This window comes from Camelus dromedarius, chromosome 17 (genome assembly GCF_036321535.1).
Source record: "Camelus dromedarius isolate mCamDro1 chromosome 17, mCamDro1.pat, whole genome shotgun sequence".
Classification (NCBI taxonomy): Eukaryota; Metazoa; Chordata; class Mammalia; order Artiodactyla; family Camelidae; genus Camelus; species Camelus dromedarius.
Genome location: NC_087452.1, coordinates 10464268 through 10536356, shown reverse-complemented (window position 1 = coordinate 10536356; position 72089 = coordinate 10464268). Strand labels below are relative to the sequence as shown.

The following is a 72089-nucleotide window of genomic DNA, read 5'->3' as shown; positions in this document are numbered from 1 at the left end:
TGTAATTTTAGATCTCTCCAGTCTGATTTAGGGGATAACCCCCAAAACCTGGTAATGAGCCAGCTCTCAGAATCTACGGTGCCTTTAGTCATACAACCATCTGAACCTGCTGATTCAATCATCAGGAGAAGACACCTAATGAGAAGACCAATACAGCCATTACACAACAACATATGTCAAGATGCCAAACGAACATCTGTCATAAAATCAGTGGCAGAAACTGCCCAATGTGAAACAGATGGAGGCAGGCTGGGTAAAGAGAAACGGGGAATTAATACAGGAAGAGTTAAGTTAGCTGCCAGTGGGTGACATTTTCTCTCCTAGCTGGTGCTTTTGAAGAAAGTTCTTTAGGGTTTCCTAACTGACCAGCATAATTAATGTATTATGTTAACAGGGAAATAGAAATGACAAAGAATTACGAAGAAGTTTATCTCTATTTAGCTAATGTGGGGTTGTATGTGCTGGTTTGTTGTTGCTTATAAACTCCAGGATTCATCTGTTAACTTTGTTAAAAAACAAAATTCAACCAAGTAAATTTGGAGATCTAATTCACTTTGTTTAATAATTCATGAATCAGACAGCATCCTACCTTCACTGATAGAAGGGAGTTCCAGGGAGCTGTACAAAGTGGAAAACTTTTATAATCAAAAGGAAGCAGGGTGAGAAAGCTATTCCAGCAAAAAATGGATTGTTTTGGGCAAAGTCACCTTCCTTTGGAGAAAGTCAGGGATCTGTCAGGCAGATTATCTCACTAGTGCTGACTAGGTAATTCCAGATTGACTGGCTAAAGGTCACATTCCTGGGAGAGGCCAAAACTGCAGTTAGGGTAGGTATGAGGTCTTGGTTTGCTGACAATGGGACTTAGCACAAGTGACTCCATTTGGGCCTGTTGTTTCCTTTTTAAACAACTTCTTCACTTTTGATCAGACTCTCGGTTTAACTGATAGATGTGATCAAAACTTAAGGCATTAGCACCACTCTCAGCTACCACTGTAGTTCTTGACGTTTTAGCAAATACTCCATGTGGTATTTACAGGTCATGACAGTTTTGTTAAATCTATGGTATTCACAGGTCATGACTTTAGGCTCATTTTAATTTTCTTTTAAGTTGGTAATTTTCTTTGTTCCTTTTTGATGTTACAGTCTGAATATCATTTTCTTGGCAATTAGCATCTGTGAGTATTCATTTAAAGCTTTTGAGAGAATACAGTGCACCAGGGGAACTACTATGACTATTAGAAGCAAGATAATTCCCAATACTTGGAGTGCACTTCAGAGCCACCATCCTTAAGACTCAAGCGAATCAGAATCAAATAAGTCAAAGAAAGACTGTGAAGGAATTACTTTTTAAGCCAAGTGCCTTGCTCAGTGATCTAATGCAACTGAGTTTCAACTTCCCCAGAAGTGTTAACCCAGGTACAGCAGGTGGGGTTGGCCACACAACAGACACCCCCTTTCTCAGCTAAAAGGCAGTCAAAGCCCGTCATATTATCAAGGACAACTTCGGCCAGAGAGTCTTGGGATTTTTCTTGGGCAGCTATCGTTTTAGCAGTGTATTTTGCAGTACTTTCAAGAGTTAAGGAGAGGCTCCTGATCATAGCCTCATTTACATTTAGTCCTAACTAGGGAATTTGCCAAAGGAAGCAAATCCTGATTTGTGAAAGCATACTGGTAGGTCCTTTCTAACTCAATGAAGTAAATTCAAGGGAGTTAGCTAGTGAGGTGTCTCAGTCTGTCTGTGAAGAATCAGGGACACAGTTAGGTAACCTAAAAGGCATTGTTCTATTATGCACCAGCCTTCTAGGCATTTGGTTTTTTGTTTTGCTTTGTTTTTTAAATGTAATTAGATCCTTTCCAATCTTAGCCAGCTTATCGACATGTTAAAATGTCTTTCCAAAGTTTTTTTCCACAACCCTTCTATAATTTTTCTTTTTACATTCAGATTCTGTTTTTCCTCTTTCCCATTCTGAAATAACCAGTCTCACATTAGAACAAAATTACTTTTTTTACCCTCAACAAACTGCATCTCTGTTCTTCATTCCTTCTCTTACCAAAACACAATCCTACTTTCCATGCATACAGAGATATTGCCCTTTTTCTTTCTAGAAGCATTAAACAGTTGTGAATTGTCTGTTACTGACAAATTTGTAAATAATTTCATAATTCCTAGAAGTATGTTTTCTTCATAGTACATTTTCCAGTGTGGCACAAAGCGTGTTTACCCTTAGATCCAAGTATCTTTAGTTCCTCTGGAAAGGAAGCCAAAAATGTGTAAGCCTATTTTAAGTAATATTTCAGTATTTTATTTTATTTGGAGATAACCTAGATGTTTAACAAATGTTACTTAACTCATTATGTAAATTAACTTAGCAAAACTTCATGGTTACAAGTAACCAAAAGATTTTGGAACCTCTGATGAAAAGGTCACCTAGAAACTCTTAGCTTATTTACATCTATTTAAACCACTTGTTCTTAACAATCATGTTTAGATTACCTACAAAAACTTCATTAGACACAGATAATCATCATTCTAAGTTATTTTTCTGGCAAACAAATTTTAAAGAGATAACATGAACTTATTTAATTAGTAAGCCCAGGTAGAATGAAATATTATATTTAATGCTGATAACTCTTAAAGATATGCCTGTTTTAATTAAATCAACAACTTCAGCTTTTATTCACTAAAGATTAATCCTGTATCATGTGAACTTGAAAAACATTTGAGGTTTTCTATTTTCAAGAGTTTTAGGAACCTTTAATTCATATTTGCAATTACTTCTCTTCAAACCAATCACATAGAGCTCTTCTACAAATCAATTATAGTTAATACCATCCAGAGGTAGAAAATACCATACATCTACAACACATACACATAGATACACATAAACATACACTCAGACACAAACAGGCACTTTATAGCTTTTGTTTAAAAATTTTAGCCATGAATCAGATACAATAACACAAAACTCACTAATTATAAAAATGGTTGGATTCTAAATTACATTTCTGGCAGATGGAATAATTTAAGGTTACCTACTCAAATGGCTAGTTTTTATTAATATTAGTGGGGAAGACACTTAAGATTTTCCATTTGCCAAAGTTTCAAAATAACCTTTCCCCCTTTGATTTTTCTTCTGGTAAGAATTACTTCCCTGACGTTTTCATTTTAAGGAGATGGCCTAGATAAGAAGATAAGAGATCTAGGAGAATACCAGGTGGAACATTTACATCTCAAAGCACTGAGAAAGAATGCAAGTTTCTCCAAGAAGAACTTTGTTCCCTAAGGCCAGAAATTTTACAATACCTACAAGCTGTTTGTCTTTGGAATGTTTTTAGTAAATCCTTTCACAAAAGCTTCAGAAGGTTTTTCTTTCCCTTTGGGCACATAGTTTTATTTTAGCTTAGGGGAGAAGGCCTTAAAAAATCCCTATCAGGCTCTGAATATCAGCTTTGAATTTGCCAACCTGTGATAACAGAACTACTTTAAAAAAATCCTTTCAGATATCTTGTTACTTTTCAGCCAGGACCAACAGTAAACAGTTTTGATAATATTGAATAATCCTTCTTGGATTCAAGAAGAGTCCCCCGAAAGGATGCAGAAGATATTCTATTTTCCTCTCTCTACCTGGTATTATAGGCAGAGATTCAGGAGAGCAGCCTCTGAGTAAGAATTCTTATCAATTTTTTCAGGATCCCAACTGCAGGCTCTAAGTGGGGTTTAAAGTAGAGAGTGTAGCTACAATATCTACCAGAACTTGGTAAGATCTTTTTAATTAATTTTAATTTTAGTTTTGTCTTGGCTGTTTAAAAGTATTACTGGTAGCAATTTACCAGAGCCCATCAGCTCTTGAAGGGACCCCATGGGGGATCCACTTTGGGGGTACATATGGGTGCATTTGAGTTACTGTTGAAGATTTTCCACAGAGCCTTTGAGGACAACTTTTTTCCCCCAGTGCCCAGGCTGATTACAAATAAGATAAAAATCCTTGGGCCAGCATTTTGATGATGGATGCTTAGGAGGGTGTGATATAGAAGGTGCAGGTGTTATTTTAGGTGCCAGACCTTGGAGCTGTTGTAGGTGTAAGGTCAATGGCTTAGCAGATTTTTGCTCGTGATCTTGCTCCAAAGCATAGGGCCACCTGGTGTCCTTTAACGTCCAATGACCCCCATTCCTGGGCTCTCAGATGTCTGCCTGTGGTCCCTCAACAGATAAAGTATATTCTTTACTGGGCATGTTTGCCCTAACAAACTAATAGCATTAGGTAATGCCTACTCTCACAATAGCTCATGCTGGCTTGTTTCAGCCCACATTATCAGTCATAAACACTACCATCCTTCACAGACTCTAAACTTATCTCACCTACAATCAATCAGACTTGTGCACAAGCCGATCAGGCACCTTGTGACCCTACCTTATAAAAGACCCCAACAACTGACCCTCGGGGCTCCCACAGGCACCTCTCTTCTGTGTGGCCCACTGTTGTCTATGGCAGAGTAAAACAGTTATTAAACTTTTCCTTGTTCTTAAACTTTCCTTGGTCTCTGGTAAATTCTTTTACCAACCCACGTCATTGGCCTGACCACCTCCGCAGCGTTGTGTCCCACAACACAAAGTACTTTCAAAGTGAATTCAGTCAAACCAGTAGCCTCCCATCCTATTTTCTGCCTTTTTATTAGTCCATATATCTCAGGAGATAATCCATTTACAAACAGGGCAGCTAGAACAGGTGGCATGAACTCATTTACTGAATGAAACCTGGAAGGCTTTAGGAAAAGAGCTTCCAGACAGGCTTTAAAATCTGCAACAAAGTCACTTTCTTTTGTTTGCACGTTTGAATAACAGACCAATCAATGTGGGCAGGGAAGACTTTAGGAATGGCTTTTAAAAGATTGGTTGCTATTTCATGAGCTTTTTTTTTTTTTTTTTTTTTTTTTTGGTCCATGAGGAAATCATGTTGAACACTGAGGATCTCATCCTCAGGGTTATGTCATTCTGCTTCCCACATCCATTTTTTGGCTTCATCAGGTCCTACCAAAATACACAACTTCAGGTGGTGTTATTTTAAAAGGTAACTGTCCAATATTCTCTCCATATTTGAAAGGTAGACAGTTAGTAGAATGTGAGTATCCGGGAAAGGATAAAGGAGAACAGTAGGCGTCATGTCAGTTTCACTGTCTTTTGTTTTAGGTACCTCTTGGTCTTCAAATTTCCATTAGTCTTTTGCTACTAATTTTTTGGTGAGGCTATTTTGGAATCTTGAAGTATTTTGGGTGCTTCTGCATACCAATTAAAATAAGTTTCCCATTCTATTTGTTTAATTCAGGAACCCTTGCACTCATGCTCCACTTCTTAAATGGACATCTTGTCTAATCGAAACATTCCCCATAATGGCCATTGTAATTCCAGATTGTCTTTAATAAGATTTAGCCATTTTTGTAGATATTTATAGATTCTAGGACCATAGTTCTTAGACAAAAAATAAGCAGGTATGCCAGAGGTGGCATGCTCGACTCTTTGAAATTTAAGGATCCTGCTTTATTTTTATTAGTTCATATATTTGCTTTGGCTAAGCTTTTGGGTCTTTTGGAGCCAAACTAGCACTAAACGGGGGTGCCTCTGCGTTAGGAATGTGTGATGTTTTACAGCGTAACTCATTACACAGAGGTTTGCTTGAGATTGGTGGGTTAGTATCAATCTAACCCATTCCATGACCAATTCATCCTAACAAACATGGGTGTATTAGGCAGTGAGCACTCTGACAGCTTTTAAATGCCCGATTCATGTACATCTTTGCGGTTTTTTGGCTTCTGAGATCCCCATTAGCAATAGCCTCTATCTCATGTGCATATTAAAGAACCAGCATTACCAATGAGATGTTACTGTGGACTGGCCAATGGAAGGTTCTGTGTACACTGTTGGGACAACTGACATCCTTAAAAGTCCAACGACCCCCATTTCTGGGCTCTCAGATGTCTGCCTGTGACCCCTCAACAGATAAAGTACTTTCTTTACTGGGGGTGTTTCCCCTAAAAAACTAATAGCCCCAGGTAATGCCTAATCTCACAATAGCTCAGGCTGGCTTGTTGCAGCCCACATTACCAGAGTCACAAACCCCATCGCCCTCCATAGACCCTAAACTTCTTACCTCATCCACAACCATTCAGAGACTTGTACACAAGCCAATCTGGCACCATGTGACCCTACCTTATAAAAGACCCCAACAACTGACCCTCGGTGCTCACACAGGCATCTCTCATCTGTGTGGCCAGCTGCTGTCTATGTCAGTGCACCTAACGAACTCCTTTTCTGTTCTCATACTTTATCTCTGGTAAATTCTTTTACCAACCCATGCATCACCATGTCACCAGCCACCGCATTGTGTCCCACAATATACACAAACAGCAATTCCCACAGAACTAGGGAGGAATTGAGGAAGGGGCTAAACCAGAAGATCCCAAAGAGTGGGGACTGCAGACTGATTCCAAATAAATGAGGAACTGCTGGCTAAACTGCCAATAGCTCCCAATGTGGAATGCTAATGTCCCAATGTGGGGGCAGAACCAACAGCTGGAATTTTACCAACCAAATGGGGAATTGCAGGCTGAACCAAAGGCTAGGGACTTGAGTTCTGGATGGAACCATGTGCTAGCTCAAGCTGACCTGCCCTGGACTAAAAAGTCAATTTGGTTAGGAGCTTTACACAAAGAGAATGGAGCTCAGAACCGAGAGGAACTTACCCATAGCCCTCAGAAATGGCGAGAAAGAGAACTCAGAAGAGTTTGTGGGTACTACACCAGTATTTCTCATTGTCCCCAAAGCCATCAAAGTCTCCTTAGATTCCACCGCTGCCACCAAATCTGTTAAAAAAAAAAAATTTCAACTCAGTAAATTTGAAGATGTAAATTGCTTAATTTAATGATTCACGAATTAGGCAGCACCCCATCTCAGCAGATAGAAAGGAGCTCTGAGTGGCTATACAAAACAGAAAACTTTTATAGGCAGAAGGTAACGGGGCAATGAAGCTAATCTAGCAAAGAATGGATTGTTTCAGGCAAGGTCACCTTTCTCTGGGGAAAGGCAAGGGGCTTTCAGGCAGATTACCACATTAATACTAACCAGGTAATTCCATTGACTGGTTAAAGGTCACATTCCTGGGAGACACTGAAACTGAAATTAGGTTAGGTAGGAAGTCTTGGTTTGCTGGAATGAGACTTAGCACAAGTAACTCCATTTTGAGACTGTTGTTTCTTTTCTTCTTCTTCTTCTTTTTTAACAGCTTGATATTTCAACTGTGTTTTCTCAGGCTCACAGGCACAGAACGATTTCTACCTACTTAGTATGGCAAAATGTGTGTATCTGTCCTGTCTCTGCCACCTTTCCTTTCCATTAAATTTGCACATTGCAAGGAAATCACACAGATAAAGGGATTAAAATGCAATAACTTAGGTAAGGGGGAGGCTTCAAAAAGATATGATCTGAGCTGGCTCCTTTGATCTATATAAAAATAACATTTATCATGATAGACTTGCAGTTGAAAAAGCAGATAAAAAATAAACAAAATATTTGCTGCATATTTTATCCTCAGGTCATTGCAAACTAACCTCAGCACTTTGTGTTCCCAAAATTTGACCCTGCTAAGTTCTAGAAGCTTTTAGGAGATATCCAAGACATAAAAAGATCACACATGCACTTGAGGGGGTTACAATTTTGTTAGTAACTAGAAATTCAACCAATAGAAACATTAAAAGAAAATTTCCACAGTAATACATGAAGCACAAATAATGGAAGGTTAATGCAGACAAGCACATGTATATGAAACTTCTTATCTTTAAGCCAGTGTAATATGTTTTCTCATTTGAAGATAGGAAATTTTAAAAATATTATACTTCCTTTCTGTGCTAGGCACTTATACACGTACTATTTCATTTAACTTACTCAAACACACAGTGATTAAGTGTCCAAATGATACCTGCTTCTCTAGATGAAGGAGCTAAGGTTTGGAGAGGTTATTAATTTGTCAAGGGTCATCACGATACCAAGAGCTATGGCCAGGGTCTCAGGGTCTCAGCTGCTCTCTTAAATCCCACTCCAGACCACTCTGGACCACATCACAGCTACATCCCAGTGCAGAGTTTCTCATTTTAAATGCAGGGAATTAAACTCCTCAATGGTAGAGAACCTGTCTCATCAAGGATATAAAATCTGTTAGTATAACCAGCTCATTCTGGTCTAGCCAGGACCTTCCTGGTTTTAGGCACCAAAACACTGCATCCTGGGAAATCACTCAGTCCTGGCTTAAAAAAGAAAATTTTGTGCAGCAGTAAACCTCCCAGTCTTAGGGAAACTAGGACAGTTGGTCACCCTACCTGTGGTTTTCCCACATATACAGGGGCAGATACAGGGGCAGAGTCAACCCTAGTATCTGCTTCTTTAACGTCACTTTCCCATGTCCCCACCGCAGCCTACATCTGATCCACTAGGGCCTAGCTAAAGCTCAGAGTCAAAAACAGCCTCTAAATGCAATAGAATCTCAACAAATATCTGTTGAATCAATGCCCCTGTTTATCCAGTCTCCCAGGTCATGGGCCATGATGCTTTGCCGTTAGTCGATGTTCATCAAGGTTTACTGAATCACGTATAGATGAAATCAGCCCATAATCAACAGTAAGGGCAGTCTTAAAGAGATAAAAATGTTCCAAGGAAGGGAGTGATCTGCCTTTTCCTTTCCCTCTCCTGGGCAGCAGCCTCCCCAAATTGTTGCTCAACTGCCAATGCCAACTGGGTTTCCAAAGGAGCAAAGGTCAAGGCAGGTGACCCAATGACTGTACTGGACAACATTCTTATGTCCCAGGCAATGTGCTAATAATGAGCACAATTAATACTTGCAGTAACATGACACACTTACTATTATTACTTCCATCTTGTGGCTAAGTTGACTTACGGATAAATTCTAAAGGGACTGAATCCAGAGACCAAGCTTTTAGGTTAAAGGACACAGTATATCCCACGATACCATACAGTTGATGGACACACCATGCCTAACAATATGGTACCTCATTCATCTCTGTTGTCTTTGAGGTGTCTTGGTAATAACCAGAATAGTTATCTTTTGGTAATTGAGAGGTATTAGGGAGGAAAAGATTATGTAAACAGACCTTTGTATAATTTAGGGTACCTTAAGTTTGCCTGTTCTTTCTTCTGATTTTGGAACTTTGAGCTTAGAGTTTGCAGATCCGAACTTGTGCCCAAAACTGTAAGCAGTTTTCCTATACCTGCATCTGCGAGTACTTGCAACTTAAAAATGATTCCATTGAAAGGCCCAAAATGTGCCCTTCTGGAAAAAAAAAAACTGCATACAATATCTTTGTCAAATGTTCCCCCTATCCTTCCCTTGCCCTCCCTTTCCTTTCCCCATGTGTGAATGGAATATTCTTGTACTGACATAGCTAATTGAGGGAATCAACCAAAATGTAAATGTAGATAAAGCCCTACTCCTTGGGTATAATATCCTTAACTACTGATAATTATAGAGAATATATTGGAATTAGCTGAGTCCTCCAGGAGAATAATTCTTTAAACTCCTCTAATTTAACCTTGGAAATGCATAGAATCAAGGAATTTTAACACTAGACAGAACTTTAAAAATAATCTACTTTGGTGGTTTTCTAGCTTTGATCTGCAGAGGCCTGGGGGCCTGTTCAGTGAGTCACTGGCCAACAGGGTCCCACCAACATCAAGGTAAAGGTCAAATAGGGACTCGCACTCTGGCCACCCTCAATGCACATTGATGGCATATACTGTGAGCTGGCCCACCCAACACCCAGTCCCACCCTTTTCTGCCTGGTTTTCTGTCCTGCACAGGGCCTGGGTTCAGTCAAGCAACACACAGGTACAAGGCAGCAACATGAAAAGGCAGCCATATCTTCCAGCAGGGATAGTGGCAGCATCATTAGGCAGAGCTGTGTAGAGCTTCTGGGTTTCCATCCATAGTGGGGTAGGGATCAAGGGATAAGCGAGCAACAATGTCACTTATAGCAGAACAGGGGCTTGTTCTCCAGCCGCTTTGTTCCCGGGCAGGCAATACCCACGCCCAGCTGCCCAGCCCTGCCAGAGACCCGGTAGGCTAACTAGTGCCTTTTAGCAAAGCTCTTCCTACCTAAGCCAAGTAGATTTGGTTGTCGTAACCAAAAACCCAGATTTGCTTTTTTATCTTGATATAGTGTTTCCTTATGATTTAATTTAACCAAGGAATTCTGGGAGGAAGAAAAAATGAAAACCACAGCTTATATCAGTGACCTCATTTTATACATAAAGAACTTGGGGTTCAGAGAAGTGAAGCTATTAGTGGTAAATCTGAGTTTAGAATCCCATTCTCATGAAAGGCTCACCAAATAATGTTCCAGAGAGTGACCAAGACTTGTCCCTGGCAAACTACATGCCATTCAATTGCTCAGTCCTTAAGAATCACCTAGGTGGCCTTTGGCTGGCCCTTTGTGCACATCTATTAAAAAGCTCCAGTTTTACAAATTAAAATTTTGTTTCCTTTTACATTTCAAAAGTTTTCAACTATCCTGTTGTGGACTTTCAGGTCTTATTACTTTGTGAATGTCTCCATTATTCTAATAAAATGTGGGTAGTATTGCTCAGACTCCTCCTTTCTGAAAGTATTAAGATATTTGGAGACAGTTTCTAGAACACTACATCAACTTGTTTTGCTTTTTTAATTACAAAAATTTTTCCCAAAAGGTATATCTATGTCTATATGACCAAAATGGTGCAGGCCTTTCAGACTACAGAGTTGCAGCATAGATGGAGTCAGAGATTACAGACTTCCCATAGTTAAGAGCATGCGCTCTGGTACCCGGGGCCTGCTATCTACACTCGTTAGGATCTCAATTACCTTATCTGAGAAAAACGCGAGTGATAATCATACCTACCCATCTCAGAGGATTGTTGTTAGAACTACGTGGACTTCATGCAAAAATTGCACCATGCATAGGACATAATATATACTTGATAAGAGTTAGCTGCTATATGTTTCTTCCTCTTCTTCTTATCAAAACAAAATCTTAACTATGAATGGGAAAATTCCAAAGTCTGAGGTCCTGGAGGTTAGAACTTCAACATACGAATTTGTAGAGACACAATTCAACTCATAGCAGTAATTATAACTAAATAAAACTGTTTATAAAAAAAAAAAAAAACAACTACCAAAGCAGTTCAACTCAAATTCAACCATCAATTTTATCATCAACTTTATGTAAGAGTTGAACTTCTTCCCTTTTTTCTAAAACTAAGTCACCTCTCAAGAGTGAATATGGTCCTGACCCCCACCTCCCTCTCCCTCTCCCTCTCTCTCCCTCTCTCTCTCTCTCTCTCTCACTCTCACACTTTCACTTTTGGAGTTTAGACTACCCCGTGTTGTGGGTGATTCAGTTCTCTTATCCTTTTTCTCTCCTCTCACTTTTAACTCATGAAATTTCTCCCACTCCTTCTTTCTTAGAATGTGCTGAGATACTATGTGGCCTTCACCTGGCCACTGAGAAGACATCGTTTATACATCAAAACTGCCCTGTTTTTCTCTTGTTAGTTCCACATACTTTAAAGTGGTACTGCTTGGCACCAACATGATCATAAGCACAAACACAGACACTGGCAATCGATGGCATTTTTCTTCACTCAGTTATAAGGATGTCATTCAAATGATTCAGAATATGCTTATCTTAATTTTTCAGATTATTGAAACTTAAACAAATATCAATTTCTTATAGCAACCTAGCAGACTCCTGAGAGCATATCCACAAAATTCTGGGAGGCCTGAGGATCTCAGTCATAGTTACACCACTACTAGAGAAGGATTCCTGATCTAAAAATCCCAAGAACTAGATTTTAAGCTTCGTGCTCCTATTAACCAGCAGTATGACCTTGGATAAGGATTTAAATCCACCCAAACTTCACAGACGCTCTGAAGTACATGGAAACCTTGGTGTTCTTGAGACTCGAATTTGCTCATCTGTAAAATGAAAGGGTTGAGCCAGATTATCTCTAAGGTTCTTTTCAGTCCTCAAATCCTGAGATACTGCTGAACTGAACTGCAATATAGCCTCGCTTCCAGTGACCGGTCTAAGTCACCATTTATTTATCGCACATCTCTCTGCAGCCTTCTCTTCTCACAAAGTCACAAAACTCAAAAACTAAGTCCCCTTTCAGGAACACGGTTGTTGTGCAGTACAAGGTTTGGACAGGATACAGACTTGAGGGCACAAAGTGAACCAAATTTCAGAGAATAAGGATTTCAGCAGATAATGAGTCTAGTAGGTGAGGACCTAACTATTCATGAAAATGGAATGGGGGCAATGTTTTACTCAGAAGAGACTGTTAATGTGCTCAGAGCTAGAGTGTGAGCATCTCTATTATAAAAATAAAGTGAAGTGCAGGCAGAATGCAGACACACTTGACAGAGGAAGGTTGGGTGAAATGGAGGGAAATTCTGTGAGCAGGATGTGTATAAACCAGTGGTGTCTATGCTGCCTGCCAATCTTTCCTTTATAGCCTGGGAGGCCCTTAGGACTAAAAGTAAATGTGGATATTAAATTTATGATAATAGAGGCACTGAATTCCAGTGCAGTAGTCTCTAAGCATTTTCTTACAAGGAAAGGTTCTGAACTTCCTAAAGTTCTATGGTTACTGAAAGAAGAAGCAGTACAAGCTGCTGTTGGGGCAGCTGACAAGTTTCCTCTCCCTGCTTTGTCTCTGGGACCTTGAGGAAGGCAATGTGGTGACGTCAGTCAGGATAGAGTCAAGTCCTCCCTCCTCCCTTATCAGACTTGTTACGTGGACTAAGCAAGATGAAAGCCAACAGTAGGAGAGATTGCTATGCTTCTAATACATGTTGCTCTATTTGTAATGCAGCACATTGTAACATTTTCTCTACTGTTAGACACTTACCTTGTCTACCTTCGCTGGTTTCCCCTGCTGTTCGGTGTTGCTGTGTATCTGAGTTCTTGCCAAAAGAACAGAGGTGGAGGTGATGTGAGCGATTTCTTAGGTTGGCCCATAAAGTTTCCCCACATGGTCCTTTCTTTTGTGTTTCTTTCCCCATCCTCTTTGTGAATGGAAAGGAATCTGCAGAAACAGAGGAAGAAGAATCAAAAGATGGAAGCAGCCTGGGCCGTGAATGACCAAGTGGAAGCCACCCAGCCAGAAACACACTCTTACATGAGTGTGAAATAAACCTGCCCTATTTAAGCCCCTAGGGTTCTTTGGTTTATTTGTCCCAGCAGCTAGCAGTATATTAACTAATACACTAATATTTAGTGAATGCTTGCTATATGTTAGGCACATACATATCTCTTTAATCCTCAGAAACCCCACAATACAGATGCAATTACAGACACATTCACACAGCTACACTGAGCTGGAATAGAAACTTTGGTAACACAAATAAGGAACTCTAGCTTGTAACTATTATAGTATACGGCCTCTTTCAATATGAGAAACATTACCAAGTGTATTACCTGGCACAAAGTAAATAATTTATGTTAATTTATGCTAGCTATTATCATACAGGCAAAAGAGAAATCAGAATGGAGAGCAAATAATTGAAAACAAACTTATCAACTAAAATCTTTACAGTAAAAAAGCAAATAACATATAAAGTAAACCTTTATTTTTCAGTAAGGCCTGGCGGTCTAAAAATAAGTACTAATGAAAATAGAAAAAAAAATGGAATATGTTAAATTGATAATCCAAGCTATAGTTTATGCATCTATAGTTCAATAACCAAAATGGCCATTTCTAATAAGTATGTTTACTGTAACATACGTTTTAGTGAATAATTGATAAAGGCCTTATTTCTCAGCAACAGAAGATTGGTAGCCATAAAGCATTATAATTTCAAACAATTTTTAATGATATAAAGAAAATGCTCAAGATACAATGTGTTCTATTTAAAAGACATTATTTTATTAATTGATTCAATTCATTTGTTCAAAAGCTGTTTACTCAGTACCTATCGCATGCTGGGTGCGGGGCTAGGAGCTGGCCATCTGGTCTCTGCCTTCAAACAGTATATAGTCTAGCTTTTTAGTGTAGGCTTTGTCCACAGACTGCCACAATTTCCAGGGCTTAGTTTTCTTCTGTATAAAATAAGGAGGTTGGATTAGATGACGCCAAGGGCTATGCAGCAATCAAGTTCTATGAGTGGAAGCAGGATTCTTGATCCAGCCCAGCATAAGGGCATTACTGGTGTATCTGCAAGGTTATAACCCAATGAAAATTGCAATAGTACCATAAACTTCTTAATGTGAGTTACTTAGAACCATGAACCATCTTGGTTTGACCCAGACTGAGGGTCTTCCTGAAAATGTGAAACTTTCAGGACTCAATCCTGGAGAATTCTAGGCAGATCAAGACAGTTGGTCACCTTAGTTCCATGTCAAATTATCAATTTAAATGCTAAAATAATTTAATTAATGATTATTAATAATTTATTAATACTTTTTTGTGTTGTAATGATTTCATATGCAGAACAAAACTGAAAGAACAGGAACTATGTATATACAGTAAAACCACTCAATTGTTAAAAATTTTTAGAGAAACGACACATTTGGTATGAAAGTTAACGATGATCACAACAATCACCAAAGTGTGAGCTGCACAGTCATCATCCTCTAGGAGCTTGGTGATGATTATGTTAAAGCTACAGTGTTAATTCAGAGGCTGGAAAGAACACTGGCTACCAGCACTCTATTAATATTTCAATTAGAGAGAGATATTTTCAACTTTAAGGAATTGTGGCTTAGAATGGCATATTATAATTTTGTTCTCAAAATATAGATGTCCTTTTAAAGATTATTCTAATATGATCACCCTCTAAAGTTTCATCTTTTTTTTTTTAATCCCCTCATTTACCACATAGACCAGTACAATTAGGCTAATACCAATTAAAATGTTTCTTCAAACTGAAGTTGAAGAACCTCAGGGGGATGGTGGGGGAACCCGGAGGGATTTGCAGTGTCTCAACACGGGCCGGCTCCAGGGGCAAGAACTCCTCCCTACATCAACAGTAAGACCTGGCTCTCCTGGGAACCCTAGGGGCTTTCTATCCACTTACTTCCATTCTCCACTAAAGCTTCCAAGGTCCCCAATGTATGAAATAAATAAATATTTACTGATACATTTAGGACCCCAGGACTGTGTGAGCTCACTAAGAGTGACTGAGTGTTTCCTCTTCATTCACCCCAACGACAAGGGGCTTTTAAGTGTCGGTTGATAAAATAATCCTGAAACCCCTTTGCAGAGTTACAAATTGGCAGTTTCTGAAATTTGGACCCATTAGCCATGTAGGCAGTTCATCAAATTTCCAGTAGCAGAATCAAAATTCAGATTCCTTTGTAAATGCTCTGCCTCCATTTGTCCTATTCTGTCCTGCAGCAATCTTCCCAACACGTCGCAATCCTCATCCTCCCCCCAGCCCCCTCCCAGGCCACCTCCCTAACTCTCGCATATACATTTCTTCCTCATGATAATGCTCCTTCTGTCAGGAGCCACATATATGCAGTGGTCAAGTGGAAACAGGCAGAGCTTCCTTTCTCATTCTTGCCTTGGGGAAGAGGGAAATTAGTTTAAATAAATGATATGGTGATTTAAAAAGAAATGAACAGGGGGGAGACAGAGTCTGTTAGTGCTTTTAAGATATTCTGTGACCTGTGTCAGTTCTGCAACACAATCATCCCACCTGTCTGACGTGATGTGTTGCTTTAGTCTTCACTACCTGGCTAATAATACTGAGTGCTTCCATGTGTTGAATGCTTACTATATACCAAGAATTGCATCAAGCCTTCTGCAGGCTTACTTAACCAGCATAACCCTTTGGGATAGGAACTGTTATTAACTTCATTTTATAGCCAAGGAAACTAAGGCTTAAAGAAGTAAACTGACTTGCCCCAAAGGGACACAGCTCATAAATTGCAGTGCTGGAATTTAAAGCAGTGTCAGCCTGGTTTCAAAGCTCACGCACTAATGCCTGACTTGTTTTTTCTTAGCTGGGCTTCACACCATTCTCGTGAAGTCTATTCCAAAACCTGGAGGCTATTAGAGACCTTGACTCCAAGAAAGAGTAACTCCCCATCACCTTTAATTGCTTCAACTGCCCCCAAGGACCTACTTCTGTAAAGCCTCACCGTGCGGGTTAAACGTCATCTCCTTTCCACCCCAAGAGGGACAGTCCCCAAAACCTAAAGAAACCTGTCTTCTACCTTTCTTGATCGCTCAAGTTCTGTGTTTTCCACCAGAGATCCAAGCTACATATAATCATCATGAGAAAGTGGGAAAGAGACAAAAGCATGACTCTTGGGAAAGGTTCTAGACTCAACTTGCTTTGAAAGTTTTAAAATCTTTATAGGTAGCTCCCTCCCACCCTATTGTATTGGGCCTTTTTGTATAGCTGTTCTTCTACTCTTCACCTGCCTTCTTCCCTGAATCATAGTATCTTCTTTCCCCAGAGCCTTCTAAGGCACACCATGTCTCACTGGTATCTGTATGACAGTTTCAGGATAACACAAAATAAATGGACATATGAAAGCATCAAGTATTTATCAGACATTTATGAAATACACCAGGAATGCTATAGAAATCAAGACATAAGACTGTTGTTAAATTTATACTATGTCCTTATAAGAATTCAAAAGATTATTCTGTATTAATGTATCTTTCCAAATTCCCCAGAAGTTCGAAGCTTGGACATCATAAGGAAATGTCACCACATACCTTTGCCTGAAGTTGCTTGGCACTGAGGTTAATAATGCTCTAGCTTAAAGCAAATCCCCCAACAATTACAAAGAGCTTCTCTGGAGCCTGGCTCTAAACTAGCCGCTTAGAAGCTGAAACTCAGGTTCATGTGCAGTTTCCAAAAGCCCATTTCCACCTTGCTCTCTGACACTTCCCCATTTCAAAAAGGCTGCATTCTCAATCTTCTGCTTCTTTGAGCACAACTTTCACACCTAACACATCACAAAACTGTAATTACAAAGTTTCAGAAACCTTTTCTGAAAGCCTCCCTAAACCGGAAGCTGCTTTGCCATTCAAGTGTCTGAACACTTTCTTCCCGCTGCAAGGGCACAGACCAATTCCACAGCCACGCGTGTGTGTGCACACCCAGGCATGTACACCTAGGCATGTATACCCAGCCCAAGGAATCACCATTCAATTTAAGACGAAGGGTCAGATTTCGAGTCTCGGCTCTCTCCCAGAGTGCATTTTGTCTGCTTCTCAGTCCCTAAGTCCAAGTTCTACGCTGCGCAGAGATCTGGCCCCATTGTGCCTAGCTGGCCTTCTAGCATGGGCTTTTTTTTTTTTTTTTTTTTGTATGTCTTTTGCTAAGAAAAGGCAATGTGCTTTGCCTCCCTAACCCAGCCGCAGCCTGTCGTCCCCCAGACAAAAAGCGGCGGCCCAATGCTCCCTGCAGCGGCTGCGGCGGCGACGCAGGGCGGCCGACCCACCCGAGACCCGCGGCGCTACGCCTTTGTTGGGCTGGCTACAGATGGTGCCCCAGCACGGGGCTGAGCCGGGGGCGGGTGTGGGGGGCGGGAGGACGAGAGTGGGAGGCCGGGAAGGGGGTCGGGCGGGAGGGGAGGAGACCGCGGAGCAGCCAATCGGCTGGCAGCCCATCAGCTGACCGCTTTTGCTTACACCAGGTGCACGCTGGCTGCGGGGAGCACAAAGCGGGGCGCACCGAGAGCGCCGGCAGCCAGCCGGGGAGCTAGGCGAGGCCCGCGCGCCCGCGCCTGCAGCGCCCTCCGGGCGGGGAGCGGAGCCGGCGGCGTCAGCGCGGACGGCGGCATCCGCGCCGTAACATCCCTAGGCGCCCCGGGCGCCTTCCTCCGGACCTGGAAGCTCGCTGCCCCGCCCTCTGCACCCCACTTCTACCCTTTTTTCCAGTCCTGCCTCCGACAGCCGGATTGAGCCCAGGCCCGCTCAGCAGCTGTTGCTCGTGTCGCTGCCTCGCTTCCCGTCTTGGTGCTCTGCCGGGAGCCCTCCAAGGAGCCAGTGCCAGTGTGTTGGGAAGGAGGCGCCGCTCAGCCGGTCCTCCTCCTCCTCCTCTTCCTCCTGCTGCCGCCGCCGGTGCCTGGTCCGTGCGCACCCCGACACTCCCGCCAGCCGGGCCCCGGGGTAAGTGCGCTCGCCCAGCGGGGCGGCGGCGGGGGGTGTGGGCAGCGGCGAGAGGAAGTCGAGGCAAACTTGGCGGCGCGGCGGGCCCAAGAAGGGTCTGGCGAACCGTGGGACAAGATCGCGGGCCTCTGAGGTACGAGGGGGCGCGGCTCATGGAGCTGGGGAAAATGACGAAGTCGGGGAAACCGGAATCTAGTAACCTTACGGGAAAAAAAAAATCACAGGGGTCGGGGAGAACGATAGTTTGGAAGGAAGGCCGGACAGAAATGGGCAAAAGGCAATGGCTGGAGACGAGCCTGCTAGACTGAAGGGACCGACGCGGGGGAGGGTGATGCCGGGGGATCCGGAGGAAAGAGGGTTGCTGGGATGTGAGCCCGAGTCGGAGAACAGCGCGGAAAGGGGCCTGAGAAGTTGGAAAGAGGACTGGGAGAGGGGGAAAGAAGGTAGCAAGCTGTGGGAAGAGAAAAGAGGAAGGATGTCTTGGAGGTGGCCTTGTCAGTAAAGAAGGGGGCCAGGGGTGTAATTCACAAAGCACTGAGTGTATTGAAGTCCGAGCATTCGGAAGAATCTACTCAACCGTCGCGTGGTCTAAGTAGGGGAAAGACCTCACACTTCACGTTTTGAGCCCAGAAGCGGTGGCAGCCCAGGAGGCTTTCAGCCAGGGATGCTGGAACGTCAGGGAAGCCTCGGTCCGCCCCAGGCATGGTGGAGCCGGTGCTGGGTTCCCCGCGCGGCCGGGGTCGATAACGAGGAAAGTTTGCCAGCGAGTGTCCTTTGTGCTGCGTGGAGAGGGGTGTGGGCAGCCGCCGACTCCGCACTTCCCAGGGCGCTGCCGCGACTGCCACCATGGAGGGGAGTCCCTGTCTGGTAGACCCAGGTAGGGTGAAAAGATCAAGTAGCTGGAGGGGCGCTGAGCACCCGGGACTGGTGGGAAAACCCGTCCCAGGACCGATGTGAGGGACCCGGCATGATACTTGCAGTGGGAGGTTCGGGAGGTGGTACCTGCTCTGGGGAGAGGGGGACCTTGCCTGCTGGGTTCACCGCCCCAGCCACAGGCAATGAATGCATGAATGAATAACCCGGTGTGAATAGTTTTGAGGCTTTCGAACCACACAGGCAAAGGCCGAGAGTCCAGGAAAATGACCTTTCTCTAAATCTCATGCCACTTTGAGCACTAACATTTTCATTCCCAGACCTAGATAATAGGGGAAAAGTGGAATTCAGTGAGGGAACAGGTACTGCTGACTTGGGCTTTTGCTTGTAGGATTTTTTTTTTTAAGACTTTTTTTTTTTTTTTTTTTTTTGCAATTTGCTTTGCCACGATGGTCTGAAGGATCAGTATTACTGGAATATGCTCGTTACTTCATTTTTAAGAGCTAGGACTAGAGGAGTGGAAAGTTCAGGAAGGTACTTTGATCAGTGTTACGTCCTAGAGTGAAAGTGGTGTTGTTGGCTCCAGGGCCACGTGTGTCCGAAAGTCTCTGATTTGCATGCAAATGTGAGCAAATCCTGGCAGATGTCTGGCCTCATCCATTCACATGAAGGAATTTGAAAAGACAAGGAGTCTTTAGTTAACAATAGACCTTAAGAAAATGGAATAAAGGCGCAGTGTGAGTTTTTCTGTTTGGAAATTCCAAGTCTTGCTGACACCTTTATTCAAGAGTCAAATTCTCTGAGTGCTTTTGTACTGAAAGCGCCAAGTACTGCTTGCTCTTTACCTGGCTGTGTGTCTTCGTGCAATATTCAAGCCGGATGTTCTGAGCTAGTGAGAATGGTTATACGAAGCAGACAGTAACTTAATTCCACTTTGGGTTGTTTGAAGTAATTGCTGAATTGACCCCTCAACTTTTAGAGTTTCTTCTCTCTCTCTCCTTTTTTTTTTTAATGGAATCTCATCTCCTGCTTACATTTGCTCTCCATCCTCAGAGATACACACTAGAGAAGATACTTGTAGTTGACTATAGGAAGATCTCACTAGCAAGTAAATAGCCCAATCAAAATTGTTTTAGTAACAGGCCCCAAACTTGCAGAACTGCAGGTGATGAAACCATCACATTCCTAGTCACCTGAGGGGTTTTCGGGTCACAGGACAGAACAGTGGATGGGGAGGCAGTCTTGCCATGGACACCCTAATAGGGAACTTTCTGCCTTGTCTAATAGTAGCTAATACACCACTGCACTGCTCACCTCCTGGCCTTGTGCAACCGCTGAACAAAAGGCAGGCAGTGTGGGCCGCACGTGAGCCCCTGGGATTATACCTACTGACAAGCCAGCCCAGTGGCCTCTTCTTTTGTCAGCCCCAAACACTGTTGAAGGGAAAAAGAGCCTATTCACTGAACAGCGTTTGCCCCTGTATTCTATATATTCACTGAAAGGGACATTAAAATACAACCAAAAAAAAAGACAACATTGTTTTGAGGCTCAGTGTGGGGGGGTTGGGGGATGGGTAACAGATGTTAGCCTGCTATTTTACATGTTTCCTAAGTTATTTTTGCTGGTTCAGTGGCTTTTTACACATAAGGCAGTATTTTCCCAGGAGGGGAAAAAGGTATTGAGTCAAATTTAAGTAAGAAAATGGTATAGCCAAGATTACATTTTCTGTCTTAGAGCTATCCAGAAGTCAGAAAGTAACAAATCATTATAATAAACTCTTACATGACTTAAGCCTGGGATTCTGTCTTTATTATGGACTTGAGGGCTAACTATAAAATGCAGTTGACATTTTAAAACTAGGCAATAAGCCATTTTATTGTGAAGTTATCATCTAGCTATTTTTGAAACAACATGGTAACTTTAAAATGACCAAAGCCTCACATTGAGAATTTATCTCTGGCTATTATCCTGCCTGTGTGAACTCTTTATTCTGCAAGTCTAATGAAAGGGAAGATAGGGCCCCTTCCTTGGTAAATAAAATTAATAAAGTACTTGTTATTAGAAAAGGATCATGCTGCTAAATAAAATCTTAGACCAGATCCAACTGTGGACTCTGGTTCTGAACAATAACATAGGTAGTTCTGGGCAGTGTCTGAAATTCCCGAAAAGCAAGGGAAAAGTCAACCATTGATCTCTCTCTGGTTAGACCCAGCTAAGGCGAGCTTCTTGACCTGAACTGTTAGAACAATTAGCACATATTCTAAAGCAGTGAGACTCATGGGGACAAACCCAGCAGGTACTAAAGAGAACCTGCCTCTACAGAATTATATTGCTACTTCCCAAGCCAGTTGGGTATGATGATAAATAAACAGAATGGTGGGCCTTTTATGCCACCATAAATAAGCCATAAGCCATGAATAAAATATGGTAAATTATAGGACTTGGGTGTCATTTTTTACTAGACTTTCATAATGCTTTCTTATAATTTATTTTTAGGTTACAAAATAATAGTTCTTTGAATGTTTCACTTGTGCACTAATGTAAGGTTGCTCAAATTTTGTATTTAGTTTTAAAAAATTATTATGCTGAACATCTATTTTGGGTTAAGGCAATCTGGAGATAAAGCAAATTCTGTTTTAGAATTGTAATCGTATTTTGGTTTCTGGGAACAATGGAAGTATCTTTAACTCATGAATAGAGCTTTGATTAATATTTTATTCAAGATGAAATTATAATTATATAGATGAAGTAAGGAAAACATGTATTCTCTCTTGGCTTAAAGTGCAGAATAGAGTCAAAAGTTAAACCTTGTAAGTAATATTCAATACTTGAGTGACTGAGGAAGCCATTCGTTCTACAAGTCTTCTTAAATGAAGTTTGCTTTTTAAATTTTCTGGTTTTAGTATAGTACCATTCACCTACTTTATGGATACACCAGTGGATGTAGGTAGCATCCATGTCTCAAAACATAGCAAAATGTATAATAAGTGGTTTACTGACATTACAATTACAATACATGAGAAGATAATATAGTATATATTTCCAGACTTCATGGACACCCTATAGACGTGTTAAGCATACTATTTAATAATTAAAATATATGCCATTTTATGTGATAGTGTTTTTTTAAAGAAACAATATGCAAGCTTACATATTATTTTTTTAGTTTTTGAATGTTTTCAAAAGGTCTAACAAAGGTAGGATATTAGCAGTTTTATCAGTTAATAGGTTGTTAAGTAAGCTATCTAGTCATACTCAGGTGATCCTAGGTCAGTTTCTTAATCCCGTCAACCCTCAGTTTCCTCATCTGTATCAGGACCTGGTTGGGGGCGTTGGGCTAGAAGGACTGATGACCATAATCAGTGAGACTGCTAAAAGGTTTGTGGAAGCTTTGCCTCCAATACCGTAACTAACATAAACACTGAACTTGAATGGAACCATTGTACTTAACACACTGCAAATCATCCCCAAGAGGCAAAGAAACTCGGCTTAAACTTGCAGTGACACACACTGGCAGTCCGTCAACTCTGACTTGGCATCCTCCAAGGATGCCGCTGCCTTTACTTACAACATTTAGTTCTAAAAACTGTGGAGTAAAAACTGCTTTTACGGTGGCTTGTTGCCTTCCGTGTACACTCTTCATAGCTCAGAGGTTGAAATGTTACTTGAAAGCTCTGATTAATATAAATGAGTTGTAATTTTCTGACCCAGGCCATCCTGGCTCACATCTATTATGCCACTGGCAGACATGTGGACTCCACAGCTGTCCCCTCATTTGTGTATGAAACAGGCACACTGGTGGCATTTTCTGGTTACCATAGTTACATTAACAATATACGTGTGACATTACATCCTTCCACTTGAAAGGTTTTTGGGGCAAATATTATGGAGACCTGGGAGTAAAGGACAACTATGTAAAGTTTGAGGAATACGTGAGTTAATCTGTTATCATTTTTTGGAGCCACCATTTCAGTCACGGGAGGAGAGCCATCCTACAGTGTGGTCCAGGAACAGGCGAACACAAGCCTTTGACTAACAAAGATTTCCAAGGGAAGCATTTACAACAATGCCTTACCTCTACAGGACAATGTCCATTAAGTTTTCATTTCAAAATATTTGCTCCTCTTATTCATGACTGCCCTTTGTGCAGTTATGGATCAGCGCAGTCATTTTTGATTCATACAGGGAAAAGGACCACACCAGTAGTAGCATCCATCTCAGTAAGACCTAGGAGACAAAAAATCAGTTTGCACTATGAAGCAGTGAGCACAAAGAGAGAATCTTCATTTAGGAAAACTAAAAAAGCTTTACAAAGAAAGAAAGGTTGCTTAATTGGTTTCATGCCTATAATTTTCCCCTCTAGAAAAAATGTTAGCATAGCAATAAAGAATATCATTAACCTGCATTGTTATTTCACAATAGTAATAAAGCTTAATTTGCATCCATAATAATCACTGTAATCAAGTACTGTACAGGGAGTCAGGAAGGCGCAGGCTCATTTCCCAGATCTGACACTAATGACTGAATGTGTGACCTTCTGGGTGTCCTGCAGCCCTCCCGGCACTGTGCGTTCCTATCCAAGGACCCAAGGACACTGGAAGATGCTTCTAGTATTACCCCTGCAAAGAATTTGATTTTTGCTCTATATGCCGTGATTGAATGGGAAGCTAAAGGTCTGGCAGACACAGCAAGGTGATTCTTCTGGTTCCTAATCCTACAGCTAAGAACAGTTTTGCTCTTTTAAAAAGGTTCTCCCCCTATTATGACAATTCCCCACCACCTCACCTGGACTCGCCTGAGGGAAAGAATTCTACCTGGGATACAGGAAGCTGCTTATGATCATAGAACACTCGTTCACCTGGTAAATATATACTGGGCACCACCCATGTGCCAAGCTTTATAGGAGGTACCAATATCAAAAGAAATCAGCTTGATTTTTCTGCAGCTTATACACTAACTCTGTCATAAGCATTTTGTCACCATCAGTCATGTAATCATCTACAAGTGTTTATTGAGTGCCCAGCACAGAAAGGCACTCGGCTAGGTCTAGCACAGAGGTTTTCAAGTGGGGGTGATTTTGCCCCCCAGGCATCTGACAGTATTTGGAGACATTTTTCGTCAGTTATTGTCACAGCTGGGGGTGGAGGATGCTACTGGCTAGAAGCCAGGCATGATGTTAAACATCCTAAAATGCGCAGACAGTCCCCTGACAACAGAAGCATATGCTCCACGAGTCAGTCATGCCAAGGTTGAGGAACCCTGTTCTGGAGGACACAGCTCTGCCCTTAGTGAGTTTAAGTCCAGTGAAGGTCATGGAGAGGAGACTGGCCAAGTGCAATAAAGCATGTGGTGGTGGTGAAAGTGTGAGCTACGGAAGTACAGAAGAAGGAGACTTCATTTAGATTTTGGCTGCCTGCAAAGGCTTTATGAAACATTCTGGTTAATTCCCAAAACAGGCTATCACCAGGAACACCCATGCTTGGCAGGAGATAATTTTAGCTCTAATCTCATTGAACACCAGTGAGTTGGATGGTTGGTTGAGAGAGGGTAGACACCTTAACTCTATCAAGAACTCTACACTGGGGATGGAGTTGTTCATTCTTTGTAGGACTCCGTAAGAATTCAGAATGTCTTGACTTATCAGGAGAGGAGGCTGGAAACAGAAGGAATGTCGGTGGCAAGAAACATAGGACTGTACAAGCTGCATCAAGAGAAGATGTGGCTGAGCTGACAAAGCGAGTAATGCCTCATGTTTTAGAACTTCAAATTTTGCAGAGTCCTTAAATATGTATCTCATTTGACCGGCAACATTCTGAGACCTTCTCCCTTTTTTCAGTGACTAAGGGATCAGAGCCATGGAGAAATTCAGTGTGACCTTGGACAAGTCACTTAATAATTCTCTAAGGTTTAGCTATAAAAGAGAGGTTTCAGGGCTCCTCTTCCTAGCCCAATTTCAATTTGCCTAAGGTCACACCTTTAGGGAAACACCGGACCTGGGATAAGACCAGCCTCCCTGCCTCTCTCAGACCCATTGCCTTTCCTGTTCACACCAGGGCTGCTTCCTGAGCCATGGAGTCAGATCAGGTAATAATACGACAGTGACTCAGCATTCTAGCTCTTGGGTTACCAGAGAGAGCAAGGATCTGGGATGCATCAATTAAAATGTGTCATGCAGAGAAACTTAAACTGGGTTTCCCAGACACCTAAGGACTAATCACACTTTCCCTCTAATATTTTATTTTAAGCTGACTTTAGAAGCTTAAAAAAATACTTGTGACAAGCTGGGAAGAAAAGTTCATAGGAGAATGATGCTAGGGTAAGAAAATGAAAACCCAGAACATGTGGACAGAATTGAGGATGTTCTGCTTAGGAAAGAGACGCAGTAGTAGCATGGTTTTTGGTTTTGTTTGCTTTTTGCTTTTTTCTTTGGCGGGGATATTTTAAATTTCCTCCCAGAGAATGATGACCAATATATACATACACACATACATACATAGACGCGCGCGCGCACACACACACACACACACACACTCACACACACACACACACACACACACACACCACAGGGAAGGCAGATTCCATATTGAGAAGTTTATGTTTTTGCTTTTAATAATAAGATTGGCACATTAAAAATGGGTTTGGGGGAGAGCCTTCACTCAAGATCTTAAAGAGGTAACTACTTCTCACTTCTCTGGGATGGTGTAATGTTTTCTTGTGAGAAGGAAGACTGAGAAGCTGCCTGACTGCTCAAGGTTCTTTTCATCTTCATAATTCTGTGATTTCCAAGATCATGAGCGAGAATAATATAGGACTTCAGCCATGACCTGAGAGTTTCCAAGACACTGATGGAATCTATATTAACTCATCCAACCATGATAGAACCACTGAAAGACGCTGGAGTGGCAATTAATTGGATTTCTCCTCTTATGCTTCAGCTGATTATGGTTCTTTCCAAGGAGAACTACACGTCAGGTTTAACCCCCTGAAGGACCAGTTAGCTTTGCTCTGTCCTATGGGGATAGTCTTGTCTCTGGAATCCCAGCCAACTTCTGCACATACTCACAAACTCATCATTTCTCACCTGGGAGGCCAGGTGAAAACCTGGGTCTCTTCAAAGCTATCTGAAGGAAAAACACAAAGTATGTGGGCAAATGCTGGTGGGACAGTTTTCTGTTTGTGCGTGAAGGGTAACACTGTCAAAATAGAATCCTGCTGAGGAAGTTTCCAAATGGCTTCACCCTCAGGATTGAGCAATAGAGTGAGATTAGCTCTATACAAATGAGATGCTTTAGTATTTAGGAGAAAAATATTATATAGGTCCCAAATTAATAATATAGAATGTAGTAGCAGTAGGAGAAAGATAGTGATATTCAACATTATTGCGCCTTTCCAGTGTGCCAGGAACCATCCCATACATCCTATCTGCATTCACTTGTTTAATCCTTGCAACAACTCTAAATGTAGATAACTGCTTTACAGCTCAGGAAACTAAGGCACAAAGCAATTAAGTAACTTGCTCAAGGCCACAAAACTAGTGTGTACTCAGTAAATATTTGTCACATGAATGAATGAATGAATGAATATACACCTGTTTTAGAGGGGAGTCCTTTACTGGAATTCTCATTTTACAGCAGTCCTGCCTTCTCAGCAGGGCACTTTGAAGAGCTGGCTCTGTGGCTGTGGATGACAGATGAAGTCTCAGAGTTTGTAAGTGGCAGAGCAGGGATGTGAACTTGGGTCTGACTCTGAACTTGTACTGTTAAAGTACTTGCTATGTTTATTTCTCTTTAATTGCAGCTATAAAACAAAAGGATTGGACTAGACTAGCTTTCATAGCCCATCTGGCTCTAAAAATTCTGTAATTCCATTATTAAAGTAAGGTTTATGTAAGATGATTTTTTTATTACTTTAAATTTTGAAATCTAGCTTGGTATTCTTATTTAACCAATCATCACTGAATTATCCTCTAAAATTATATTGAAATTATTAGCATCATATTTTAAAATTTGTATTTAGAATAAGCAATTTTAAATGGACGAAAATGCATACTTAAAGATTGCATTCTCCTAACCGTTACCATCACACGGCATACTGAGTTATATCATTCTCTAAATTTAGAAGGTTTCTAAAAGTTGAAAAGCATTTTTCTGTTGCACAGAAAAAAGAAGTGAAAATATTAATTGTGAATAAAGTTACTTTGACACTTGCAGAAATAAGTAGCTTGCTGATCCTTCTAAAAGGTACTGGATGATTTTTACAAGAGCTTAAAGCTGTCTAATAATATTAGAAACTACTTGAGATTTGCTTCTAAAGACTATTTTGCTTTAAGAGATCCTTCTGGAATGCAAGTGATGCATCCGAACAATGTGAGTCCTTGCCATCGTGTTACACGATGTACAGCCCAAGGCAGGACAAAAAGCTTGGAGACGAGGCAGGTCTTAGAGTTGGGAAGAGCTGGCTCCAGATGTGCATCTTAGCGCTATGGTCTGGAGTAATTTCAGTGAGCCTCAGTATCGTCATCTGTGAAGTGGAGGTAATAACAGAACCCGCCTGACAGAATCACTGCACTTGCTCGGTGAGGTCGTGCGTCTAAAGCTCTTTGCACAGTTCCTGGACCAAGGGGAGTACTTAGTAAACAGTAGCAACGGATAGCAGTGGTATTATTATTATGTGGAAATCTGGTGTTTCTGACTGCCAGAGTGTCTGGATGCTCATTTGGAGGCAAGTGGAGATATTTTAAGAGACAAGATTCAGACTAGGTATTTGTGAATTTGGTAATTCACATGGTTATCACCTTTTGTGGATCCCAAGAGAGCTTCATATTTGTCCAGACATGCAAGAAATCTTGAGTCAGCCGATTCGCTTTGGGAGAACAGATGAATACATTAGAGCCGTTTTTGTTTCTAGATCCTGCTCTGTATCCACTCTCTCTGACAAGACCATAATGCCCCTGAGTTGTGATTCATGGAATCAGATTTTCTAACCTGAGAGAACAGGTTCAGTTCAGAGCTATCATTCTCCAGTGAGGAGCCCAATTCAAGACATTGTTAGAGCTAACAGACCCCCAAACTTCAGCCCTCTGGGATCCACTGTTAGGTAATACAGTTGTTGGGGCATGTCAAACTCTTAGAACAGTGACCAGCATCTTGAACATGCTCAATAAATCATGCTGCTACCACCGTTATTGTTGATCCTTAGTAACGCCATCTTCATAACATTTATCATCTTGCTTCTTGACCAAACTACAAAGCTTCTGGTTGGGGCCAGACCAGAACCCAGTGCAGTGTAACTTAGAGTCCTTTTGGGAGCAGGGTCATTCACAAAGCAAGAGGAAGTACTAACCAAGACAAATCTGGTGACTTTTAAGGAGACCCATGGTGGATGGACACAGGAAGATGCTTCTACGATTAAGCCTCGATAGCCTCTACCTTGTTTTAGCTATTAGATTCTCGTTTACTCACGATGAAGAGGATTAGAATACTATTAGGTGCCTCATTTTCTTTGAATTATTTGAGAGCTGGAACTAATAATTATTTATAAAGAACTTTATATTCATTGTCTTATTTAATCCTCCTCATCTGGGCTTCCCAGTTGGTAGGTGGGTGCATTTACAGGTAATTGGAGATACTGATACTCTTTGCCCTTGGGGACAGCCAGACCCACCCAGCCCAGCTAGTCACCTCTGGCTACTCTCGCTAATAATCAGCATTTTCTAAGTGTGCTGAGAGGAGGGCATAGCAACTCTGGGAGGTAAGTATTTCAAGATAAGGAAAAAAACCTGAGGCAAACAATTGGCCCAATATCTCACAACAAGTTAGTGTGTAGGACCAGGCACTCTTAATTCTGGTGTTCCTCCAGGCTAAGTTTGCCACACTGTCCTTGACTTTCCCACATCTCCGGGTCCTCCCTTCAAGCATAGCATGTTATCTTAATTTACGATTATTTTTTTACATCACTGTAATACCAGCCCCCTCCACCAAACAGCACCTTGAGCGATGAGACTATGGCTTACTCAGCCTTGGGACCCTAGCACCTAGAAGAGTACTCGGCACATGGAAGATACACTTAAAAATATTGAGTGAATGAAAGAGGAAAGGGATTTCCACCAAATGTCATGTCTATTTCATTTTGCCATACTATTTCTTCTAAATAATTAAAAAAAAATTTATTCCCTAAATAGTTGGGTAGATATTAGCTCTTAAACCTGTATTATACACAGAGATGTTAGTGCATTACTATTTTAGAGAGGTTATGATAGAACGCTGAACTCATTTGGGGATGCCTTTATGTTATTAATGCCAAGGAAATGTTATTAATCAAAAAGTATTCATTAAATGCATGTAGAATATCAAGTGCTATTAGCGGGGTCATGTTGGGGGGGGGTGAAAAAAATGTACAAGGTGTTATTTCCATCCCAAATAAGCTTCAAAACTCATTGGGGAGATAGAGTGAATAGAGACAAGACATAATAATTAAGTGATCGTCTGTGAAAATTCCACAACAATGGAAAAAAACCAAAAAGAGGGGCTCAGATGAGATGGGTCTGGGATTTCAACTTTGTCACATACTAGCTGGGTGATCTTGGTTAAAAGACTTAATTTATTTGACTCTCAAGGTCTCTCATCTGTAGGATGGAGGATATGAACCCACAAGGTTGCTGTGAGGATGTGTGGGAAAGCTCTTGCTGCAGTGTTAAGAACATGACAATCATTTACTTCAGTCATTTGGAAAATCTGACAGCATTACCTCTGTGCAGATCGTTTTGTGTGAGCTGGGGATACAGTGGTGAGCAAAACAGATAAAATGCGGTCCCTTCCCACGTGGGGCTTGCTTTCTGATGGGGGAGACAAAATTAATCCAATTGTCACATAAGGCAATATAAAAGTATGGCTGTGTTAAGTCCGGTGAAATACAAGTTCATGAGGCCAGAAGAGAACATTACATGGAGGCTTCTAAGAGAAGACCTCTCTAAAGAAGTGACATTTCAACTAACATCTCAAGGCTAAGTGAGAGTTACCCAGGCAAAAGGGTGCAGGGGGGAGGGAGCTTTGCAAGCCAAGACGTGGAGGTCTTGATGGGTTTGAGAAACAGAGAGAAGACCATTGAGGCTTAGAATAGAACAAAATGGGGACCATTAACTCAGAACTTCCTTTCTCCTGTCTTCCAAACTACACTGGTATTCAGACAAGAAAGACTACTAAGAGGTTCCGCAGAGGGAGAGTTTGCATTATGTACAGGAGGGGTGGGATGTGTTGACTCCAGTCATGGAAGGGGGAAGACAACAGAAGGCTTGAATTCCTGTAGAGACAAATTGCAGGAGCAAGTGTTCAGGGGCCCGGGCTGGTTGAGTGGCATCCCTGTGCCTGGCATAATTTGGACTGGCATGCCAAGATCTAAGAGCTAAAGGGCACTGCAAGGAGGGAGTCTTGCCTTCATTTCTCTGTGGTCTTGGGCATGTTGTTTGACTTCCCCCCTTGGTTAAAGATACATGGATGTGAAAGTGGTATATAGTTAATATCTTGTAAGCTCATATATCTTCTTTTATTTTCTGCTTTCCACTGCCTTCCCCCCTGCCCCCGCAACACATTTCCTTTTATTGTAGATGAACCCCTGATTAAAACACTGGCTAACAGACAACACATCAACTGTGTTGCCCACAGATGGAAATTTTTAAATACTTGTTTAGGGCTATCTTTAAAAACAAAAAAAACACAAAAAAACAAAAAAAAAAACCTCTTGCTTGGCATGCAAATGCTTCCTTCATGTGTGGAATATCATTCTTGTTCAAAATCTCCGTTATGTAAATTGCATTTAGCCACATCTGGCCGGTGTTAACATGAAAGAGGTGAGTGATGTTGAGTATGCAAGATCCTCCAAGAGATTCAGATGGTGAATAACTTCATTAGGGTGCTAATGACCATAAAACCTAGTTGTTATTGATCTGTCCTCTGTGGAGAGATCTACTTTTCTGCCTGATCTCAATTATTATGGTTCATAATACAGAGATCAACACTGGGTTAGCCTGCTGCCCCTGTAATAATTTGTATTAGCTCCATCTTTGTATTGACATACAACTTAATTCAGACACTATCATCAGTTAGTTATCAGAGTATCTGGTAGAGATAGTCGCTTACTTTTCAGCAAAATGCAGTCATCCTTCGTACTCATACTGTGCTTTATAGCAATACATCTCTGGCTCCCCTGAACCCTTAACATAACATTTTTTTCTTTTCTCTGCATGGCTCTTGCAATCTTAAGTCTTCCATGCTAGACCTTTGTGAGAAAAACATTATCTCTGGCCATAATCTCACTCCCAAACTCCAGTCCTGTCTTTTCAAATGCCTGCTGGATATATTCATCCCCAAAATCACAACATCATGGAAGGGTCAAGAAGAGGCAATGATTTGGATCCAGAATGAGCTGTGGCTGTACAAGAGGATACCATAGCAGTCTACAGAGAAATAAAGTCACTACACACTGGTCCAGCAGGGAGGGAACCAGAAGTACCCCAACTTCTCCCTCTTCTAATCACACAAATGGAAACTCATCCCACTTTCAGAATAAGCTCCTGCAGGCCCTATCTTGCTTTAGCAACCACAATCTCAGAGTCATCCAAGGCTCAATACCTTGGTATTATTTTTAACTCTTCCCTCCCCTTTCTCCAGTCTACTAGTCAACTATAATATCTGATAGATACCTCTCTACTTACATTTCTCTAATGTCTCCTAAATATGGTCCTTCATCTCTGTTGCTATAACTGCAATCCCACTTCCAGTCCTCATTACTTCTCATTTAGCTTATTGTAAGTGCTTCTTAATGGCTTTCCCCATGTTTCCTCCTTTCTTACACAGAGCTGAGATGACTCAGTCTTTCTGAATTGTAGAAATGATCCCATCGTTCCCTGTACAAAGACATTTAGTGGTCCCCACTGACTTTGAGACTGCTGGATATTCTCCATACCCCTCCAGATCCACCCTACTCTTCTCCATTTTGCTTTTTACTCTGGGAATCAGACTTGACCATTTCAGTGGGTCCTCTGCCATCTGGTTTCTTGTTGGCTTCTGCTTCCTTCAATAGCTAGCTCAAGGGTGTTTGGCCATCGTTTCTGAGTTTACCTTAACCTTGTCCATGCCTTATAAATGGTCCCTTTTAAAAATTTTCTTTATATACTCCCTTTTGAATGTACCTTCTGTTTTCTGCTAGGTCGCTGACAAGAATAATACACTGAGCGAATACTCCTCAGTGAAGCATCAAAAGCCCTCCGTAGCTAGGCACCCTCCTTCCTTTCTGTCTTGGTTTTCATTCCTATCTCGGTAGACCTTAAATCCCATTCAGAATGAACTAGTTCCTATTTCGTGTACTTATTCTGACCCTGCTGCTTTGGTGCCTTTACACCAGTGGTGTGCTGGTAAATGTTTAACAGCTAGCTCTCCAAAAGATAAGCCCAAATCTGCAGTGTTCGCCAATTTCTGTGGTGTAAATACATTCACTTAGAACAATTTTAAGCTAATAATGTAATGTCTCTAAACTTGGATTTGGAAAGAAATGCTCATGATTGGCTTAGGACCCCACTGCTTTGCATCCAACTTCCTCTCCACCTTGGATGCCCTGCTTCACCCCCACCCCGTCCCCCCTCCCCACACCCACAGCACTTCACACAGAAGAGTTCCTCAATCAGCTATGCTAGTTCAATTCTATCATTCCTTTGAAGGGTTAAACAGCCTAATTGCCAGCCACATGCTGATGGTAATACTTCTGAATCTTGAATTTTCTCATGAGTGCTAACAAGAGAAATGTTAGGGGCTTGTTAGGTTTTTGAGACTTAAAAGTCCTGAAGCAAACATAAGCTACCTGTTCATATTTTATCCCAAGTTGCTAAAGCTTGCTCCTTAAAGTTGCTTATTCTCCAAGAAGATAATTCTTTTCTTTGGTCTTGTGTTCAAATTATGTCTTCATTATCCTCACTTAAATATAATTTGAAGTAAAAATGAACCAATATTTAACTATATGTCATCACTATTATAACCGTTTGAACATTTCACAGTTTAAGTGGTGTACTCTTAAACCTAAAACTCTACAGAAAGCTTTTAAGGTGCATATTAGTCCTAGATAGATAACACAGTACTGCAATTTATTTTAAAATGCATTTTATTAAGAAATAACCTTTTTATTTTAGTCAACCTTTCTAAGAGATAACTTTAATTTTGCTTCATTAAAAATGTGATTCCTATATTTAAAGTTCAAAAAGTAACTACAGTTTTTATTAGAAAACTAGGAGGCAAAGAAATAAAGGTGATTTTATAACGGCACTGAATGATTTTATATTTTAATGGTTATGAGTGGCAATATAGATATTTAACTAAAACCATTCTTTTTACTTTTAATTTAATACGACACATGAATTGAAGAGAGACTATACAATGCATTATGATTTACAATGCCTGCTGGCGTTTTAATGTTCTCAGCTGTTGTTTTGCACCATTGATTACACAAAGCCTAAACTGTGTAATTAAGGACCATCCCACTAATGTGCACTGGTGGATTTATGGCATCCAGGTCATGGACGATCTGAGCACTTTGAGTATTGGACCATTAGTTTCAAAGCATATTAACATAGGCAAACACATTGGCATCAAGGAGAATCTATAATAAGAAACTATTTCAAGGAGGTAGCTTTCATCTGATTTTAATTTACCAAAACAATTTAAAAACCTGATTACCAGAAATTCTAATTAACTAGAATTTTTTTCCTCTGGAGTCCACTTACAGGAGAAAAGGGGAAATTGGAAGAAAATAAGTTAATAACCAAGTCTTTAGATTTAAAAAAAAAATTCCAATATAAGTTCATTATCAGGGTCTTGAAGAAAAAAATGTCTTCTAAAAAACCAAAAATTTAACCACTCTTATCAAAGGCAAGAAAGTGGGTATTAAAGATTAAATCTAAAAGCTTTCTAGGAAACCTTTGAATTTGCAAATTCCCTGAGCCTAATCTTCTGGTTAAACCAAGGTTCTACTTGACAAGTTAGTTTTCTTATATGTACCTGTGAGAATGCTGCAGTGCACTGACAATATTTACTGGAGGTCCAATGAGATCATTGAGGCAGGTGGGTCCACACAGAGTTCTGACTTCAGCATGTAACAGTCTTGGGTTTAATACCAGCTTCTTCACCAAATCGCTGTGGGAATTCTGGTGAGGCACTTAATCTCTGAGCCCTAAGGTCATTTATAAAATGAGAATAATCACATCTGCCTCCACTGGGTGCTATGACAATGCAGCACGTAAGGCACTTTCCACCATGCTGTCCCCCTTGCTCTATATCCTGCTCCCCATCCCTGGCGTTTGGCCATTTTGACGCTGTTCTTAGAGAGCCACTGTGGCCCCTAAGCCTTCAGAGGGAAGGTCTGAACAAGCAGGCACACTTTACATTATATTCATCCTCTCCTAATGATGAAGAAAGTCAAGTTCTTTGAGTCTTTATTAGAACAGTCATATAAAAATAGTCGAGAAAAAGAACTTGAAACCAGGTTTATTTTAAGAGTTCAGGAACAGATGGCTTTATTTTGCTTCTTTGAAAGAGATGGCATTCTGTAGAAACACAATGTGCTTAAGGTCTATCAAGTTGAAGGGCAGATCCTGTCACTCACCCAAATACTGCAGTCTGCAGTCTTTAACCTTGAGCAGCAGGAACTCTTATGCTATAGATATGTACACTTCTGTATATTGGTCTCCAAATTTTAAAGGAACATTTTAATGTGGAAGGGATATATGTTCTTGACGTTTTCTCAGTCTAAAGTTCAAACTGCACTTAGTCTTCTAATTGGCAAACTGTAAGCAGTCAGATTCTTTAGAGAAATATCACTAGATCAGAGCTAAAATACAGGCTCCCATCTTAAGGACATTGGATGTTTTCATTTTTTAAATAAAAATTTTATGAAAATGTCAGTTAGCTAATAAAGATTACTACTGGAAATAAGTATAACAGAAGATAGTACAGAACTCTGTTTGAGCAAAGAAAAATGCAAGAAATATTCTGAAATGCATGCGAAAATGTTTGCCGTTCTTTTTGATGAGAAGTTATTTCCACTATTACAAACTACTCTCATTCAATCTGGGAGCAAAAGAAAATCTGATACAGTCTAATAGAGTTGCTTGACTTGGTTGGCATCCAGAAAGCTACAGTGTTGGTGTTAGCAGCCTACATATTGGCACTTTCAGTACCAACGATGATCTGTTTTTCCATTGGTCTCTCTGTAGTTCTGAATGTATAATCAAGAACCATTGTAGCAACTGGCTCTTTATGCAGCATTTATTAACATGGCATGGTAAAAGCTTTGCAGTGAAAATACTAAGCAATATACTGTGAAGTACTTAAAAAGAAGTAATGAAACGGAGCCTTCTAGGCATATTAAGGCTGCCAAACTAAAGATTTCACATTTATTTAACATTTAATCATGTCAGTAATTACAAAGCAATTATTTCATATAGACATAGTACGAGAGGAGAATTAGAATAATTTGTAAAAAGACTAAAATTAATTGATTTCATGGTAGTTTTTATATCACTGCACTTGCTAGTACTAAAAAGGAGCAATAAAAATAGCCCAGTTGTTGGTTCCTGTTTTGTTCTGTTTAGCCTTCTGTCAGTTTCTCAAGTCACTAATGTTAAATTGCTACTTTATGATTCCAGTTATGCAAACAGCTCATTTTTTACTAAGAAAGAAAGAAAAAAAAAAAAACCCTTGATCCTACAAGTGTTATAAACAGAAAAAAAACATTTTTTCCCCATCTTCCTTTGCCTGTCTTAGAATCTCAGACTTAAAAGGGATTTGAAAGACCGTAGGGTCAAGAATTCTTCAAACTGTACCTGGTGTATGATTTTCAAAATATTAGGGGAAAAGTGATTTTGGCATAGAGCTGAGATAGTTCATGAGTAAGTATTAGTCTTGCTTTCTAAGTCCTGGAGAGGAAGCTGTAAAGATCATCGAGTTTACCACAGCTGTTAAAATTAAGAATGGGTATTTCCCTCTCCATAAGATGTACAGGCAATGGTAGAAAACAGCTTCTTTTCATATGCAGTGGGGAGGAGGGTGAGGACAGTCAGCACCTTAAATGGCTAATAAAATAAGCATTTATATAAACATAATTAGGAAAGTAGCTTATACACACGCAGCACTGTAGTATTTTCAGGACTGCTATGGTAAAGTACCAAAAGCTAGGTGGCTTAAACAAAGGAAATTTACTGTTTCACAGTGCTGGTGGCTAAAAGTCTGAAATCGAGGTATCAAGATATCAGCAGGGTCTCGCTTCCTGTGAAACTTACACAGGAACCCTCCCTTGCCCCTTCCTAGCAAGGAATTTGGGGGTTGGCTGGCAAACTAGTGCTCCTTGCCTGGTAGCTGCCTAACCCCAATCTCTGCCTTCACTGGCAACGCGCTGCCGTCTCAGTTGACGTGTTTTCCCATCCCTTTTCTTCTCGTGGGAAATAGATAATTTCCTGAGTTTTCAAAAACCATTTCCACCTTTCCCACCATAATATGAATTTGCCTTGCTGGTTTTTACAATTACTCTTATCTCACATCTTCTGCAGTTATCTCTCCCAAGGGTATGATCCAGAAAAGACAAATCTTTTTGATGGGAGGCAACTAAAATGCCTAAAGCACAGAAGAGATAAGGGTATTATCACCTAAAGACTCGTTCATTCAGCAGCCATTTTTTGAGTGCTCACTCAATACGTAGCACTCCACCAGGCACTGTGTAGCAAACACCATCAAAAAAAAATTCTTAATTTCTAAAGTTTCGTACATTCAACCTTGTCTTTAGGAAATATGCAGAGGATCATGGCACTTGCTACAGGGTTAAACAGTTTTGGTTAGTTTTTTTCTATGCAAAATGTTCTGTGAGGAGTACTACTTTCAAAGATGGTAGGGAGAACAATGGTGCACTCTGATACTTGGTTTGAACATAGATGCTCTAGTCTGATGAATAGAGCCTTATCTTGAGATTCTAGACAAAAGAATTCTTTCTTTATGAATTTCCTTCTGGAATCAAATTATGACCCTTGTTAAGAGTGCATTGGCTTTCCTGCGTTTCCTTTTTGTACTCCATCATCCATACACTTGTTTGAACAGGTGGACTTAGTTCTATGGAGTGCTGGGCCCCCTACGTGGAAGACTGTCAGAAATGTATTTTGTGTGTATATATCTTGTTTGTTTCTGCCAACATTTATTGAACACTCACAGGCCAGGAGCTGTGTTAGGCACAGTGCCTACCAAGAGGAATAGTATACAACCTTGGACCTGAATTCTATACTAGCGTGGAGTTTGGGTCACCTCTAGGAACACTTGGATAAATGAGTAGAGGAAGGAAACAGAATGGCTTACACCAAATCCAAGTCAACCCACGTCTTTGCAGTTATCAGGCCAAGGCCAACATTCCTGCTGGACCCTCTGGGTGGTAAGAGGGCAGAGCAGAGCCAGGATAGCCGAAGGCTGGAGTATTTAAACCTGGTCTGCATCAGAGCCCTATGCGGAGCTTCATACACCCAGACCCTATCCCAGACCTACTTCATCAAAATCTCCACAAGGCATGAAAATCTGCATTCTTCAACAGATCCCTCGTCTAATGAACAGCAAAGTTTGTAGATCTAGGGCTCTGCTGCCTGATAATGGTAGCTGTTGGCCACATCCAGCTGTTTCCATGTAATTGAAAAGGTGAAATAGAAATTTTAAATTGCAATTCTCATTCATACCTGCCACATTTCATGTACGCTGTAGCTGCTCAATAGCTACCCTATCCAGAAGTACCAATACAGAACACTCCAGTCATCAGAAGGTTCGTTGTGTTGCACAGCGCCAGTGGAGCTGCCACAGGTTGGCCACTGGAACCCGCCTTCCCAAGTATCCATATATCTACTCACCCCTTCCTTCTGACATCGATCTTATTTTGCAGTCACTTGTGTATCTGTCTTACACTCTCCCTACAGGATTATGAATTCTTAAAGGGCAGGGTCTGGTCTTTCTGGCCCTGTGACACAGTAAACACCCAATGTGTATTTGTTTAATTTAATTAAATTTAGCAAATTAAATTAGGTACCAGTTTATTAGACCTCTTCTTCTTTTAGACTGAATCCTGATTTCCTTAGACGCTGGAAAAAAAGATGAATCAGAGCAAGATTTTCCTAAATCACAAGCATTAGGGTGGATAGGGAGCAGATATGTGCTAAATTGCAAGCTTCTTTTCTTCTTTTTTTGAATAAAATTATGACTACTAAAAGCATAGGGTTCATATCAGCCCAAATGTAGGAGAGACCTAATAGGACTGTGAACATTTGCAAACTTCAAATTGTCATACTTGGGGATCCGAAAAGCACATTTTAATTGATTCAGTCAGTTACTTAATTTATCTACTGAGTGCCTACTATGTAGATGCCAGGCCAGTATCATTGTGAACAAGACAGAAACAGGGTCTCTACCCCGTGAAACTCACTTTCGTCCTGGCAGATTGAAATATTGGCAAGGACCCTCCTACCCAGACAAGCTGAGACAGTAGAGGAGCCAGATTTGGGCCCTGGACTCAGATGCCTGGATTCACACAGAACCTGCACCATTTTGCTGGCTTCAAGATCTTGGCCAGCTTGTTTCATTTTTCTGAGTTGCCATTTCATCATCCATAAAAATAGAAAAATTAATGGTTCCCACACCATAGGCTTGTGAGCATTAAATAAAATAATTTATGTAAAGTGCTTACAGCAGTGCGTGTTGCACTGGAAGAGCTCACTGCTATGAGTAAGTACTGACTGCTCAGCCAAAGCGACCCCACAACAAGCATCAGATGTAAAAATGGGAAGCGTCTATTCAAGGCTAGAAAATATTTCATTATTTGGAAAAGATGCTTCCTATCTTTCTTGGGCTAACAATCTAACTCACTTTGCTTATTCTTTACATCTTTGCACTCAGAGTAACTAAGATCAATATATAGATGTGTTGCTAAATGCCCATCCTTTGCTTTATTCTTTTGTTTGTTTGTTTGGTGAAGGATTGAACTCATTTGGGACACTTATTTCCAAGACAATGAGAAAAGGAAATGGTTTGGTTGTCATTCAGTCTCTCTGAGTGTAGAGAGGTATATGCACTTTTTAATATAGTGCTTGCAAAGGAGAATTCTTTAAAGAGATTTACCATTAAACAGCAAAACCAAAATCCTAAGTAACTAGCATGCAAAGATTTAATTAGCATTATCTCATTAAAATAAATGTGTGACCTTTTTTTAATTCCAAAAATGACATTGCTTTTGAAGATACAATCTTGTAAATAAGCTGGGAAAGAGGGAGAATTGAACTTTGAAGGCAGTCATGTGATAATTGGGGAGTTTGCAGGTTGAGCCTTTTCTGAGTCCTGCCCATTGTTTAGTCTGAGGGGAAAGGAACCTGCTTATACACCTGTAGTTCATTATAAAATAAAATAAAGTAAAAATTGTGGGACCGACCAAATTCTCCTGTAAGATTCAATGCAAACCAAACTGTAAAACTACTCCTGTGCCTTTGCTCTAAAGCCTTTCTAGTATTCTAGAAATCTGTTCTGTCCTTAACTGAGGGATAGATGTCTCACTGGTACCCAAGCTCTTTGTCAAAGAGATGAACCATCCCTAGTTGCTCACTGTGATCTATCGAGCTCCAGCCATTTGGGAAGAATCTGTATTGCCTTTAGGAGTTATAAATGCTATACTCTAGATACTTCATCGACAGTCCCATTCAAAGTCAGGGGTTCTTTGGGATGATCATGTGACATGTGGGAGGTAGTGTTTAAGGCATGGGCTTTGGAGCTAGGCTGTCTCAGTTTCAATTCTGCTCCATCACTTTCTAGTTGTATGTCCTGAGCAAGTTACTTAATATCTCTATGCATTGGTTTCTTTAGTTGGAAAAGGGACAATCATAGTTCCTATCTCCCAAGGATGTTGTGAGGGAAAAATAAGCACCAAATAAGGGCTGAGTTTAAGAGAGAGAGAGAGACAAGAAAAGAAAAAGAAAGCTATCCCAGATAATTCTCAAAAATGTATTAATTTCCTTGTTGGAAGAATAGATATTAACTTAGGTTTTCAGCACATGACTCTAATTTCCTAAGTTGAGAACTCCAAAGGAAATGTATGATTATTGAGATTCTACTATGTACCAGGCACTGCTCAAGACATGTTCTTTATTTAATCCTCACAACACCCACAACCCTATCCCCTTCCAACAGATGAGGAAACCAAGGCCCAGAGAGTTGGACTAATTTGCCCAAGGCAACGTAGGTAGTGCCAGTATACGGCCCTAGCTCTGTCTGCCTCTTTAGATCATTTCTTTAAAAAAAAAAAAAAAAAGTGAAACATACTTTCTCATAAAAAGCCAGAATCAAGCATTTTGCTTTTAGTCATAAGGAGTGCTGCTTACGTGGGTGCCGTTAAGAGTAGAAACCCAGAAAAGAGGTGTTAAATGCCTAAAATCCTGGAGCTGACAGAGCCCTAAACATCATCTAGGTTTGGCCCAATTTCAGCACTTGCAGGCAAGAAAGATGGCCAGCGTGATCAGAGCTGGAGGCAAAACCAGAGCTAAGAACTCGGGTCTCCTAACTGTCAGTCCAATGCTCCGATCTCTGTACCCTCTGATTTTTTAACTACCTCCAGTTCAGAATTAGATAGAATTGGGGCATGAACCTTACGTCCTTTACCCAGTCTTGTCTGAGATCTTGGACAAGTGCCTTGACTTCTCCAAGAAAAATAGGGATGATCACACTTTATACCAGATACATATGTCACTCACTATAGTGGTTAGTACATAGGAAGCCTTTTATTGAAATAAATCTATTTATAAAGTTAACTATATTCACATCATTATTGTACTGTTCACAAGGCCTCTCCTATCTTGAATGCCCACTTCCAACTCCTACTCATTTTTCAAATCCACTTTAACACTTCTTACATTTGAATATATCTATGCCCTTACAGAGCTGGCAACATACAATCCATCATCAAATTAAAAGAAGTTTAATATATGCATTTTACAAATTAAACTTGTGATTTGGCCGTGCCTATGTAGAACAGATCAACCATTATAATAAATTCACTGCCATGTTTAAAAAAAATCAATGAACATTGTTAAGCTGACCTGACTTAATTTTTTGGAATAAGTTGGCCATCAGCATGATTGACTGAGCTGTCCACCCTACCCACCTACCTACCTAAGCAAAGGTCAAGATGGAGGTTACTAAACATGCCACTGCACTCTTCCCAAATTGAATGATGTTTTCCTATGCTTCTAATAAATGGTAACTGATTAATGGAGTGCTAGAGGCCAACATTCTTCAAAGGGTCTTGGACCCTACCCATTCAGACCCTGCCAGAATATGAATTTCAACTAACCTTAGACTAAATGAAGCGGTGCAGAGTTCTGTAAAGGATCCTGTATTTGGAGAATAGAAATGCAGTCAAGCTTGGCCTCCAAATACGTGACCTTACCTCTCTGAGGTATTCTCCGTGAAATGAGAGGTTGTTTTAGATGTGCCAGGTGATCTCCAGGGCCTTTAGCCAGCTTTCACAGTTTGTGTTTCTCTCATTTCACAGGGAGGCTAGCCTGCTTGCTTTAGATCAGTTGAAGCCAAATCAGAATCTGAAGTAGATGTCATTCCCCTGCGCTCTTCCACAAGCACCTTCCCCACCATGCCAAGCCACCTACTTAGATCTGGATTCATGCCATCTGGCTCTGTCTGGGCTTTTGGCTTTCACTTTTCTTTTGCTTTTTTAAAACTTCTTTTGTAATTCTTCAGTCCGTGCAGTCCCAGCCTGTCCTGTTTACTGTGCCTGGCCAACCCTCCTCCAAGGGCTAATGTGCTGGCCGTGCCCAGTTTCCCCTCAAGAGCTGCATGAATTGTGGCCTCAGCTTATAGCTTCAGCTTGGAGACCAGCTGCACCTTTGAGCTTCGCCCAGAGGTGCTGGCTGATACTGCACCTGTAGTGTGACGGATTCACCCCGGCCCAAAAGAGGAAGGAAAAGGAGGGGAAATCAAAAGATCACTTGTGTCCAACCTCAGCTTTACACACTAGTGCATTTGTACCGCCCAAGCAAACCAGAGAATTGTTGAGTCCTTATTAATTAAGAATAACAAATACACAAGAACAAAATAAAACGAGGGAAAGGACAATCAATTTTTTTCTCTGGGAACCAGAAAAACCAAAACAGAATTTTCAAGTGGTCAGGTCAGGAAATGCTGAATTAGGGATCAAGGCACTTGGTTATTATTTTGTTCCTCTGTCAATTAACTGCATCATCTTGGATCACCTAGGGGTCTCTGAGGTTCTGCCATGCTTTAAAAGTAGGTCTTCCCAAAAGAGAGGAGTGTAAAGTGAATTTTGGTAAATGTAATGCTTTTTTAAAAAGCGGTAAAAAAGTTTTCTTCAGAACAAAGATTCACACCATAATACACTGAATTTCTAATCATAGATTTTCACATGCGGAGTATTTGCCAATAATATTTGAAAATTAATATCTGCTTATCAAATACTCCCATTAGCTAAGCATTATTGGTTATAACTGTTTTTATATTTCAATAATTCAGAGATTACAAACTGGCCACATGCCATTAAAGGCCTCAGAAAGCAGACGAGTTTTTTTCCCTTTGTACAGTTATAAACATCCATGGATGCCTTATGGAGGGCACACACTCTCCAGCTTTTTACATGACCGCTACTTCCTTCTGTGCACCACTCAACTGACTTTATGTTCCTAGCCCCTGAAGAAACTGCAGTTTGAGATCTTGGCATAATCAAACTACACGCCTCCATAACAATTTAATAACCAAAAAAGGGAAAGAAAAGAAAGAAGGGAGGGAAAGGGGATAGGGAGGTCAGAGGAAGAAGGGAGGGCAGGAGGAAAATGGTGGGAAGTGTGGTTTTCATGACACTGGAGAAGGGGCTGGTAAGATGACTTCCTGAGGTTCATTTTGACCTAGGAAGCTCTGACTATCTTTCCTCTCAACCCACTTACTGTAAGATAAAAAAAATAGGACACAAAGTCACTGGACTTGCTCAAGGTCACCTAGAAAGTTTGTGGTAAAGCCAAATTTAAGGATCCTTTCCCGGGTGTCCTCATTGTGTTGCTCGGCCCACTCACACACCATGCTGCACTGCTTGCTGATGAATAATGTGTGCTCTCAGGAACAGTTCCTTATGCAAAAGAGCCTCAGCAAGCTCCATTATGTCCTTGCAAGGGGATGCACTTTATTGCTTCCTTAATGCATTATGGAGACTATTATAACTCTTCCTCCCGCACGCACCCTCCATCTGCGATCACTAACACACACTACAGGGTGCTTTGCTTTGGATAATGTGTGAACAAGGAACATAATTTTGGAAAATGGTTGGAGAAAGAAATCTAAAAGTCAGAAAGGGTCAGGGGCCAAAAGAAAGTCTAAGAAACTAATGTCTTTTAAAATAGTCCATGCAGATTCAGCGTTCAGAATGCATTTGCAAGACCTTCTTTCCTTCCCAGGGGAAATAAAATACACCTTCCATAAGGAGTTTGTGGTAATCTCTCTCTCTGGGTCTACCTCCACTGGTCATCTACATCATTAGAAACCTCTGGCCAGATCCTTTTCAGAACTTGTAGTTGTTAATACCACAAAAGGCACCCACTGCTGATTTCCACTACTCATTCCTTGCTTTCATCCTCAAGGCCCATAAAGAGACCCAGAGTCAAACATCAAGCCTGTAAATAATAATGGCTAACCTCTCTTGAGCACTTGCTATGCCAAGCCCTCTGCCAAAAGCTACACATTTAACATCTCATCCTAATCCTCTCGCCACCCTTGGAAAAGTAGGTTCTATGATATTTATTCTCTAAAAGAAAGGAATCAGACATTGAAAGCTTCAGTAACTTGCCCAAGGTCACAGAGCTAAATCTGAAACCAGGTCTGTTTCTCCAGAAGCCACACTCCCAACTCTGTGCTAAGCTTCTGTTTGAGAAAGCTTAATATCCTTATGAGTCTAACAATCAGCCACTTACACCTGCAGCAGAAGTCAAGGCAGCCTCAGACACAGGGGGAATCCCCCTGGGAGGTCAGTCCATAGCGTGGAGTTTCGCTCTACATTGCCAGAAGGAAGGAACAAAAATCCCGTTTCTCCATTATTGAAGCCATTCCCAAAAGAAAATAAATAAATCTGGATCCTGCATGAGCCCTGGATCTATTTGGGAACCCACAGAGCTAAAAGAATGATTTTTCTGAACATTCCGTACATGGTGTGAATTTGGCCACCACAGAAACTTTGCGTAAAAGTACATGTCCTATGAAGGCATTTTCTTTCTTCATATTTTAGGGGATCAAGATTTTAGTTCTTCATTGTTATGATTAACAATGTCTATGAGATGATGTTAATTTCCAGGGTGGGTGTTTGTGTTTCATAATTTGCTTGCCTACATTGGGCTTTAATTTAGCCCTAGTACAATATTTGGTCTCTGGATTTCTAACAATATTAATTCCACTAACATTGGTGAAAAATACAATGGAAATGGTAAACAAGAATACCTTCAAAATAATTAGAAATAATTAGAAAAAAACCCTTTTTTTTCTAAATATGTGTCATGCTCAAAAGTCTTAAAAGAGATTTGCTTATTCATTACTTCCCAAAAGCCCTGCAGGCTGAGAATGAGATTTAATGGCAAACTTGATGAGGTTCCAGAGATTCAAATAAAGATTTGAGGGCTCACTCTGTGTTGGACTTTTTCCCAGATTCTGGGGTGAGTACTTTCACATAGATTATTTTATTTCGATTTCATAATTTTCATATATGAAGTATGTGTAATTGGCCTTAATGTTAGCTATGGAAACTGAGACACAGAGAATGTATGTAGTTCATACAAGGTAACACTTCTCATAAGTGAAATCAGATGTAAATACAGATCACTTGATTCCCTCAGGACAGAATCTTTTCTGTGAGTTAAGAGCTATCTGGGTTTAATATAACTAGAATTCACATAACCATCATGTTCACTGTGCTTGGTTATTTCTTTCACCCAACTCCATAAGGACCTAATGCAGAAGGATCCTAGCTCAAAGTCCTACCAACTATTGTGATTTTATTAAACTAACATCCCGTCTGACGTTCCGTAGAAGAGATGGGGGAGAGTGCCAGTTTCACTGGTGATGACCACACAGTCCATTTCCTTCGAATTTTATATTCAGAGCAGAGTGTTCTAAACATGCATTATTGGAAAAAGAAGCATCAAATGTAATTATATAATTGATTGTGGGCCTCTTTGAGAGGCACCCCTTGCCAATTTTGGGCCTTTAAAGCCATGGTTTGTTACTTAAGAGATCGTTCCTTTAAACTGCCAGACTAACTTGTGGAAGATATTTTCTTCTCAAATTTGACCGACTTAGTCCAGTCAGCCCTAGAACAAAGCAATTTTACTTTAAAAAAAAAAATTATGACATTCATTTTTTATTTGTTGTAGAATTTAATATCATTAATTTGTACATGGGTGATAAAAGTTGGCCTGTGTTATAATTAATTTATTTTATTATAATAAAAAGCTGTAACATTAGATTTACCATCTTCCACTTTTAAGTGCACAACTCAGTAGTGTTAAATATATTCACACTGTTGTACAATAGACCTTTCAAACTTTTTCATCTTGCAAAACTCATACTCCACCCATTGAGCAGTAATCCTCTCTTTTCCCTCCCTGCGGTCCTTAGCGACCACCTCTTTGCTTTATGTTTCTATGATTTTGACTATTTTAAATACTTTGTATGAGTGGAATCATACAATATTTGTCTTTTTGTGGCTGGCTTGTTAAGGTCTAGTGTAATGTCCTCAGTATTTATCCATATTGTAAATATGACAGGATTTTCTTCTTTTTAAGGCTGCATAATATCCCACTTCATGTATATGCCATCTTTTCTTTTTCCATTCATCTGTCAATGGACATGTGCGTTACTTCCACGTCTTGCCATTGTGAATGATACTGCAATTTACTGGTGTACACATATCTTTGAGATCCTGGTTTAAATTCTTTGGGATACATACACAGAAGAGGGATTACTGGATCACATGGTAATTCTGTTTCTAGTTTTTTGAGGAACTCTTTTTCCATTCCAACCAGTAGTGCACAAGAGTTTTAATTTCTCCACATTCTTACCAAAAGTTTGTTATTTTCTGTTCTTTTGACAGTGGCTATCCTCTTGGGGCCCAGCTTCATTCTTTGGCTTGTGGGTATCCAACACCATTTGTTGAAGAGACTATCCTTTCCCCATTGTGTAGTCTGGGCACTCTTGTCAAAGATCATCTGATCATATATGGAAGAGTTTATTTCTGGGTTCTCTGTTTCATTGGTCTATATGTCCATTTTTGGTTCTTCTTGTTTTTAGAATGTTTTGAAATCAGGAAGTGTGAGGCCTCCATCTGTGTTCTTCATTTTCAAGATCATTTTGGTTACTCAGGGTTCCTTGAGATTCCATATGAATTTTAAGACTTCTTTTTCTATTTCTGCAAATACTGCCATTTAATAGGGATTGCACCGAATTTGCAGAACACCTTGGGTAGACAGACATTTGAACAATATTAACTTTTCCAATCCATGAACATGGAATGTTTTTCCATTTATTTGTATCTTTTATTTCTTTTAGCAATGTTTTGTAGTTTTCAGTGTACAAGTCTTTACCTTCTTAGTTGAGTTTAATCCTAAGTTTTTGGTTTTTTTTTTTTGATGCTATTGTAAGTGGGATTCTTTCCTTAATTTCCTTTTTGAATGAGTCTTGGTTAGTGTATACAAACCCAACTGATTTTGTGTACTGCAACTTTGCTTAAATTGTTTATTAGTTTTAACAGTTTGGGCTCTCTTTGTATGGCATCTTTAGGGCTTTCTAAAGAACATATCATCTGCAAACAGGGATAGTTTTACATCTTCCTTTCCAGTTTGGATGCCTTTTATTTCTTTCCCTTGTCTAATTGCTCTGGCTAGGACTTCTAGTACTAAATTAAATAGGAGTAGGCATCCTTGCATTGTTCCTGCTTTTAGAGGAAAAGCTTACACTCTTTCACCATTGAGTCTGATTTTAGGTATGGGCTTTTCACATAGGGTTTTTATTATGTTGAGATTTTCTGTTTCTTTCTTTCTTTCTTTTTTTTAAGTATAGTCAGTTTACAATGTTGTATTAATTTCTGGTGTAGAGGTCTTTTTCTTTTGTTCCTTGTGGGTTGATTGTTTTTATCATGAAAGCATGCTGAATTTTGTCACATGCTTTTTCTGCATCAACTGAGATAATCATGTGGGTTTTGTCATTCATTCTGTTAATATGGGGTTTTATACTGATTGATTTTCATATATTGAATCATCTTTGCATTCTAGGTTTAAGTCCAACTTAGTCATGGTATATAATTCTTTTAATGTGCTGTTGAATTCAGTTTGCTTGTATTTTGTTCAGGATTTTTGCATCAGTATTCATCAGATATTGGTCTTTAGTTTTCTTCTCTTGTTGGAATGATGGATTTACTTTTAAACACTGTTCATGATTAGCTCCTGAGACATGACCTAGGTTTTAAATATATAAAAATGGTATACAGAGTCTGAAGCTTTGTTCTATGTATAATTTCATGTTCAAAAATTAGGCTGGGAAAATATGCTAAAGAGAATTCACAGTGGTATACAAATAGAAGCATCTTAAGCACCTTCTTTTGTGTTAAGGAAGGTTCACTCTCTGCTCCCAAAGGAGCCAAATGCAAATGTCGGAAAGGAAAATGTCTTCCCTCTGTGTTTGGTATGATAGCTGACATTCTGAGCTTGTGCACTGTATTTGTTTGTTTAAAGAGGTATGTGTATATGTCAAAGAAGATTTTGAATATTTCAGTATAATAATCTCAAATCATTTAATTTAAACTAAAATGGAGGCATTACTCCATAAATTTGAATATTACTAATATTCAAAGTATAGCCACATAAAAGATACTCTTCCAGGGTAACAGATTGTTTTGGGAGTCTAACACAGTTTTAATACATCCTTTGCTTCCTGCTATGTTTCCTTCAATCCAATCAAAACAATAATTAGTTGAAATTCCATCTCAGAGTTATGAAAGGTAGATTTATTTTCTTGGTTTTCTATTTTGAATTAAAATCAAACAATAACCTGTGGCAAAAAATTTTCTTAACTGAACATTTATTGTGACTGCTGCCTCTTTTTAGGATTGCTTTAAATGGAAATAATAGAGTGGAATACATTTGTGGAGTTAATAATATTTGAAAAATGTTGTTCTAGAGGTCTGTTTGTATTTTATGGGCTTTCTTGATAAAAGTCAGAATCAGGTAGTGTTAAATATTGAAAAGTTTTGCATGTCCATGATGTCTGGTAAAGTAACCAGATTGGGGGAAGGAGAATGGCACTGTGTTTCTTCCTGTGGAGCATCCAGCATATGCAACACATTCACTTCCTTCTCTCACTTCTGACTTGGCCAGGTCAGGACTGGATGGTGTCTAAAATTTCCATCTTACTAGAGCAGTAACTTGGTTTGTGTATTTTGTAAAACAAACCAAAAAATGTAGAACTTTTCATTCTTTCTATGAAAATATAACAAATACAGAATTTTAGGACTGGCTCTTCTATTATATTTATTGGTCCATCACAAGGATAACTGTGTTTTGCAAAGTACAAAGGTAATAATAGAAGCTAAAATGAATTGAGAGCTTATGTGTTGAACACTAGGCTTCAATCACATTATATGCTCTATTTTATTGAATCATTACAATAATCTTATAGAGATTACTTTACAGAAGATAAAGAAAACACTAGTCATGAAGTTCCTTCAGTACTCAAAGCTGAAGTGCATTATAACAAGACAAATGTAAGGAAATATCTACTTTTAATATCTTAGCAAGTGACTAGGCTAGGCTTGGGAAAGCAAGACAGACACTGAATCTATAATAGCTTTTTACACTCAATTGGAATCCAGAAAACTAGTGTCATTAACTACTAATACTATCTTCATAAGCAGGTAAGCAATAGATATTTGACCTCAGAAAACCTTATCAAAATCAATAGATGATGGCTAAATAAAATCAAGTATTTCCAGCTTTTCTACTTCTACTTATCCTCTAATAAACACTGTTTAGCTAAAATCAAATAGATGAGAGATATAATAAGGTGATAATAAATATAATTAACCTTTATAAGCATTTAATATCTGCCAGGCACTACACTAAGAGCTTTACAGAGATTCCCTTTTCTCTCAATAATCCTATGACAGAGATACTTTTACAACCAATCCTACATTAGGTTGAAGCTGAGGCTTTAGGAGGTTAAATAACATATCCATGGTTTATAGGTATTAAGTGGCCGTGACATTCCCATGAGATTGATGAAATCACACATGTGAGATATATATATGTGTATATTTGTGTTTTTAATGAAGGCCAGTAGTGTGGTGGAATAGATCCTTTTACAATTTTATTGACAAGATCAGATGTGGCTGTTAGAATACAAGAAAAACTGATACTTTACTTTTGTTATTGTGTTAAATTAATTTTTTACATAAGAATAATTGAGCTAGATCATCTGTGAATATGTCTACAGAATGTAGCATGTGGAAAAGAAAGAATTCCTGAAAACAAATTTTAATTAAAGTATAAATAACTAAAAGTGAACTTTGAGTTTTTAATAAGCTGGCTTTCACATTTTGCTTTTATGAGGAATGACCTTTTGATTTTGGGGAACCATAAATATATGTGGTTTCTAAAGCCACCACTTTTTTTTAATTGAAGTATAGTCAATTTGCCATGTTGTGTTAGTTTCTGGTATACAGTATAGTTATTCAGGTACACATATACATATATATTCCTTTTCATATTTTTTCATTATAGGTTTATTACAAGATATTGCATATAGTTCCCTGTGCTATACAGTAGGATCTCGTTGTTTATCTATCTTATATAGTAGTTAGTATGTGCAAATCCTGAACTCCCAATTTATCCCTCCCCATCCCACCTGGGAAACCATAAATTTGTTTTCTATGCCTGTGAGTTTGTTTCTGTTTTGCAAATAAGTTCATTTGTGTCATTTTTTAAGATTCCAAATATAAATGACATCATATGGTATTTGTCTTTCTACTTCTGGCTTACTTCATTTAAAAAACAAAATATACTCAATATATGATCCATCAACCTCACTCTGAGCATAAATCCAGAGGGAACCTTAATTCAAAAAGATAGATGCACCCCAATGTTCATAGCAGCACTATTTACAATAACCAAGACATGGAAGCAACCTAAATGTCCATCGGCAGATGAATGGATAAAGATGTAGTGTATATATACAATGGAATACTACTCAGACATAAAAAAGAATGAAATAACGCCCTTTGCAGCAACGTGGATGGACCTAGAGATTATCATACTAAATGAAGTAAGCTAGAAAGTGAAAGACAGATACCTTTGTTTTTAAAGAAATGACATCTATGTGCTTTTCTGAGTGTTTCTGTTAAACTTGGGTGCATGTGTATTTAATGATTTTACCCAGTAATACAAGTAGTCCCAATTCAATTGTAAAAGTGAAGGAACTCTAAAATTACTTTAGTGTAGTAAGTGTAATAATATATTAAAAGTATTCTACAATTTAAAAGCTTGTTTAGTTAATTTGAACATTCTGTTATTAGATTTCTAAGTGATTATGCCTTTTTAGTAGACAAAAGAAAAGCTATAACGTAGAAAGCGTATGGAATAAACGTAACATCTGTCCTAATCTAATTTTCAGGCACATCTCCAGACTTTGATTTGGCTGAAGTAACTTATGCCACAGAGCTGTGCGCATGCCTGGAATTGAGAGACACGGTTAGAAGGCTCCAAATTGCTTCCTGCCTTTTGAAAACTCCAGAAAACTGTCCCTTCAGACTCTGGAATTCTACACATCTCAGCAGAGACTTTGCTTGAATGTTTACTTTTTCTGTGTGCTGTCTTTCATACCACTGTATAGTGTTCACCTTTTGTTAAAACTTAACAAGTGTGAGGGGTTGAGCTTGCTCAGCAAGCCAGCATGGCTAGAATGAGCTTTGTTTTAGCAGCTTGCCAGTTGGTGCTGGGCTTGCTAATGACTTCATTAACTGGGTCTTCCCTACAAAACAGTGAGTGTCCACAACTTTGCGTATGTGAAATCAGGCCCTGGTTTACCCCACAATCAACTTATAGAGAAGCCACCACCGTTGATTGCAACGATCTCCGCTTAACAAGGATTCCCAGTAACCTCTCGAGTGACACACAAGTTCTTCTCCTACAGAGCAACAACATTGCAAAGACTGTGGATGAACTTCAGCAGCTTTTCAACTTGACTGAGCTAGATTTCTCCCAAAACAACTTTACAAATATTAAGGAGGTAGGTCTGGCAAACCTGACCCAGCTCACCACTCTGCATTTGGAGGAAAATCAGATTACAGAAATGAATGATTATTGTCTGCAAGACCTAAGCAACCTTCAAGAACTCTACATCAACCATAACCAGATTAGCACTATTTCTGCTAATGCTTTTTCAGGCTTAAAAAATCTTCTAAGGCTTCACCTGAACTCCAACAAATTGAAAATTATTGATAGCCGCTGGTTTGATTCAACACCCAACCTGGAAATTCTCATGATTGGGGAAAATCCTGTGATTGGAATTCTGGATATGAACTTCAAACCCCTCTCAAATTTGAGAAGCTTAGTTTTGGCTGGAATGTATCTCACTGATATTCCTGGAAATGCCCTGGTGGGCTTGGACAGCCTCGAGAGCCTGTCTTTTTATGATAACAAACTAGTCAAAGTCCCTCAACTTGCCCTGCAAAAAGTTCCAAATTTGAAATTCTTAGACCTCAACAAAAACCCCATACACAAAATCCAGGAAGGGGACTTCAAGAATATGCTCCGGTTAAAAGAACTGGGAATCAACAATATGGGGGAACTCGTCTCTGTGGACCGCTACGCCCTGGATAACTTGCCTGAACTCACAAAGTTAGAAGCCACCAATAACCCCAAATTATCTTACATCCACCGCTTGGCTTTTCGAAGCGTCCCCGCCCTGGAAAGCTTGATGCTGAACAACAATGCCTTGAATGCCGTTTACCAAAAGACAGTAGAATCCCTTCCCAATCTGCGTGAGATCAGCATCCACAGCAATCCCCTAAGGTGTGACTGTGTCATTCACTGGATTAACTCCAACAAGACAAACATCCGCTTCATGGAGCCCTTATCCATGTTCTGTGCCATGCCGCCCGAATTCAGAGGGCAGCAGGTGAAGGAAGTTTTAATCCAGGATTCAAGTGAACAGTGCCTCCCAATGATATCTCACGACACCTTCCCAAATCATTTAAACATGGATATTGGCGCAGCAGTTTTCCTAGACTGTCGGGCCATGGCCGAGCCAGAACCTGAAATTTACTGGGTCACTCCCCTTGGAAATAAGATAACTGTGGAAACCCTTTCAGATAAATACAAGCTAAGCAGCGAAGGCACCTTGGAAATAGCTAACATACAAATTGAAGACTCAGGCAGATACACCTGTGTTGCCCAGAATGTTGAAGGGGCAGACACTCGAGTGGTGACAATTAAGGTTAACGGAACCCTTCTGGATGGTGCTCAAGTGCTGAAAATATACGTCAAGCAGACAGAATCTCATTCCATTTTAGTGTCCTGGAAAGTTAATTCCAATGTCATGACATCAAATTTAAGATGGTCATCTGCCACCATGAAGATTGACAACCCCCACATAACATACACCGCCAGGGTCCCAGTAGACGTTCACGAATACAACCTGACACATCTTCAGCCTTCCACAGATTATGAAGTGTGTCTCACAGTGTCTAATATTCATCAGCAGACTCAAAGGTCATGTGTTAATGTCACAACCAAAAACGCCGCCTTCGCACTGGACATTTCTGATCAAGAAACCAGCACAGCCCTTGCTGCAGTGATGGGGTCCATGTTTGCCGTCATCAGCCTTGCGTCCATTGCTGTGTACATTGCCAAAAGATTTAAGAGAAAAAACTACCACCATTCATTAAAAAAGTATATGCAAAAAACCTCTTCAATCCCACTAAATGAGCTGTACCCACCACTCATTAACCTCTGGGAAGGTGACAGCGAGAAAGACAAAGATGGTTCTGCAGACACCAAGCCAAACCAAGTTGACACATCCAGAAGCTATTACATGTGGTAACTCAGTGGATATTTTGCTTCTGGTAGTAAGGAGCACAAAGACGTTTTTGCTTTATTCTGCAAAAGTAACAAGTTGAAGACTTTTGTATTTTTGACTTTGCTAGTTTGTGGCAGAGTGGAGAGGACGGGTGGATATTTCAGATTTTTTTAGTATAGCGTATCGCAAGGGTTTGACACAGCTGGCAGCATCTCCAGGCTTCCAGTTTGTGTTTGGTTTTTATTCTTATCATTATTATGATTATGATTATTATTATATTATTATTATTATTTTTAGTTGTTGTGCTAAACTCAATAATGCTGTTCTAACTACAATGCTCAATAAAATGATTAATGACAGGTTGGGGTTCCCCTGTGCTTTTACCAGTAGCATGACCCCTTCTTCTGAAGCCATCAGCAGACAGTACCATGTCCTCCAAAAAGCTAACACAATTGTGAAGCAGCATTGAACCTTTTGTAGCAATCTGGTCTACAGACTTTTAACTCAAGAAGCTAAGGTTAGACTTGTTACCTTTGTTGAATGATGTTAGTTGACTGTACTGTAATGTTGTATCAACGGAAGTGAATGTTTGCTTTTGAATAATGACTTTTCTTTTTTTTTTTTCTTTTTTTGTAATAGTTAAAAGGCTTAGAACAAGCTAACAGGCAATAGAAATATGTATATCAGATTTTTTAATGTAACAAACTACATGTTAATTGTTACCTTATTCTTTTTATCTTTAGTAGACACTTTTAAAAGAAAAGACAATAATTTTGTTGTGTTTAACTCACCAACATGTGGTGTATAATGAAGACAGAATTATAATAAATTAGTTTTGTTCTGATTTTTTAGAACATTTGCAATAACGTATCATTTATAGTTCTTGCTAGTTGCAGTGGTGATATTTTTCACATCCCTAAAAACAACCACCAAAATAAATCAGCTACAGCATGTTGCTTTTTAAAACTGGGCCCTAAAAAGTTTTAGATTTTTTTTTCTAAAGGAAGAAATAAATATTTTAATGAAGCTATTTTAATGAACAGGATTTCTATATTTTAAATATTACTGACCAGACCTAATGGAAGGGAAAGTTCCTATGAAGGATAAAGGTATATGACTGTATCCCACAATGAAAGGGACAGATATGTCAGATTTGTCACATTCCTTTTCTATAAGGGTTTGTTAAAATTTGATTTTTTTTAAGTAGTATCCACATTCCCCATGAAAGTCTAAAACACACAGCTATGTAGTGTCCAAAATGTATTCCATGTGATTCCTCCTTTAACAGCTGTCTTTATGCCTAGACCCATATTAGTCCATGTATCAGTGGGGAGAGATCTGTTGAGGAAAGTAAATGATGAATAGGAAACAGAACAACTTATCTACAGTTGGCATTTTTCATCCGAATAGTATGTAGAAGCAGAATTAAGTGTTTCTCGGGGAATGTGTGTGGTGTGAAATTTTGAAACAGAAGGAGCAGATTTAGGTAGGAGGCTAGTTCCACAAAGTGGGGTGGGGGTGGGGGGTTACTGTACAGGTAGAGGGGAAGAGACCCATTTGAAAATGCAGATTGATAAAGCACAGAAAAGGGAGGAAGAAAGCACAGGTGAGGAAGGCTGAAGGGTTTCTGTCTTTGTAAAATTCCTTGTTTCATGAATCACTTAGAAAAAAGTCATCACCTTCCTTCCCATTTCCAAGGTGGAGAAAATTTGAAGTGCTGAAGCAAGTGAGCTGCACAGAAACACAACGAGCACCTGAGCTAGAAGCGTCTCTTGCCACAGCCTTCATTTGTTGGCAGGAAGACCTAGATCCAGGGAAGATCTGTACCTTGCCCTGGTCAGACTCTCTTGCTCACTGAGAACTCTGCCCTCCTTCCATTGCTCTGGGTCCCGCAGCCTTCTAGATTCCCAGGCAGAGCTCATCTTTTTCATCTTTCCTTAACCTCTGGTGCCTTTGCTTCAAAAACGCACTGTATCCTCAAGCTCCCACTTACTCAGGACAAATTTTAGCACAAGGGCTAACCAAAGGGTCAGGAAGGCTTCTACATTGTTGGCACTGCCAAGTACATGTGGGAAATGCTGAGAATGAGAGATGCTTTGGATGCAACTTGGGGCAGGGGGCGGGGTTCCTACTGGGGGGACTCTTGTCTTCAGTTGTCTATGGAGAGAGAACTATCCAGCAAACGCTCCTGTTAATTCTGTAGTGAAAGGGGAATGACACTAAAGCATTCAGCCCAGAGGCAGGGGGAGGCATCATTTATCCCATAAAGCACTGACTTGAACCTGGCATATAATCAGCACTCATATTAGTGGAATAAATGAAAGAAAACAAACGTTTTTCTATTCCGGACATATAGCAAGCACCAAGGAATCCAAGTGTTGTCAACTACCTTTTGTCAGGCCAGTTTGGGGGGAAAAAATCCCTTTTAACTTTTATTCCTCCAATAAAATATTTGAGTTTATTCTTCCTTGTCTGTGCCACTTGGTATGGTTTTCAGTTGATAGAATGCAAAATGGCATGGTATTTTCTTCCTAGCCAGGTATTTCCTCATTTGTACTTAATTTAATTTGATAAGTTAGACAGCCAGTGAAATTAGACATCGAACTAGGTCCTGACTGACAATGGAGGTTCTATCACCTTTACCAATGAAGTGACTGTTATAGGTCACTTTCTAATTTCATATTTTCCCTTTTGCTCCCTGCCGCCCTCAGGGCATATAGTGTGTCTCTAACCTGATTTTACAAGGTTATTTTTGGAGCAGTTTCTTAAAACAGGCATTCCCAAATTTGCCCACTCAGTTAATGATAAATTGAACTGATGTCGTGAATATAAAAACAAATCCCATGTTTATCATTTTTTTCTAATTTGGCTGCGTGACTGACAAAGAAGAATCACCTCCATTCTTTCACAAACAATCCCAAAGTCCATTATTTTCTCTCAAGTAGTTCTCTGTTTTTTCATTCATTCATTTGTAAGGACACCACAATCATTCCTTTACTTGGTGTTTGCTTTCTACCTCTGTATGCATCTCTGAGGGCATTTTCTTTTCTTCATGACTGCTTTTACCGATAGGAAAAATCATTTCACATCCCTAACACTTTGCTGGGAAAAGCACACTTCCAGCCTTTCTACTCACTGAAAAGGGGAATTTCACTGCTTCTGATGCATTCTAACAGCAACTGAAAATGCTTTCTTCACCTCAATTCTTTCACTCTCATCCTGTTGCAAATAGAGGTGTTTTTTGGTTATTATTCATAAGGGATTAGCTGGAAGAGAAATGTTTCTTAAAAGATGAGTTAGAGAATCACTGTCCAGAGCTCTGGAATGATTTTGGCCTAGAACCCCTGCAGGACTTGATCTCATCTAGTGTGGGCAGGACTCCTCCGCTCTCCCTCTTCCCCTACTTGCAGTGGTACCAGCTCCTTCTCTCTGTTCCTCCAAGTCAGGAACTTAGGGTATAGGGTTAAGAATAAGGAGATGGTGAGAAACTCATCACTTTTGTACCCGCTGGTTCAGCATTGCCTAGCACAGGTTAACAGAACTAAATGGGTTTCTTGTATTGTAGAATTCCTCAGACTTGACGGTACTAATAAAAAGTACAGAGCATATCCCACAGCCATTTGACCGTGGTGTGTTTCAGGCTACTATTCTGTACTACAGATCCTGAGAAACTGAGGATTTAACTTAATCTCCAAAGCCACCCTGATAAATTGAGTATTATTCTTCCCAATTTATAGATGAGACAACCAAGGCCCCAGGAGTAATCATTTGCCTGACCCCGTACAGTTCTGTAAGTGGGTGACCACGATGGGACCCTTTATTTCCAGGTTCCTCTCCACCCATCCAGCACCATTCTAAAGTGGAGATGGGGCTTCTGTCAAAGGGTAGAGTTTGGAGGTCACAGGGCACATGGGGAAGGCAGAGTAAATACAGGAGAACTCATGGGAGATGACACTGAGCTTTCTGTCAACGCTTTTCTCTCTTCCCCCTTAAAAGCTTTTGTGCACTGGGAATCTGGGAGATACCCATCAAAGCTATGTTCACATCAGGCTAAATTTTAATTCTAACTTTCAATTCTCCATATACTCTCCTCTGCTGAGAAAATTTTAAACTTTAAAGATTTAGTGGAGGAGATTCCAAGTTCATTCTTTCCTAGCAGTAACCATGGAAGGCTTATGTAAAATGAGTGACAGGCTCAATGTGCAGCTCCAAAGCTTAAAGGGGGAAAATGTGAAATTCATACAATTGGGCAGTTGCAAGGGTGTATCCAACACAGTTGGAAACAAATGGCTTTTGTACAATCACCAAGTTTGTGGAGTTGGTGTGATATTTATATTCAGGAATCTCCCTGTTCCCCTGAGAAAAGTCCATCTGGAGCAGAAGACACTGAAATGATGTCTATTTTTTTTTTTTTAATAAATGCGATAGCCCTCCTGACATTCTCCATTTTGTCAGTTTTATACTACGCAGTATGAAGCAAAACCAGCTTCACGAACTTCATGAAAGAAGCTCTGAGTGCAAAGTGGGCCAGACCATGCTGCCTTCTTCCCATCTTGGCCTCCCTCCCTCCCTCTCCCACGAGATTAAACTGACAAAGTGAATTTCAGCCTGAGCCCTGACAGAATGGTCATGAATTCCCAATAGGGGGGCTTTCCTGAACTAAGTTGTATTTTAATGCATCAGCCTGCACCTTAGCGTGTCTCACTGGTATAAACAACATAGGGTGGTCCTGGAAGCAAGAAAAACAAATTTACAGTGGTGATTTATGAAGGAATAAGGAGGGAGAAATGTTTTCTGTGTATATAACTCTCTGCTAGGAGCTTCACATAGATGAGTTACATTTAATCCTTTTAATCCCAACCCCCCCAGCCCCGCCCCAGGAGGTGGGTGTGGGGCAGGTACCATTGTTTTATTAGAGAGGAGGAAAATGAATACTTAGCCTCAGAGATGCAAGCAACTTACCTAACATCACATAGCTGGTAAGAGGCAGAACTTAAACTCAGGGTCTATATGACTAAAACTTGTTGTTTTTCTGTTATAAAATGGTCTGCAAGCTAAAAGCCAATTTGGGCACTTGAGACAGAAGGAAAAACCGAGCAAAGGGAGGCACTGCCCAGCAATAAGACCTCAGAGTACAGGGGCCTAATTTAAGACACAAACCTAAGATCGATACACAGAAAGAAATAACAGTAAGCCAAAGAGAGGAAAAAGTAAAGGACAACTATTCAAAGTTTGTGTCAGCAACTCTATACAAGCAAATGCACGATACCCAAAGCTGCAGAAGAAAAAACAGCTTAAAAAAGAGAGACAGTTAGGGAGTAGGAGTAGATACCATACTTTGCCATATTTTGGGCATGTGGCATGCTCCAAATGTACTGAGCACTCTACCTGTATTATCTCATGTAATCTTCAATAACTTTATGAAGTAATTATTTTTATGAAATAGGTATAGCCTCATTTTTCACATGGAGAAACTGAGCCTCAGTCCATCAGTCATAATCTGAAGTCAACACTTGAAGCCAAGATTTCAACCCTGGCTGTCAGACTCCAAGGACCAAGACTGACCACTAAACTGTTCTGTAGCTAAAGAAGCACCCAGAGGACTGGGCTGGCCATCTCATTTGCTTAATTGATTTAGTTCTTCCTTGAGAGTGGGGCGCAGGAAAAAGGATAGGTTTCATGACCTTGTGAGGATCTTTCAAGGACCTTCCCACAAAAGTGTGTTAACACGAGAGATTAATGCACAGGCTTTGGTAAGAAGAATGATGCTGTCTCACTCCTTTCCTTTGTAACCATTAAGGTTAGTCTCACATTTTAGTTACTTCTCTGATCTGTTTTTTAAAGCTATACCCCATCATCCAAGGCAATGACTTGTTCTGATGCCATGTGTAATCTAATCTTGACTTTCCTGTAAATCATTCCAGGGGAAATGGGATGCAAGGGAGGATTAAACTCCCTGAAGAACCATTAAGTGAAAAGTTTTATGTCTAATCACATATCTTTGTGATCTCAATAGCCCTTAATTTCAAAATATATTACTTTCTATCTTCTAAGAAGCAAACTGGTTTAAATACCTCCTGTTCTACCAATGAAACTGTTACTGAACTCAGGTCCAGCTGCTCAAAGCTCGAAAATCAATACCAGTGAGAGAGGCAACTGCTGGTAGAAAGGAAGGTTGCTTTTAACCAGAATGTTGGCAATCTGGGGAGATGGTGGGCTCAGTGTCCCCCCAAAAACCATCTCTGAAGATTCTGTCAGCCATGAAAGTTTTTTGAACGGAAAAAGGGAAGTAATCTCAGTTAATCATTGAGATAGAGGGTCAGAGTCATAGCCATCCCCCCTCTGCACACAGGCTTGTGACTTGATCCTTCCTCGGATGCTATTTTGTTCAGTTTGCTCGCGAGATTTCTGAAGGGGAAGCTAGGGAAGAGATCTGGTCATCTGTTAATTACTTTTTAAAAATTGAAGTATAGTTGATTTACAATGTTGTGTTAATTTCTGGTGTACAGCATGGTGATTCAATCATATACATATATACATATTCTCTTCCATTATAGGACATTAATTACTCATTCTTCATTTCTACTTCTTTGGTCTGTGGAAAGAATCAATAGGTTAGGCAAGGTATTGTGTGATCAAAAGATCTGAAAGGTGTGCTAGGGCCCGAGATGACCAGAGATGAGCAGAGCATGGGGGCACCTGGTTTAAGGTTAGTGACAAGACAGAAGCGGCCTCCTGCAGAGAGTGCTTTCCTGCAAAAAGCTCGTTCTTGCCAAAAGCTGCTTACAAAGCCATAAAAAGGCCACTATGAATATTAACTAAAGTATATGCTCCCATATTATTTTCCCTCCTGTTAGAATATCACACACAACAATGCTTGATTTCATCAGATTTTATCCTAACTGGCTTAGGTGTGCCCCCGCCATTATGAGACAGTTCCCATCTGCCATTCATTTTTAAATGGTATTTTTTTGTTGTTGATTATAACAGTAATATATGTTTACTATAAAGAAGCTAGAGTAAAATATTAAGAACAAATAGTGTTTAATTCCACAGTTTCAAAATTACCAAGTGAGATTTTGGCATACTTTCTTCTAGTCCTTTTTTCCCTCTTTGTGTATATTTATATATGCATATATACATATAATTATTAAAATATACATCTTTATGAATATAGAATTAGAATCCTGGTACATATGGGTTTGTACACTGCTTTTTTTTCTTCATGCAAAAAGTGAGCATCTTCTCATATCATTAAATTCTTCTGTAAAGCATGTTGTTAAAGTCTGTATAATCATATGGATATCCAGTAACTGAGCAATTCCTTCTTTGGGGAGTGTTTTACCGTTTCTGCATCAAACACTAGGGGCATAAAATAGACCCTCCCGTGCCCTTGCTCTCCAGGGCACAGGTGCAAAGGAAGGTGAATGTCCACATAAATGACCACCCAGTATGAGAGCTACCACCAAGAGGACGCCATGGTGGCATGAAAGCACAGGAGAAAGAACCCCGGTAGTTGGGGAACACAAACTTCAAATCTCACTACTTAAGTTCAGAACTAAAAGATGGGGTGAGCATTCAATGAGCCAGCATTCAGGGGGCGGGCATCCTCGGCAAGGGGAGCAAATCCCCCGATCACAGAGTGAGGGTCGACATGGAAGAAGCCTTCTTCTAGGAGCTGGGGATTCTGGAGACATTCTGCTGAGGGCAAAGGGGCTACTAAAAATACACAGTGAGTAAGTAGGAAGCTGAGGTAGGGGAAAAGTTACAGCAAGTTTTTGTGCCAAAATGAGAAGGTGAGGCTGAGTCACGCCAGGAGGCTGTGGGCCCCACAGGGAGCTCTGCTCCCAGTCTGACTTCATTTAGCCATTCCTCACAATCCGTGGGGAAGTGAGATAAGAGAAGCTTGCAGGAGCAACTTGATAAGCCTCCCAAGCCCCGGGGCCTCAGTGTGGAATCTCAACTGTGGAAATGCATGCAACCCAAGCATTCAACAGATGAGAGACTGCCCTGGCTGCTTACGTGTACCCCAGTCTGTGGCCTGCAGCTAGTTCCGGTTCCCTCTGGTGACTGTGGTATCAAGGAAATAGGAAGTACGTGTTCAGAAAGTGGAAATCAGTTATGTGGGGTTTTAAAGCACAGAATTTCCCTGTTCAGTTTGCTTCTTGCTTGCTAAACACAAATATTCCTGGTTCACTTGTTTAGGAAAAAAAATCTGGTTTTTTTTAATGTAACAAACTAGGCCTCAGGCTGGGAACAGCAATAAAGAACAAACCACACTTTGACACGTCTACCCCCACATGCACACTTTGTGCCCCTCTTTGTTCCCCAAAGTAAAACAGGTCAAAGACATTGTGGTGTAACCTAATCCAAATACTTCTGAATCTAGAATCCATAAATACGGAATTTCCTTTGGCTTCTTAATTTGATTAGTTCTCAGGAACAGAAATTCATGACAGCTAGAAGAGACTGGTGGAAACTTTCTGTTTCCTAATTCTGGTCTTCGGAAGTGTATCAATGGACCTAATACTTAGTGGTGGTTTATCAGTGGGAGATTTGTCCGAGCCTGTTTTCCCATTCCATCAACCCACCCTCTGAATTATTGGTCTCTCTCTGCAGAGAGAGTCAAATAACCATTCCACCGGTATCTTCATTCCAATCCATCTCCCCACACAGACAATGTAAGTTATAGTTAGCTTTCCATTAGGTACACAGATTGAGACAAGCAGCTTTGTAGCAATGAAAAACACTGGGCAATCCAAAAGTCAATAGAGGTTTGTTGAATGAACAAGTTCATTCACAACTTCGACTTTGGAGTGAATAATAAGTTTTTGCTAGAAGCAGATTCATCTTCCTAGTGAGATTTTGTTTTGTCTGGTAATAGATTTCTGGACTGCTGCAGGGAACAGACTGACATTTGGTTCATTTGGGAAGCAGATTGCATTTCTTGTATTTTCTTTCTTTTTTTTCTTCTGTGTTGAGGCCTGGGAAATTTTGCCTTAACTTCAGTCCAAGTTTGTGGAAATCGTGCAACCCAAGGTGTCTGCTTAGGCTGAGCCACCTGTGGTGACCCAGGATTTGGGGGATTTCCTAAACACACCATACAACAGCTTACATTGTCTGGGATTATAGCAACCGTCAGTGCATTTGGTATCCTCACATACTCCCCAGGCAGAGGAGTACATATTCTTTATAGTTCAGTGGAGTACACCTTCCCAATTCCCAAACTCCGGAAGCCCCATTCAAAATAGGACAGTCATCCTTTTGTCTTTGTTTTTTTTCCCCACCAAAAAACCCCCAAAAAACAAAACAAACAAACAAAAAAACCCAGTGCTTTTTGCACTTTGAAGACAAGCAGGAATTCATATTCAGTCTCTTTCATGTTTTATAACTACGAACAGCCAGGCTGGGCAGAGTGTGGGGATGAGGCATGCCACTAGGGGAGAAATGGAAAGACGCCGTGCCGCTGCTGTAGAAGTGCCAAACAAGGAGGACAGGGTGGACAGAAAACTGCTTAGGGGCACAGTGCAGACAGACAGCTCCCTCCCTCCCTAAAAGCTCTGTACTACCCACCATGGTAGGAGCAGAGAAAGGATGTTTGCTGAAAAAAAGAGCCTTTTAAATGGATCATTTGTGAATCAGTCTCCTACCCGACACCCCCATTTTCTCCAGGCAAAGGTGCCAGACATTTCTACAATTACTCCTAACCCCTCTCTCAATTTGAGTTTTCTCCTGGGGAGAAGAGAGAAGTTCTAATTGGACCTCAAAGAATGGAGGCAGGTCCTAGTCTTTAAGTTGTCTTTTAAATTGTAAGACCCAGGGAAAGATGTCAATTTGGCCAAATCTCCCAACTGGTGAGCGGAGAGACTGAAACTAGAACAAGGTCTCCTGAATTTCAGAAATAGGCAATTTAAGTCCCCCCACCCCGCCACCAGTTCTCCTACCTTGCATCAAAAATAATTGCCTCAGGTTTATTTACTTTAGTCCGTCAAGGAGGAATTATCTGCAATTGTACAGAGTTCTGGTTATGAATGTCTTGCTTTTAGCTCCTATAATATATGTGGGAAATTCCTTTCTGTTTTCACCTCAATGCCTTGCCCATATCAACTGTGCTGAACAAAATCAGAGACAGCACGCCCCCGCCCACCTTAAGGCCAATTCTATTCTTGAAAAGAAACATTTTTTCAAAAATATAGGGGCTTCGTCTTTTGCTCCATCATCTCACAAAGAGAAAGATGGCAGGACAGAAATAATCCATCATAATCTGTTCAAATAATGAAGCACTCATGCAACCATTTTTAAGCTGGGCCATGAGTGAAAATGATAGCTGTCAGAGAGAACAGGACCATGAATCTGGGAAGATTCAGCCCTCACACGGAGAATCCCCAAAGCCAACTTAAATCCATGAGCCATAAAATATATCTGACATGTCACCAAATCCTCCCAGGCTTGAAGCTCAAAGGCTCTTCGAATCTCACCACACACACTCCCTGAGGAATTTCAACTTAAGATGAAACCAGGTCTTCTGATGGAATGATACATCTGGTAGCCACAGAGCGTTCCTTTCACTCCACACAGATCCTTTCCCTGGATAAATATTTATTGAGCGTCAGCTGTGTGCTGGACCTGATCACAAGGCAGTTGTGTTTACCAGTTACGGCCAAGCAGCACACTAGGGAGGACTGGCCTTACCTCCGAGATGCAGGGGAAAGGAAGAGACACCTACGTGGGGTCTAGAACATCCTCGATTCAAGTAGCTGCCACTTTCACCTCCGAAAATCACGTCAAGGAGATTTAAGGAAAGAAGAGGTCACTTAGAAGTGTGGGGAGCAGGAAAGGAGGCATTACTTTTGTAGAAGCGGTTAGATAGGAGGCAACACTGTGACAGGGCATCAGACAGTGAAGGGCATTTGAACTTGGGGAAGAGGGGAAGGAGTGAGAAAAAGCATGAGGCAAAAGAAGTCTGAAAGCAAATGCAAATTATGGGGTAATTGCAGTGGTGCCTGAAACAGTAATTAGCTCAGTTTTCTGGATCAGGGGAGAGAGGTGGTAAAAATAACAACCTTTTACTGAGCCTTTACAAACTTCTAGGCATAAGCATGAATGAATGCCTTCTATGCATAATTTCAATTAATCTTCAAAACAACCCAATGCAGTAGGTTCCACTGTGCTCTCCATGAGGAAACAGGAGGTTTAGAAAGGTTAAGCAATTGGCCCAAGGTCATCCAAGAGGCAGAAGCAGACATTTAATCACAGAATCTGTGCTTGTCACCACACCACCATTCTAGAATTCGATTGCAAGAAAAGTATATGCAGAGTGAAGGCTGGAGACTTTATTCCACAAGTGTTGGGGAGCGGGTGAAGGAGGTTTGAAAAATAAGCATGACAAAATCAAAGTCATTCTTTAGAAGGCAAAGGGGTTTATGATCACAGACCAGGCATCCAAAATATGCACACACACAAAAAAGACTTCCTAAAATCTATACAGAAAGCAAAAAACAGAAGCACAGCTTGCAAGAACAAAGGTTCTTTCCCAGCCTCAACCACCATCAAGGAATTGATGTAGTTAATAAGAGTCTCCGTCCGCCCTGCCCCGCTCACATCAGGTGCCACGCCAGGTTGTCAGACCCTGGGCACCAGGACAAAGGAGGCTAGAGGGACAGGTGGCTCAAATCCTCACAAGCGGCTGCTGTGATACAGGTTTAATACACAAATGGCTCCATCTTTTAAAACTGTATAGAAACAAAAACAAACACCTCTAGAAGCTGTATACAGGTTGGAGATTATCCAGGACAAATGGTTAATCCCAATGTGTGTCCCTACCGCCCCTCACCTCCTTTCTGTCGTCAGTGGTATGAGCAGTTTAGCTTTTCAAAACTGACACAAAACGGACGCACATTTTATAGCAACTTAACATAACGAAATGTGAGAATTTCTTTACCAGAAAAATAGATAAACAGATTACTTTTCAAACTTAAAAAGAATCCACATTCTGAATCATCCATTTCGCAGCTACCAGATTTGTAGGCTGAAGCTCCTTAAGAAGTTCTCATTGATACAGGAGATACCCACATGTTTGGTATCAACATGTCAACTTATTTATTTGTTATCCGTGATTGGTATCTTTAAAACCACATTCACGGGAAATTGTCTATTTGTTTATTGAAATTTGAAAGCTGATGGGCAGTTATTAAGCTTCTTGCAAATGTGGTCAAATCCGGTCATAAGGGAATAGGAAGATTATGTCATGGGTTATATAAGTCATTCATTCATCGCTAAATACATCTTTATTGAGCCACTACTATTTGTCAGGCACTGTGCTGGGCACTGGACACAAGAACAAAGCAGACTTGGTTCCTGCCCTCCTTGAGCTTATGTTCTTGAGGGGAAACCAGAGAGAAATAAGTCAAATACTTAATTAATTGCAGCTTATGGTAAGTGCTATGAAGAAAATAAAAGCACTGAGATCAGGGTAACTGGTGTGAGAGAAAGAAGGCAGTCTATTCCTCTCCCCCACGTGGCGGTCTGCAGTACACTGTAGATCACGCTAACATGCGAAGACTCCATACCCTGGGTCCTGGTACTGTAGGGAGAGCTGGCTGTACTCTGATGAGGATGCTTTGTTACTTAACTATTTCCCTCACTAAGGTCCCACAGCAGTTTGAAAATGGCATTTCCATTCATCACTGCAGCACTTCTGAGAGGCAAGAGAGAGGTTCAAGCCTCATTACCTCGATTTAAAAAAAAAAGAGGAAGGCAATGACTAGAGAACTACCCCTAGCCAAACACCAAGGAGTCAACAGCTGCAGAGTTGTGGCAGTAGCTGAGCTCAAGCCCCCGCTACTAGCTGTTTCCACTAGACCTTTCATTCTATCCTTCCTTCAGTGTAAGTTGGGAACTCATGCAATATTCTTGTACATGATCACAGTACAATTTATAGAATCAAGACAATTAATATAGCAAAAAAAAAAAAAACCAAGATCATGTATTTCATCTAGTTTTCATGTATTTTCAGTCTCCATTATTCTGGAATAGTTCTTGCATCTTTCTTTGTATTTCATGACATTGATTTTTTTTTAAGAAGACAGGCCAGTTATTTTATGAAATGTCCCTCAATTTGGTTCTGTCACTTTTTTTCATGATTAGATTCAAGTTATGCACTTTGGGCAGGAACACTATAGAAATGATGCTGAGATCCTCTCAGTGCATCATATTGGAAGGCATGTGAATATGTCCCATTAACCAGTTAGAACATTTGGTTAAGGTGATGTCTACCAGATTTCTCCATTGTCAAGTCACTCTTTTACCCTTTCTGATGATCTTGTAGGGAAATACTTTGAGACTGTGTAAATTCCTCTTATTCCCAAACTTTTACCCCCTGATTTTAGCATTCACTGAATTTTCTTGCTTGAATCAGTTACTATTATGATGTTTGCCAAATAATGATTTTATGATTCCATCCTCCCTTCTTCATTTATTAGCTGGATTTGAATGTAAGGAGGAACTTTCCCTTCTTATTTATTTGCTTGTTGTTTATCAGTGAACTCATGGATTCTTACTTTATTCAATAGGTGGTAATGTTTTATGATCATTATTTACTGTCCTAGATTTGGTTAGTGGAAGTTCTTTCCAGCTGGTTCCTATGTCCTTTTGACTTATTTCTATCATTTTTTTAAGTACCTGAAGAAATTCTCTCTTCTAAGGGTTTACAGACAGTAAGCAACCGAGCTGTAAGAAGCTGACTCTAAGATTTGAATGCAAGTACAGATCTTCTTTGACTTGCAGTGGGGTTACATGCTGATAAACCCATCAAAAGTTGAAAATATCATAAGTTGAAAGTGCAGTTAATACACCTAATCTACCAAACACCATAGCTTAGCCTAGCCCACCTTACACGTGTTCAGAACACTAACATTAGCCTATAGTTGGGCAAAATCATCTACCACAAAGCCTATTTTGTAATAAAATGTGGATACCTCCTGTAATATATTGAATACTGTACTGAAAGTGAAAAACAGGATGGTAATATGGTACAGAACGGTTGTAAGTGCACTGGTTGTTTACCCTTGTGATCATGTGGCTGACTGGGGGCTGCAGCTCACTGATGCTGCCTGGCATCATGAGAGGGTTCCTCATTTTGCTAGCCTGGGAAAGATCAAAATCAAAAATCCAAAGTACAATTTCTATTGAATGCGTATAACTTTCACACCATTATAAAGTTGAAAAATTGTAAGTAGAACTACCATTAGTTGGGGACCATCTATATTTAAATCTGAGAGGTTATTCTGAGAAATAGTGGGTAGTGAAATAGGAAAAGGAAGGAAACCAGGAAAGGGTATATTATTGAGCAAGTAACCAGTGTGGATAGCCAGAGAGAAGTCCTGCTGGGAGACTCTGGGAACTGTGCAGAACATATGCTCAGAGCTATCTCATTCAAGGAGTGAAGGAGCTAGGGTATTTATATGCTGAGGTAGGCAGTATAATGACCCCCAAGATGCCCTTGTTCTAATGCCCAGAACCTGTAAATATGTTACCTTACAAATGGGACTTTGCTAGTATGATTAAATTAAGGATATTGAGAGAGAGAGATTATTCTGGATTATCCAGGCAGGTCCAATGTTATCACAAGGGTCCTTATAAGAGGGAGGCAGGAGAGTCAAAGCCAGAGAAGGAAACGTAACCATGTAAGCAGAGGTCAAAGTAATATAGGACCACATGCCAAAGACTTCTAGAAGCTGGAAAAAGTGAGGAGACAGTCTTCCCTAGATCTTCCAGAAGGAACACAGCCCTGCTGACACCCTGACAGTACATAGCCCCATGGGACTTATGTTGGACTTCTAACTTCCAGAACTGTAAGACAATAAATTTGTGTTGTTTTAAGCCACTGAGTTTGTGCTAATTTGTTACAGCAGCAAGAGGAAACTCATACATGTATCATCTCTTAATCAGTTGTTGGTTTGGGGCTGCTCCCAGAGTGGTAATTCCCCAGTACATCCAGCCTGCAAGCAGATGAGTGTACTAAGGTGATCAGAAAAAGCCTTCAGGCAACGAGATGCAGGTGGAGGCATCTACCCCTCAGGTTGGTGTACGTCCAATGGCGTGATAAGGGCGGAACACCCCCTCCCTCTACTATATCACCAAATTTCAGCCTATTTCCAAATTCCCTCCCAAAGCAGCAAACACCCTCCTTCCACCACAACAATTCAATCATTAAATAAGCAATGGAGAATATTACTAAAAGAGGCAAAAGGAGAACACTTTGCCATGTCTCTCTGTGGCTTTTATCCTGGAATGTTACTTTCTTACTATGGGTTCTTGGCAATTTGAGATAAATGGCCTTGTCTATTATCACTGAAAAAGGTCCCAGATAAGGACAGGGACTTGTAATTTATTGGTGTCATTGATAAAATTTAGCTTCACAACATCTTCTGCAAGGTTTAATATCCAAGTATCACAAATAACACAAAAAGTCAATTTACAAGTATCTACAGAGCAACCCCAGAAAAAGTGAAGGATCTCAATTTATTCTAGAATCACAAAAGAAGACTGTAAAAAAATTTTTTTTAATTGGATAATGTTACTATTTGACACCATTCATGGAAGGAAATACAGATTATAAGCAGTATATAATGAAACAAACCAAAGAGAAATGAAGGTTAAGGTGGGTTTAAAGTACCCACTATTAAACTAAGTGCTCAGTATGGATCCCTGAAGTTCTTTCTGAGCATCTTCCACTAATCCATGCTGCCTTCTTCTATATTTCTTTATCCACATGCAATCCTATAGGACAGCATTATAGTGAGATTCTGGTGCTAATGCCAAATTGGAGAACCACTCTTTACGAAGAGAAGATAAACAGTAACAAGTGTTGGGGAGGATATGGAGAAAGTAAAGTCCTTGTATATTGTTGGTGGGAATGTAAAATGGGGAAAATAGTCTGGCAAGTCCTCAAAAGGCTAAACATAGAATTACCATATGACCTAGCAATTCCACTCCTAGGCATATACACCAAAGAACTGAAAACGTATGTTCACACAAGAACTTATACACGAATATCCACAATGACATTATTCATAATAGCCAAAAAGTGGAAACAACCCAAATGTCCATCCATTGATGAATGGATAAACAAAATGCAGCATGTATTTGTAATGGAGTATCATTCTGCCATGAAAAGGAATGAAGTACTGATCCATGCTGGTACATGACTAAACCTTGAAAACATTAAAACTAAGTGAAAGAAGCCACTCACAAAGGACTACCTATTATATGATTCTATTTATATGAAAAGTCCAGAATAGGCCAATCCTTTGGGAAAAAAAATCTATAGAAAGTAGATTAGTGGTTGTCAGGAGCTGGAGGAGGGAGGAGAGACTAGGAGTGAATGCTAATGGGTACAGGATTTCTTGTGGGGTAAAGAAAATGTTCTGAAATTAGTAGTGATGGTTGCACAACTTTGTGAATATGCTAAAATAAAATCCCCCAAAGTGTATACTTTTCAAAGGTAAATTTTATGGTAAATATGAATTATATCTCAATCAAAACATATAAAAATAAGAGACAATAAGCGAGCTACTCCTTAATTTAAAAGACAGTAAATTTTACAGCAACCACTATAAATATAAAGCATTGTAGTTGCTTCCAAAAATGCTGCTAAATTTTAATAAATAAAGCATACTATTTTTCAGAAATTCCTGAAGGAGAAAGTGCACATGTGATTGGAAAATTTCCATTGATCTTGTTTCTGTTTCTAAGTCAATTAGGTTCATGTTATTATCTGCCCAGTACCTGCCTGATCCTAGGTAGTTATTTTAGAGTAGAGGGAGTATTATCTGATCCTATTAGTCTCCTGCTTAAAACCTGCTAAGTAATTTCCCATCCCCTCTATGATAAAGTCTGTCTTTCTAGTACACCATCTTACACCCTCTTCTGTAGTCTTCAGCCTCTTTGCCCTTCACTCCCCAAGAGCCCCCCTCCCTCCAGGTGTCCCACTGCATCCTCACCCCTCCCCACCTCATATGTCACACCACTCTCCTCCACTGCAAAAACCCATCCCTCTGCAAGGCTGCTCTTTTCCTCCTACCTTGTTTGGGAAACTCCTGCTCAGGGAATTACCTGGACAAACAGAGAGGCCCTGGGAGCACTGTGTATACACCTGTGTTAATGCTCACCACCTGCAACGATGTGTTTTCAAGGAAATGTTTGGTCTCTGCATCTGAGCTGCTTGAGGTCGGATCATAGTTTATTCCTTGTTTCTCAGTTCCTAATGCATGTGTGACACATAGGAGGCATTCTGTAAATGTCTGGCAGCTGAACGCAAGAATGGATATTTGATGAGTTTTTTTTTTTAACAAATCTAACTTAGAAGGTAAGAGGCAGTACAACCTAGTGTCCAAACCCCTAGTCTGAGAGGAAGCGGACCTGTCTGACAATTCTGGCCCTGTCCTTCACTTTCTGGGCAAACTCAGGCAAGTCATTCACATTGGCCAGGCCTCAATTTCCACATTTGAAAATGAGGGACTTGGATAAATGGTGTTCAATGTGTCTTTTAGCTCTAACTTCCCCAAATCTTAGAATTTTAGGAACTCTCACAGCTGAGAAACATCTAGACAAAACAAAGGCAAATATTAAATTGTGTAATCGAGATTTCTATATCAGGAGTTCAGAGGAGGAGAGAATGGATGTGAAAATTTCACAGAAAGGCAAAGAAAACATCAACAAGCCTCTTCCGAGACCTGCTCGGATCTGCTTTGTACCGAACTATGTTTATAGAAATAGGCCTGTCCGCACATTACTCCGATTACCCTATTCTTCCAATTACTCTTTCATGCTCTGCTCCTCTCCCCCTCTCTCTTTAGAAACATAGCACCTCTGGAAGTTGAAAATTAAGTTTTCAAGAAGAGATTTTAAAAAGTGGCTTTATTTTGCCTCAAGAAGGTTGAGAGGCAGCAGTAACTACAATGTAAGAAAAGACAGCAGACTTCTTCACTGCACAGTTTCATCAAATCCTGTTTGTTACCAAAATGATCTGCAAAGTTGGCATCTTGAAACATGAACTAGAGATGCTCAAAACAAAAGCCCTGCATTTAAAGCTCTCATTTTAATTGCAAAGTTTTCAGGAGGACAGGCACTGGAGGCAAACTGTCCAGAGTCAAACACAGGCTCTGCCACTTACTGACTGTGACCTTGGACAAGGACTTCACCTCTAGTCTTTTAACTTATTAGTAAAATGAAGATAATGACAGTAATTACCTCCTAGTATACTACTATAAAAATTTAAAAGATAACACGTATGAAATAGCACACAGCCTGCTTGCAACTTGGAAACACGGCCAGCATCTCTCAGACGTGTACTACTTTTGAGGTCCTGCACTAACCACTGGGAATATAACTATAAGTAAAACTCATCTTTGCCCATAAGGAACCCATTATGTAACAACGAAAACTCTTATACCCCTCCGCTATAATATGACATGATAGTCAATACAAACACAACAGCATATGCAGAATGCCTTGGACACAGAACGCAGGGAGTGAACAACTTTTAATAAGGACAATGGAGATGGTTTCAGAAGAGGAGGTTATTTTATGGTTGATCCTTGAAGAAAAGTAGGATTTTGTCATTTGGAAAAGCAGGGGTAGAATTCCAGTTGACAGAACAACACAGGCAAAGTACAGAGGTGCACAAGTAAATGGCTTATTCTAGAAATACAAATATTCTGGTACGAGTTGAGTATGGATTTCAAGATTCAGAGCAGTTAGAAATGAGGAAGGTTGGAAAGCTATGCTTCCTCCAAGTAGCGGCCAATTAACTAACAGATTCAATGATTGATGGATCAATTGATTGATTCAACAATAATTATTGAGCA

The 72089-nt window shown here is 40.2% G+C and overlaps 1 protein-coding gene across 2 annotated transcripts; it reads left to right on the top strand.

Moving 5' to 3' along the window:
- The first annotated feature begins 17720 nt into the window (after window positions 1-17720).
- LRRN1 (leucine rich repeat neuronal 1) lies at window positions 17721-54074 on the top strand. 2 transcript variants are annotated; one of them, XM_031470761.2, is made up of 2 exons: window positions 17721-18172; window positions 50815-54074. In XM_031470761.2, exon 2 carries the CDS (start codon window positions 51094-51096, stop codon window positions 53242-53244), a length of 2151 nt encoding a protein of 716 aa, XP_031326621.1. In that variant the 5' UTR covers window positions 17721-18172; window positions 50815-51093; the 3' UTR covers window positions 53245-54074. The 2 variants fall into 2 exon arrangements, with proteins under 2 accessions (XP_031326621.1, XP_010983297.1); XM_010984995.3 differs by lacking the exon at window positions 17721-18172 and adding an exon at window positions 18192-18305.
- Window positions 54075-72089: the final 18015 nt, after the last annotated feature.

Excerpts from the sequence above, each read along its gene's own strand:
- LRRN1 (XM_031470761.2), top strand. The coding sequence starts at position 51,094 with ATGGCTAGAATGAGCTTTGTTTTAGCAGCTTGCCAGTTGGTGCTGGGC.